The 72,089-nt window shown below is 37.8% G+C and overlaps 1 long non-coding RNA gene across 1 annotated transcript; it reads left to right on the top strand.

Annotated features, from left to right (window-relative positions):
- The first annotated feature begins 15,907 nt into the window (after positions 1–15,907).
- On the top strand, positions 15,908–53,285 carry LOC108640103. The gene is made up of 3 exons (XR_001920930.1): positions 15,908–15,997; positions 45,375–45,436; positions 52,919–53,285. It is a non-coding gene; the product is annotated as an uncharacterized LOC108640103 (long non-coding RNA).
- Positions 53,286–72,089: the final 18,804 nt, after the last annotated feature.

Below are 72,089 nucleotides of genomic sequence, written 5' to 3'. Positions count from 1 at the left end.
AAGGTAAGATTTTTCTTGCAAAATATTTCTCTTTCAACAAAAGACTGATTTCTTTTTAAAATAATTTCTGCTATAGCTAATTTCTGCCAGACTTTTCATGTCACCAGCCACTGGTAAATTGGTGTATCATTTCCAATGCCCTACTTTACAAAATGGATCTTCTAGATTTGGTTTCTGGTTACTTGGAATGGACCTTTGCAGAGTCACAAAAGTTTTCGGTTTTGAAGAGCTCTCTACTTCAAAGGATAAACCTTTTCTTTATAAAGGTTCATTCCTGCCTCAAGAAGTCTGAGAGTTCTTAACAGAGGTGGGATTTTAAGAGGGAAAAAAGAAACATGGTTGAAGAGTACAGGACTGCTGTGTGCCCTGGCATGTTGATGATGCAGGAAGTTTCCCCTTTTTTCATATGCATTTTTTTCTTTGCTCTTAAAACCCTTCTGTTTCGGGTGGGTTTTTTGGTCAGTTGGTTGGTTGGTTTTGGGGTTTTTTACTGTTTGATGTTGAATTTCTCCCATCCCAATGAGATTTTAAATAGATGTATGAAAAATAAAAACCTAGATCTACAATCCTCAAGTAGGAAAACAGAAACAAATTGAGCTGTGAGGGACAAATGTCACAACTAAAGTAGCAAAATCCTGTAAATTCTGTAACACTGCAATCAATTGAAATTGTGTCACAGCTCAGAAATTGAGCTGTAATTACTGAAAGGCTCAGGAAATACAAGGATTGCAGTTCTTATTAAAACAAGCCACATTAGCCACAGTAAAGAGAAACAGGCAAAATAAAAAAAAATACCATTTTTTTAAAGTAAGAGATTTCTTTAAATATCAGCCCAGAATTCAGTGTCTTCTCAAATTATGGACATTGGGAGGAACACCCATGGCTGGGTCATATTACAAAGGCATGAAACAGGTGTGAAGACTTTGCAGTTTATATCTTCCAATTGAAAGGAAAATACTTATCAGAAGGAACATTTTTTTGGCTTTGTTTGCTGGCTAAAACCACTCTCATTAAGATTTGTAGAACTAAAATTTTCAGTAGTTCCTTTTAATTTCTGAGGCACTTATAGCTGAAATGATCTACAGTCACTTGGTACTGAGCCGACAGAGTATTTCAAAAGCAGCTCAGCCTCTCCTGCCTTCCTTCTTAATTCAGACATTCTGGAAATGGTGCCATTCTTACCACTCCTACTATTATTTCTGCTCCACATCTCTAGTGGCTTCAGATCTTCCTGCCGCCCATCCAACATGCTCTTTTAATATCCCTCAACGACTCGCACCAGCCGCTGGCATCAGAATCAGCCCTCAGCAGCCCAGCACTACCTTGGAAAGCAAATGTCATTATTACCATTGATCGCCAATGGAGCAGGGGATCTGTGTCAGCTGAAAAGGGGCTTAACTCTTCAGCATCGCCTCAGTTCACGGCGGTTACTTTTCTGTCTCCTGATATTTTATTACAGCAGAATAATTTTAATTGGCACATGCTGGTGGAAACAAAACTGCATCTGTTGAGGGCCAGATTCTAGCACTCCTGCTCAGGTGGTATAAGTCCCTTGTTCTGGAGTGTGTCCATTGAAATCAAGAGATATGCCCAATTGTTAGAGGTTCATAGGAACACATTGTTCTGATAGGTATTCACTTTTATTCCATAATATACTTTAAAAATACACACTGTAAAAACCATTAAAAAAACTCCTATTAAAGTAAGTTTTGCCATAATAGAGCAGGGAAGCAGCAGGAAGGGAACAAAGGGCTACCCAGCACGACACTTATGCTAGCAAACACCAATTCACACCTGTTAACTACTGTGAATAAAATCTTTGGAATCAGTTCCTCAAAAAAGTCAAAGAAAGAAAGAAAAACTGTTCACCATGAAAGGAAATGGGAACCTCAGGTGTGCTGCTGAAAGCTTACAGAGTCAGATCAGCATTTATAATCAGTCACTTCTGAGACTACCTGAAGGAATGGAAGGAGAGGACTTGGCAGGTATACAAAGTATACACAAGCACAGAAGAATCCATCCTCGTAATTTTGAAGTGAAATGGAGGATAACCTCACCAGGTCCCGGCAAAGACACAATGTTCTGAACTAAAAGTTCAGCCAGAGCTTTGGTTCTGGGAGATAATTATAAGGCTGCCTGACCTAACTGACCCAACTTAATGAAACGAGTATGTCTGAACTGAGGAGAAAAGAAAAATATGCAGTGAGCATCAAAATGAGGTTCCTGATCTGTCACTGCTATTCAGATTCTTGCGAAAAGAGACGTGTCATTGTCAAAGGCTTTTCCATTAATAGATGTCAGTCTTCGCAGCTCCACACAACCAAGCAGAGTATAGAAACATAAGTGAACACATTCTGATCTCATTTCTATGTCCACAAACCTGGTGATGGTTGCGTGAAAACCGTCACTAAAGACTGAAGTGATTGTATTCAGGACATCTGCTCAAGATGGGCATTTAATTGTTAGTGCTGCTTGTCAATCTAAAGCCCAATTACACATCCTTACCTTTGTAAGGATAACGCACTTGAGCAACATTTCATCAATATGAACAAGCAGGAAAAATCTGTCCCCTCATTATTAATAATACTACATTATTTGCTCTTGCAGAGAGACCTAAGACTACTGAAGAACCTCTAGATTTATATCTTACATATTTTAAATCATCTTTACACTAGCCCTAGTCCCAAAGTAAGCTTAAACTGGAAAAATCCAGCTGTGGAAGTCTGGTTTGGTGAATTTTCTAGTGGTATGGGACTGCCTTCCACTGCATACCACTGAGAACTGAGGCTTGCATATCCACAACCCAGCAGTTCTTGGCTCCCCATGCAGCCCAAATGGCCTGTTCACAGATGACACAGCATAAATCCTGAGGCTGTATCCCATTTTCCTTTATTTACACACACATGTGGTCTTAAACAAGGGATGCTTCATCAGGCAAGAGCAAGGTACAGTACTTAATGTGCAAATTCAGTTCAGCAGAACTCCAACTAAAGCACGTCAGCCTCAAGGGCTTCTCTCTCAAACAGTGATCCTAAGTTCTCCACAGAAGGAAACTTGCTGAACTACATTTTTCTGAACTTTAAAGAAAAAAGTCCTGATTCTAAACTGAACTCATTCAGCAATAAATGAATGAACAACTTCACTGAAAGCAAGGAGTGGTCCTAGTCTATTCTAGGAGAGATATAGAGAATCCAGACAACGAAGTCAGGACAAGAAAATGTTCCCACTTACTTTTTTTTAACTCTTTTGTTGTAAGAACGTTATCCATCTCAGTGGCTTTATTCTCAGCAGCAAACCTTAGACTGGTCTTTGAGGACTCTCTTAAATAACCTCCAGTAGATGTAAAAAGGAAGCAAACCAGAACAATCAAACCTAAGGTTTACTTTTCACCATATTTCTAAGCTACCTTTTTGATTCTCAGGCCCCTGCCTTCAGCCTTTTCCCAAGTCAGTTTCATTCCCATCTTTTTCTCCCTGGATGATTGCCTCACAGCGGGCAGAGAGGCACCACTTCCAGGCAACTCCTGCTGTGCATCAGTTGTTCCACTGTACTCTTTTTCTTGAGGCTCCTTTGCATGGCTAAGCCTTCCCAGCTACTTTGGCCTCAATTTCCATGCTTCTGTGTCATTTAGTGGTTGGCTACAGTGAAATCTCGTTTGATTGGAAGCTGACCTGCTGCCTATTCTGAATTATTTTATATTTGGTCCTGGGATCTGACTGGGATCTTGTGTTTTAAGAGTCCTTCCTTTCTTTTCCTGGTGATTAATGAACCTTTTCAAATAGCCTCATGTGGTATAACATCACAAGGTGCATTTGTTTTGCCAAAAAATATCCAAAATAATTAGTATTTAGCTGTTACATATCTCCTGTTTTCCTTACTCTTTGAAACTACGAGCATCTGGGAAGCTATGATGTTCCCATTCTGGTGTAGTAGACCCTTGATGGACTGACTCATGCAAGCTCACAAACTTGGGTACAGCGTTACATTGAAATTGGAAACTCATGGCTCTGGCAAATAAATAAATCAAAAAAGCTGTAGAAAACTCCTGGTCTTGTTAGAATTTCAGTTGTCACTACACACTTCTGCGGATAAGTTGGAGGACTGCAGATGAGGAAAGAAATGAAGTTCAGAGGAGACTGATCAGGCTCATGGCTGTTCTGTTGTTTACTGGTTAATCTAAACTAGAAGACTAGTCATGAACTAGTTCCAAGTCAGTTCCATCAGGTCTTTTTTTTTTAAGCCAACATAATTTTTAATCTCTGCCTTATTCAGCTCCTCATTCCTCCTGGCTATACCCACATGCTTTCCTCTTGTGCAAACTTTTGCTGAGGAAGTAATAAACTTATTATTGAAGGTCCTTTGAAGAAAATCTGGGACAGTGGTGAGACAATAGAGGAGTAGAAGCCCCAGCCTGAACAGGGCCAGAAGGATTATTAGTCACACATTTGTGACTTGGTCATGCAGCAGAGGAGTGTATGCTAGTATTGGTGGTGGAAAATGGGTGGAGTTTTCCTAGGCTCTGCTTAGATGTAGTGTCTAGATTTGGTTCCCTAAGACAAGGGCCGGTCAACAGCTCAACACATCCTTGGTGTTTCTGCAAGACAGAACTGCACAGTTGTCTTTGACCTTGAGGTGATCAGGATTATGTCTTTGAGCTGAGATTTATCAGCATCGCCTGGTTCCTTTCATTCCCCAGGCCAAAATTTCTCCTAATATACATGGAGAACTTTTCTGTCTTATCCCAGTCCCTCTATATGACTCTGCCTAAACATGTAAGGACAGAATCATAAGATTCTGCTCTTTCTTTGGTCTTCACAACACTTCTTTTGCAGATGTTAACATTTTTTGTCAGGAAATATTAAAAAAACCCAATTACTAAATTGTATAAAATAAATTAATTTGGAACAACTAAGATAAAGTGATTTAAAAAAGAACATAAAAAATGACCTTCAAGAACATTTTCAAAGATACTCCTTTCCTGATTAAATGTTTGAGAAAAATGCCAGTATTTCCTTTCTGTACAGGAATATTCAAAGGGAAAATATAACCATAGTAAACTTTAACAGTACACAAAGTAAAGATGAATATTCTGCCTCATCATCTCTATGTTAATGGTATCTTCTGATATTAATCTTAAAAAATCTAAGAAAATTAACATTACATATTTATTAGCAGATTACTAAAATGATTTATAATCTCAGAGGTTCCTGTAAGTAATGCTGAATTTTTTTCCATTAATTTCAGTGGGCACAACAGCATAAAATGACAAAAAGTGCTTCTCTTGTTTGCTTATACTTCTTGCCAGGTTACATAATCTTTTAATTCTGCCACCAGATATATCTCCTTTCTTTCTGCCCTTAGGATTCTTCTACACAATTTCAATATGCTTGTCTGAGGGAGAGAAAAAACATCTATATTATCATTTCAGATTTTGAAAATATCTTATGCTTACAACTCTGCCTTTTCACATTAAAAAATTATTGTTTTGGGGAAATCGTTTTGGTAAGATCTCAGAAAGAAGACCTTCAAGGCTCAAGGACTAAAGACAAGACACTCTCACAGTGCAAAGATTCAGCTGAAAATTTTAATCAAGACTGGAAGTGGAGTTGGCAGATTGATTTAAATTAGGCAGGCCTGGCTCTATATTGCAAAGTCTATGCTTGCATATCTATTTTTTTTACACCAGTGCTTCTTTTGGATTCTTAGATAAAAGAGAATAAAGTGGGCATTCTCCACTTGATGCAATTTCACTATACAGTGATTCCCATCAATGTATAATTAAAAGTGGATTTCCTTTTCCCTGTTTGGCTGAGATGGGGGAGGGTCTGCATAAACCTGGTTGATGTGAAGTGAACAAAGAGAACTTTCATGAGTTCTCCTGCAAACAGTCTATCAGTTACAATTCCTAGTGTTCACACTGCTGCACTGTTCAAAAGGAGCTCTAAAAAAAAAGTCAAGCAGGGGGTCCAAGAAAAATTCAACCCGCATGCCAACTAAGGGAAAGAAAGAGAAGGCAGGAAAAAAAACCTAGCTTTTGTTGTAAAAAGAACTAATGAAGCTGCTCTTAGAACTGTCCACGGTGACACAACAAGCCTGTGCACCCACACACATTGTGAGAATGCCAGTCACCCACGGTAATGAGAAAAGGAAACACTGTGGGCAAAGGAAATATATGAATACATTGCTTTTATGGTTTAACTGTAGGGAATCACAACGCTGGCCCACAATATCTTGCGCCAACTGCCAAAAGTGGTAAAGTAATACATAAGGTTGTCTTATATTTTTCTTACAGACAAGATGGACTGGTGGGGGGTAAAATCCCATTATCATTATAAATTGCTAATTAAATAATTATCAATTAGATGGGCAGACAGAACTCATTCCAATGAATTCCTTAGAGGGCTTTCAGTAAAGAAAAACAGTAATTTTGATTATTTTTTTTATCCATACTTCCTGCCTAGGGGCTCTAAATAGAGATGATATATGGTGTATCCCATGTTAGACTTTCACACAGTATATCCCATGTTAGAGCTCAGGGACAAACACTGAACTTTGGAGCATATATAGATCTTTTTTCAGTTTTTCAGATAAATGGCCTTAATTTCATGATATTAATTAGAAACCCAGGGTTATTTCCTAAGGAATAAAAAGAATACTTTGCAGACTTTTACATGGCTTTGAGAAGTCACTTTTTTCCAAGTAACTGATAATATTTTCTAATATGTCATTGCATTTTCTTTTGCCTTTTTTGCATAATCTAGAATTTTCTTTGAAATAAAATATTAAAATATGTAATATAGGTATTTATATAGACTATAGGCAGGATTGAACACAGTGCAAGGAGTATTTTTATTGAACTTTGCTCTGTTTATTGGCACCAAAATCAATGCAAAATTAAACCCTATGTGTGTTGGTTTTAGTTGTCAAGTTTTCAGATCAGATCCTTGGGCATAAAAACTGCTTCCACAGTACTGAGCAACAGAATTGACCCTGTCCCTTCCTGTACCCCTTAGTTATGTAAGTAATTTTTTCCTGAGGAGAGGGGTCCTGCTGGCTTTAGTAAACTTACTCAGCTGTAATCAGCCACTACTCACATGTGCAGACAGTTGTTGCACCCACACTTTTCTTGTCTTAAATCAGTTTTCCAGGACAAAGCTACAGTGATGCACAAATGCTATTTAAGAAAGTTTCAGTTGTCTGTGACAAGGGATATTTTCTAAGAACAGGAGTTCTGCAGACTGAACTGAAGAGTCACACTAATGTTTTGGGGCAGAGCTTTCACTGCCAGCAAACACCAACAAAAAAGTGAGGAACGGAAATGGTAACATGAAAGATGGACTTTTAATTCCAAAGCCAGGAACATTTAAATATGAATGGAGCTTGCTGCAGTCCTCTATCTTTTGTCAGGAAATATGAAGCTCTGGAAGTCCTTTTGTTGCCTTCTTTGTTAACTGTATGAGGCTGAAAGGAGTTAGATGGCTTGTTTCATTTTCAAGCTCCATCACAATGAGGCCCTCAAAAATGAATGCTGATAAATACATGAAAATGATGAAGGGTTCATAAAGGATAGAAAACTTTCTTTTGCATAATCATCTGTCACTGGACGACTCACTAGGGACAATTATAATGAAAAACAAACAGCAAGGTAGATTTTTAAGGTTTAGAAAGGGGGACTGAGTTATGTACAATCAAATTATCATGACAGGAAGACAGGTATTTGACAACAAAATCAAGTGATATAAAGTATGATTAGCAATATGCACATCTTTTCCTTCCTATTTTGCTATTTTCCCTGTTAGTTTTCAGGAGATCACAGAATCCCAAGGTAAGTTCCTCATGGTGATGTTCTCTAATGCGATTTACTTTGAGGAATACTTAATGGAGAAAGGTGCCTACTACATTTAGTTATTGAGTTTTTGTTCATGGTTCAGGATTGATCCACTTGAGTCTTTCAGCAGGGAGTAGTTTTCCAGTGTGGCACAGCATGACTCCAAATCAATAAGGTTAATAGATGTGGTGGCCACACAGTCAGAGGTGATGTGCCTGGCATTTTCTGTGCCAATGAAGAAAATTTCTGATGACGAGATGTCATTTTTGTGCCGGCAGTAATGTCACCCTGATTACCTAGAGCACATAGCCTGTTAGTAAGTTAGCAAGACTGTAAATGGCCCATTAATCTGAATTATCTTTACAGGAACTGTTTCAAAAAATTTTGCTTGCACCCAAATTACTGGCGCCCCCGTGATTCTTGAAATGCCAACAGCATACTCGCTATATAATAACAATATTGCTGTTTAGAAGTGACTACATGGGAATGGCTAGCCTGGAACTTCACTCCATATTTTTAAAGTCTCAATAGCACATCAAAAAACCAGCAAAATGCTAGCCTTAAAAAAACCCCAAAACTTGCAAGTTATTTTAAAAAATAAATACATGAACAAAGGGGAAAAACATACAAGATACCAATGGAAAAAAGTAATCATGTGGATGTCAAATCTACTGGTGTAAAGAGAATGCGATACATTGGTCTTCCTGCAGTTCTAATTTTCTCTGACTTTTTAAAATATGCAAACTCTTAACAGTGCCTCCCAGATCATTAATGGGTACACATTCCCAGATGGCCTGCATTGTGAACAAAGTGTTGGACTGGACTGGAAAGAGAAATCTGTTTAATATTCCAATATCTAAATGTCAGGAAGGTGTCATTCAGAGTGCCACTGAAAGATGAGCTGAACAGAATACAATTTATGGTGACTTTAGTTAACAAATGGCATTAAGGGAAGAATTTCCATAATTAAATCATTAACTAATATGAAATATTGATTTCCTCTCTGATGTTACTGTATTACAGCTTGTCAGACATGCAGATACTCGAAGAGCACTCAGTGCAGTCCCTACCAGCAACAACAATAATTTGCATTATGATAACACTGTCAAGCACTATCAAGCATAGAAAACAGAGCAAGGTACCATGTGCATCAAACTACCCCTGCCCCAAAGAGTTCACAGATAAAATTTTGATGAAAAATAATAGGATGGTTGCAAAGGACATCTGTGCAAACAGACGAGAAAATGATGATTTGTATTAGGAGGCTGCCTCCACACTGGCTTTCTCACACCCTCTCTCTACTGCCTGGTAACTGATTTGGAGCTTCTCCTTGCCATCTTTACAGGGCTTCTAGATAGTTGCTTATCTGAAGAGCTAAATTCTATCGTAGTTTACATCAAGAACTTCCATTGCCTAACTGCAAGATTTGGAGGTTTTTTTGGCTGCTTTTTATATATTCGCTTTGCCCAAGGGAGGTTGAATATGTACTGTGGAAGAAATACAGCACATTAAATAACAATTTTACTTATATTGCAATATGCTCATTAAACATGTTAAATAGCGGAACATATTAAGTTACCTTGAAAATGTAGAAGGACTAGAAGAGGCAAGATTAAAAAAAATTTACACTGAAAAGATCCTCCTTAATTGAGTTGTAATCAGTTAGTATTGATCATTAGTCCTTTCTTTTATGAGCATGATGAAGATAATGATGATAATGATGACGATGATGCAATGTGCAGCACTTGGATCCTAAAGAGAGGATGGAAAATTGTTTAAATATTTGATGATAATTCTTTCTTGAAGGTGATATAGGCTGCGCAACTCTGAGATATTACTCTCAAATTCATGACAAAGCTTGAAAAGAAGTTGAATAAGCAGGTTTTTTTATATACCTTCCCAGACCTACTCCTAAAGAATTGGTCCATTCTGCGTTAAAATGGAAAGGGGCTATATTTTTGAGAAATGTTTTCAAAAAAATGTTATTTTCTACCTCAGTCTTTCAGCAGGAAAGCAGTTCTTTTGCCAGTTAAACATTCAAAAATCATGTCTCATTTGAATAAATTAACATATTTTGTGGCAAAAATTAATTCCAAGGAAGGAACAATAAATAGGAAAGCAATTTAAATTGTGTATTTTACAGAGGAGGGGAAAAAAAAAAGAAAACCCAACATTGTCATGCGTATGACAGCTCAGCTAATTTGATGGGCTTTGATGTTAATTTAGGGTTTACTTTAATTTCAAAACATATTTTTTCACTTAATAAGGGAAACAAAAGAAACTTTCAACCAGTTTGTTATCTGGGAATGTTTTGGCTTCTCAAATGTGAGAACATGATTGTTTTTATTTCCAGGAGGAGATAATAACACTGAAGCAATAAAAAAGAGTCAAGGCAGCTTGCACAGCACAGGAAGTTCACAGCCAGAGACTTAATTTCCCACACAATGTACTGTGCAATGGGCCCATTAACATAGATGAATAGGCTCTTTAAAGGTTTTTTTTTTCCAGATATGCAGCTGCCGCTGAATGGTGCTATGTTAATAAGGTACTCACTTGCCTATTCTTCAGGTACTCTGGCATTCTCTACCTAGGTAATCTCCATATAGGAAAAGCTATTAGGGGTTGTATCTCCTACCACACCTTCAATTATTTTAACACCTGCACTGATAATCCAGGCAAGGTAAACTGGTAGGGGGCTGAAGGTCTAAGTCCATCCTCTTTCCCCCCCAGAGTCACATCTCGGGGGGAGGGGCTGAAGCAGAGGGGGGAAGGAAAAAAAGTAAAGTCACTTTTATTACACATCAGTGGGAACATTCTGAAAAAGCTTTCATGCCTAGGAAATTGTTATTTCTTCAAACAACTGACAGCCTGCAGAGGAAACTCTAATGGAAATCCAGCTCATGCATTGTTATGCATGGCCCTCATGTAGATACATGGGGGTGGATTAAGTTAGCTTCCAAAGGGTCTATTGTGTGCAGCATTAATTTGCAGTGCTCTTGATATTTGAGTTTGAAGGTTTTACAACCTTTGTGTTTACTTAGATGCACTATATCCTAGGTTTGTTTATTTCCTTCCACAATCTTTTATTACTCAGTAAATGTTACATTTATCTTTATTAACTTTCAATACGTTGCTGTAAGTCACAGAGAAGGAAATAATTACAACCATCTTCAGATGTATTAGATTCAGACAAGAGTTTTTGCCCTTTTTTTTTTCTTCCTGGTCAGTTCTGACTTTCCCATCTGTTAAAACAGTGGCTTTCCTTATAAAGACAGTGGAATAAAAGCATAAAACCTGTGTCATTTATTATTATTATTATACGAATACTAATCTATAAAGAAATATGATATATTTTCCTTGCTATATATGACAAATAAATAAACCAATCAATAGTCTTCTAAGAGAACTTGACACTGATGCAATTGCCTCTTACTACACAGGGATATAAAAAGAGAAAATGCACATACCACTCTTCATCATCACAAACTTTCCACTGTTTCCTTAGAATTCATTAAAAATTTGTTGCTATAACATACAACTCCTCCTGGTATTAAGATGCAAAATACAAACAAGACCTTTCCCATGCTGCCTTCACTTGTATTCCTGTTTTCCTGTAAAGATTCGTATACACTGTAGATAGGCATTTTTGTAAATTCAACTTTTCAGTGAGGTTTATATTCAGAAGAACCTAATGGATTTTATTTGAACTTGTCAGGGATGTCTGGAAGTGTTAGTTTTTCAACACTGAACTAAGAACTCAAAGTAGCTTGTACATTCAAAGGAAGCTATGATCCTAATTTGAACTAAAGGGCTCAATTGAATAAAAATAGCTTATGCTCGAGTAACTCAAGTTATGTGTGGCTCCTTCCCCTCCCCCTTTCTGTGGAAGTCAGTCAGTTAGACATTTTTGTATTTTAATAACACAAAAGGGTTTGTCCTGGAAAGAAATAAGTGCCTGACTTACAGTAATTAGGGTCTGAGTTGCATCAGGTGCACAGTTTATAAAAAAAAAAACCACCCCAGCACTAACAGAAGACCTCCTAAAACTTAAGGAAGTTTTGAATTCAGTTTTTGATGCTACATAATGGATAAGAGAAAAGAAATTACCTTCTTTAGGGCTCACTCATTAGGACACAACAGCAGAAACAGCTGCCTCTAGACCTGCTTGCTTGTTAGTCTGGGGGAGTCTATTTGTAACCTGTCTCAGACTGAGCAAGAAGAACTGCAAACCAAATGACAGGAGCCAATGACCTCAGCTGTTGAAGATGTGGAGAAGATCTTAATCCCACTTTTTGGGCTCAAGATATTTTCTAATATCCTAGGAAATGACAATAGTGGGGATAGAAGGAATTGCATTTCACATGCCTGTTTGAAGTACTGTGGTACTACTGGGATTGTATAAAACAATGACACAGCATCCTCTAGAACTTGAATAAAAGTATGTGAAACCATGGCTGGTTCAGAGAATATAGACCTAGTGCTTCTGTTCTCTTTGTTCTATAAACACAAGGACAAAGAGTGATAATAAAGAGATGTAAACACAATAAAACGAATCCCTTTTTTTCCTCACTTTGCGTATTTAGGCTGTCAATATGCCATATCATATTATTTCACCAAAGTCAGGCTAAATCCAACAGAATAAACAGAAATCTGATGCTTATATGATACAAGGATCTCCAGCATTACAATAGTCAATTTGAATTACTGGGAAATAACAAGAGACACGGGTCTGAAGCAGTATAGTCCTCATTTGCTATCACAAAATTCTGTGTCTTCTGAATATTTAGACCCTGGCTCTTGCCAGAGATATGGTGCAGCAATATGTTGACTCTTCCCTGATACAATATAGCAATTCTCACCTTGTAGCATTGCTAATAATATCCTTCACCTTTAGTCATCATTGGGTTGTACTCATAGATTATTTTTTTAAATGAAACTACAAGAACTAGAGAGCAGAAAGTGTGTTTGTTTTTTTTTTTTTTCCTTTTCCTTTGGTTGTTTGTTGGGGTTTTTTTGTTTGGTTTTTTTTGGTTTTTTTTTTTGTTTGTTTTTTTTTGGGGTGGGTTGTGGTTTTTTTTTTTTTTTTTTTTTTTTTTTTTTTTTTTTAAGATGGATAACTACAAAGTTTTTCCAAAATAGAGCAAAGAACTGAGTAAATATCATCTAGCCCATTTTGCTCTCATGAAAACTGGTAAAGTTCTTCTGGTCATAGTGTCCATGGAAGACTCCCACAAGTCAACAAAGACTCTATTATTGACATAAAAATATACTCCTACCCACCCAGTAACACCCATCCCTATTAAAAGGGAAAGTGGGCGCCAGGATTTACTGCTGCCACCAGGCAGAGATTGCAGGCTTTTCTTTATTACTTTTGCAACTGTGAAAACATTTTTGATCCCTGATCTCGTTTCTGGAATGACACAGAATATTCTGTGGGTCTGTTGACAACAAAGTCTTTACAGGCACATGAAACAACCTCCTATCTGTATATTTTTTGAACATTAACATATACTCTGTGTATATACTTCTCTAGCAGAGCAGCTATTTATTTAATATATGAGGTATGAGCATACTTACTGCATGTTAATTCTGTGCAGTTTTTTACATCCTCCCCATATTTCTCAAGAGGAGTCATATACAAAGAATACATTATATACCTGAAATGGTCTCCTTCATTTTTTATCTGTGTCTTCTTTAAGCCATCATTCCAAGAAATTTGTGGTCTGAACTCCGGTAATGAATGCTCAGTGTATTAAAGAAGGGATCTGATTTGCCTTTGGTTTCAAAGTGTGCACAGTACTTTGATTAGGTCTCCACCAAGCCCTTGGCAAACTAGGGAAGGATAATCTACTCCAGTGTTCACAGTAATTCAAGATGTTCACTGCCCTCACAACATAATGGCGAGGTGTAGGATGGACCAGACTGACCCCCTCTCATTACTGAAACCTTCCAAGTAGGTATGTAGGTGTCTGTATCTCCACTTTTCCACCTCTCTGGAGCCAATCAGGAGTAGGCAAAATGAACAGCATTTATGATTTTGTGCCCCCTTTAAAGGCAAGAAACCGTCTATCTCATAATCTCCTTCTGACTCATACAATACTGAGTATTGAAAGAATATCCAGAGTTACCTGTGGTAGGGAGGAGATGAAAGTCAACAGTGTCCTGATCAGGAAATGAGCAGGTAGTATTAATCTTCAAGGCAGGTTACCCTTCCGGCTTCTCTGAATACGATCAGTTGACCTGAGGAAACCAGGAGGAGTGGTTAGAGGCACTGTACTGTAAAGTGGAAGAAGATGAAGATAAGTTAAACTACACAATTTGTATATTTGAGACAGTAAAAGACACTCTTCAAAGCTGGTCAATCAGAAGTTTGTTAATAGTCCAGAAAAATTATAGGTGCTCTCTAGAGAGTAAAAGTTATTGGAAAGGAGCTAGTCAACTGGAAAAAAAAGTTTAATGAGAAGCATTGTAAGGAAAAAGTAACTACAGAAAGAGAGAAGAGAGAAAATAAATTCTCAAAGTAGTGGAAACAACTGCAGAATTATAAATATCTGTGCAAAGTAAAGCACAAATTATGGGAGCAGGCCACATGGGTGACAATGAAAAACAAATGGAGGGCAACAAAACGATGCCTGCCTCATTTGGAGAATGATATTACTCTGTCAAAAAAAAGGCACAACTCTTTTCTTCAGACTTATATGAATTATAAGAAAATGTGTAATTCTGTCTCTGATTATTCCCTTCTGTGTTCATATACCCATTGCTCAGGGTCCTGAGCACCTCGTTAACCAGGATACATCACCATGGAAGCCCATCAGACACTGACCTGATGAGCACAAACCTCTTCTGGGTGCCTCGAGCCGCAGTCATACCATCAGCTGGGACTGACTCTTCCAGATTTCACCAAACAAAAAACATGGAGAATAACAGTAATGATAGCCAAACAAGGGAGTGCTAGCCAGGACCTAGTGCTAGCTCACCAAGGACATTAAGGCTCTCATGTTCTGCTTTGTTTGGAGTCTGGGTATTACAGCACACACACAAAAAGGACCAGATTCTTTTCTCTCTCTTTTCCCTGTCTGCCTGAGCATTGCTGGCATGTACACCTATAGGCTTAACTTCAGTCCTGCCTTCTCCAATCTTTGAAACAGCATGCTCTGAAGCACAACTTGTTATTAGTCAGATGGGGAAGAGATGGGACCAGATTCCCTAATTATTTCTAATGGCCTTTCCTGGTGAACTGCTCCCCTCCATAAATGGTAGGCTGTCATGAGGCTCATGTTGTATAGTATCAGACTGATAAATCACCCCAATTTTAGCTCATTTATTTTTTTTAATGGAAAGCTGCCAAAGCTGTCTTTTTAGATAATGTTGAAGTTAATTAATTATCACATTATATAGATTTATTTTTTTCTTAATAGAAAGTGTTTTCTCGTATTTTAAAGGGGAAAAAAATGCACCTCAGACTTGGAGCGCTAGAAGTTTTTGGGATGTATTCTGGTAGGAAAACTCAATAAGTCACTGCTTACTTTTGTGCCCCAAAAATTTGGTGTGTATAAGTTCAAAATGGGCCTGTGTTTCTTTCCAGTCAGGACTGCCTCCACACACAGGCCAGGGACAGTTACCTTCAAATAAAAACTCCTTTCCCTATCACTGTGCTTCATATAATGGAATATTGACCTCAATTAGCCTTGGTTTCTAATTGTACCTGACAGAGCAAAGACCCCTGGCGAGGAACAGTCCCATAACTACACATTTTAAAATGCAATATGGGCAAAATTCATACAAAATCCTTGCACAGGAAGAGGAAGCATAGATAACTAATTTTCTTCCCTACCAAAGAATACTTCAATAACTTGATTTCTTGGGGACTAATGAAAATTACAGGACCAGGGATGTTTTTTTCCCTACTTCATTCCTCTGTAAATACAGACTGAGTCATTAACAGGAGAAGGAACAGAGTGATCCCAGCAGTCTGCATCTTTAACACTGAACACTGTGTCTCTATCTCTCTGCTGCTCCTGGAGGCAGCTCTTAACAGCCACCTCTAGGATGATGTGGCTCAGAGACAACCAGCCTCATTGCTGAGCACTGTGATTTTTTTTTTCTACAACCAGGCAGATTGTTTAAACCACCACAGAGCAGGGGCAGAGCCTGCAAGAAGCTGAGGTAATCATTTTTGCATTAAATATCTGGCAAAGATGTGGGCTGTGGACAGGGAGAAGGGACACAGAGGGAGGGAGGAGGTGCAGAATAGAACAGTGAAAGATGAAGAAACAGTCTTTTAAAACAAATTCAGTGTTTCTTGGGAAGGTATGACACTGCAGCAATACTGGAGGCAGAGAAGGGAAGGCAGAAAGGCTGCACATCTGCATTCTACACATTTGGTTCTAATGTGCTCTTTTACCTTTATCTTTTTTTTGTTGCTTCTCCATCCGGCTGCAAAGTTTTGCAAAAGACTCCCACTAACAAAGGCAACTAAAAAGGGAGGGTACTGTGGTGGTGCATCTTATCTATGGACATTTTTTTTCGTATTTTGTTTTTCTGAGATGGGCTGCAAAGGAAATAAAACCCCATGTAATTTCTAGCAATGAGAAGTGAATCAGTTCTTTCGCTTAAAAAAAACCCCTACCTCATTTTCATATTTCCATATTTAATTCTTGCACTTGCATGTACATTTCTGTTATCTTCCAGCCACATGTTGCTATTTGTCTCTGTAGTGAAGGATTTTTTTTTTCTTTTCTTTTTTTTTTGACTGTGAGCTATGTGGAGTCTGACTTGCATGTAAAAGATCTACAGGGAAAAAATCCTCCAGTCCTCACTGAACTAAAGAGAGCTGGCATGCTGCACGTTTTGTGGGAGCACTCCATGCTCACCACTACCTCAGATAGCATGTCGCACAGGCATGCAGCACCACACACCTACTGACCAGTGTCACATGGCCAGTGCAAAGTCCCCCAGCAGATCAACAGGCGTGGGTGATGGGAGGCTGAGAAAAATTAGCAGCCACTAACTCTTCCAAGAATCCGCCAGATTTGGCCAACTAAACACTGTTTAACACTCAGCCAGCCACTATGTAACTTCCACAGAGTACAACTGCCAAAACTTGGGTAGAAGGAGAGCTCTGAAATTTATGAGACCATTCCAGGCAATCTCACTGCATTTAGACTGTTTTTTATTTAGTCACCCTTCAGCTATCTGACTTTCAATGAGACTCAGGCTCCTAAGATATTTGGGTGCTTTCGAAAAGGTTACATGCAGTCACCAGCAGGCAGCCAAGACTCCTGCATTCAGCTATAATTAGTGAGGCAGCTCATGGTTACAATACGTCTTAACCCAGAGGCAGCAGTGTTTGGACAGACATCATTTCTGCTGTGCTTGCTGGCAGACAAGATTTCAGACAGACTCTGGTTATGATTTAGTTTTGGTCTACATGTTCAGTGCTCAGTCAAACTTGTTGTGCAGCCAACACAGAGACTGCCTTCAACAGGAAAGGGAGCAAATGCAACGTTTTCTGTTCAAACAATATTTCGGTTGTTGTTCTGTCAGTGGACCACAGCCACGCATGAACTGCTCCCAGACTGCAGACAGTTCTGGTTTGTCCATGTAAAATGTGTTCAACGAATTTGTCCTGCAAGTTAGCAGAGGGGACATAGCACCAGTATCTCAGTGTTTCTTCTGGTGCCATCATGAGGCTGCCAAACCCACCAGTATTCCTGCTCTCTGGCAGGCATGTGCTGTCCTTGCAGCAGGAAAAAATGTTTAATAGAAGATTTTTTTCACCCCCAGTGGTGGAGCTGGAACTCAAAAAACACAACAGTGCACACTGTGTACTCACCTGGTGTGTATCTCCCTCCCATTTCACTCAGCTTTCTGTATCTCCATGTTTTCAAGTCTTCCCTTCCTGGCACCCAGTTGCCATCGTAGTCTTCAATGTTTGTGAAGTGACTGTTGATAATGCATGAAGATTACGATATCTCATACAGGAATTGCCAGGCTTTGAACTTAAATAGGCTACAAGTAAAATGAGTGTGAGACTCTGGAAAAATGTTTGAAAATTAAGGAAAAAACCCTTCTAAATGTGAACGTACCTTCAATTAATATTGAATTACCACTATAAATGTTAAATAGGATAAAGACCCCATATTACTATTTCTAAGGTAAAGGAAAAAAAATGCGAGTTGTTCTTTCTTTGAGGGGGAAGGGAAATGTTTGTGTGTCATTTGGAACTTTGAAGGTTTAACTAGCCTATTCCTATGAAAATCTTGAAATTCAGCCAAAGACGTCACAGTATTACACACTTTTCTCCTGCAACTCTATTCATATTCTATGGCAAATGTAGCATTTTCCTTCTGGAGCAGTTAGCATAAAAGTTCTTGGTTAAGAGAAGCTTTTCTCTTGGAAAAGATAATCTGCCTTCAAAGTTATAAGTTAAACAATTGAGTGGTCTAATTGATTGAACATTTACAAATTATAATTGAATTTGTGCCAAACTATGTGAAAAAGATTTATGTTCCGCTTCCCCAGACTGTTTATCCCTCATTTTTTTTGTGTGTGTGTGCATGTGTGAACTGAATCTTTGGGAACTCCTTTCACTTGATGCATCATTGAGGTGGTTAAACACATTGCATTATGGCAGTCTGTCACATCAGTGTTTCACACTGAAATACTAGACTTGACACATCACTGGAAAAGGAAGTCAGATGATCCAAAATTCAGAGTTATGTTTCTTTTGAAACTTGAGATTCTGAAGACATAATTTTCACTTGCTTAACTCCAATGGCAGGGGAAAAAAAAAAGAAAAGAAAAAGAGATCTAAGTAATTATAATGCAGCTTTTTAAGCATTACAAGAACTTGCATGAAAATAATAATGCCTTGATTATCCTGCTTGTGAGTGGAGACAGGCAGTACCCATATTTATTTTGGTGAACCTCTGTAAAGTAGTTATGTAAGGACAACAGAGAAGGAGACAGAATCTGACTCTCCAGCAAATAAAATGAAATGCATTGCCATGTTTCTACGCAACAGCACCTAGAATATGACAACTCTAAAGCCTGAACCCTTGATGTTGAGGAAATCTAGCCTATGAACAACCTTCTTAAGAGAATGTTTCTTTCAACAGGCATGTGACCTAATACTTACGTGAAGACCTGTAGCAGTTTTGGGGCTGTATCTTGTATTTCCAAAGGAAGAATTGCAAGTCCATTGAAATACAAAGCTTAACTTCTAGAGTTGTGCAGAATATCCCACAAAACAATGGTATCAACAACAAAGGTACAAAGTTTGAAGATTTTGTTTTCCTATGTATAAAACCCAAAACAACTAAAAAATCTTTTACCACGTCCTTCAACTTTACCTGTTTTCACATGGTAACCCTCCGCATTGCCCAAACAAGTCCACTGCACAAATGCAAGACTGTATGTGATCACCTTCGACTCTAACCAGAGCACCAGAATTTTTCTATGGAGATTTCATCACAAAAAAAGAGTCAAAATTATGAGCAACCATATTTCAATATTGTAGTGCAAAAGGGCAGGAATAGGACTGGAACTTTTTAACTTTTTAACAAGTGGATGAGTAATTATTATGGAAACAAGAGTGAAGATAAATTGCCAGAGTTTGGAGGAAAAAGATATGTTAGCTTAAAATTATATGCAAGTCTCAGTTATTTAGTGTTTGTATGTAACAATGGAGGATATGCAATACATTAAGTCTAACAATAAAAAGACAAAGTTTATAATACTATCAGAATGCTTGAAAATATGCCACACTATCGCACACACGCACTGCATGTATTGTTTCTATTATTTTCGTCTAAAGCTTTTTTGGAACTGAATTGATGCTTTTTAAGCACTTCAGGGTTAACAATAGGATTTGTTGAAATTTCTCAAATATTCTACATTTTGGCATGCTTTACAGAGCTCTTGTGCAGGGAATGAGAATATTAAAATAATCTTAAATTTTCTGTGGATTCTAAAGAATATCTGTTGCATGGCATCCTTGATCCAAATTGCATGCCAGTTTATTCTCTCCTTCCATCTCTGAATCATCTCTAATTGACTCTACCTCGCCATCGACGGTTTTCTTGTGAAAAAGTCCTGCCTCTTACGACGCCCACCTCAGAGCTTCTGAGTTTATAATATGCAATTCAAGGCCTCACGGGATTCTCTAAGATTTACACAGCTGTGGCAAACAGTTTCAAAATTAACCACCTGACCTTCCCCAAAATGCTCAAAGAGCTTGAATTCCTTATCGCAGACAAAAGAATAAAACACATTTGGAGGTCCTAGGGCCATGATGTTTTTTTTAGCTATCAGGCATAAAAAAACATCCCTCTGCTTTTCCAGAGGACTCCATTTCACCACTGACTTTTTTATCTGCTCTCCATGTTCTACTCCATCTTCCACCTCCACAAAAAAGCCTCTCTATTAGAAGGGCAATAAATGACCATTGAGGAAAGAGTGGTCACATTTACCCAGAAGCAAAAGAGGTGCTAAATTAACATCAAATTCACAGCTAAGACCTAGACTTAGACTTTGGTATGAGCAGAATATAGATTACAGTCTTTACTGAGCTCCCACAAAGTGGCACATATCTATTGTATCCTTCTAACTTCAGTGTAATTACCAACACACTATGGGATAAAGCCTAAACCTTTACAGTATTTTTTCTTTTTTGATTTATAATTAATTATTACAGTGAATACCTTAATTTACCTTCTATCTCATCTCAGGATTAATTTTCCATGAAAGAAACTCCTGTGAAAGAAACTAGTTTTTCCTCAGAAATTTAATTTCAAGATGGATGTTGAACTGAAGAGCAGAAAGACAAACACTTGGCACTCACCAAGGAGCAGCTCTAGGGCTGTTCTGGGTACATACCTCTCCCAAGAAGAGGAGAGGCTGGTGGGCACTCAGTATAGATCCTTGTCAGCTTAAACATGTTCCACGTAGGTTAAAATGCAGCAAATTCATACAGTGGGGCTTTGTCCCTTAGCAGGGACACAGTCCTTGTCCAACTCTAATCGGTTCAGTAAAATAGCACCGGTTTCTTTGCCAAATTGCCTTATAAGGCCACAGCAGGGTCTAGATTTATCCATTACCACAGGGTTTAATGACTTTAAGCACAACACTGAATTACACCTCCAATTGCTATTTCCATCTGATTAACACCAAAAAAATGCAGAAGGCTGGGTACATATCTACAACACTGGTAAGTGGACTAACACACTGAGCCATAGCATGCCATATTTAATCCTCATTCAACACTTAACTCATGATTATTTACTGAGCCATTCAGAAAGGAATGTGATACTGCAAACTACAGAAGAGAAAAGGTTGTGATGCTTAAAAAAAAAAATATTTCAAGCAGTTAGCAAAAGTCTTTTAGGAAATATGTCACTGAAGTGATCTCAGGTAGCTACTACTTCCATTACCCATACCAAAGGCTCACCAAAGTCATGATTGTGCAAATAACTTCTCAGGAATGGGAGAAATGAGTTCACAGCTTTGCCCTTGGCCACAATCTAAATTGTAAAATTCACAGAGATTATTTTGAAAAATACTTGTAAATTTTACCATTGTGGCATAACTGGCTGAAGTTCATCCAAGTGGCCATTAACTAGTCTAGAAGTTTATCTAAACTCAGTATCACCATCATTAAGAAACTCAGTGAAAGGTAGTGTATGGATGTAGAACAATACTACCATTTTTAAATTACTAAAATAGAGCTTTGAGTTATAATAAGAACCAGAGCTAAAAGTTGAATGCCAGTTTTTTTTTTTTGTTTTGTTTTAGGCTTTCATGTTGACCTCTGCTCTACACAAACTTAAATCTGTTTTACATCAGAAGCTGCAGGGACAGAAGAGTACATGGGAAAAGAACATGTCTGGGAGTTTAGAGAGGACCAGTTAAATTTTTTGAGCTCCAGTGGGATTGGTGACATAACTAAAAAGCAACAAACAGCAGGTGAGAGGAAGGATTTAAATATAAATAAGGACACTTTGAAGCCATAGGTTTTTATTGATCACATTCACATTTACAAATCAAAGTCTCTGCTTTTAGAAAAATATTTAGCTAAGAAAGAATCTAAAAGCCATAAAATACCAAGTAGGGAAAGAAAAAAATATTAGAGAAATCTAAAGGCATGGAATCATGTTGATAAATATTCCCCAGACTAAAAAAAAATCAACTAAATACTGTATTTTCTTTAATTAAAAATCACTGAATTATTTAAGGATATCTGACTGAATTAATTATTGAAGATACACCAAGATCTGCCTGGTGGTGTGATTAGTTGTTTATATGGTTATTAAGAATTACCCATTTGGACCTGAATTCAACCTCCAATTAAAAAAGTTAATAGAAATCAATTCCACAAACAACTTAGCACATACACTCTCCATGCTTTAAAATAGTTAAATATTTTAATTCATGTTTCATTCATAGTAAAAAGAGAGAGTTTATTTTCTCTTTTCAGTGATCAATGTATACAAAGACATTTATGTCCATTTAATGGTCACAGTTTAACAGATAGCATTTGCCATCCTACTAAAGGTGCTGTTCACGCTCCATCCATGGGATCAGAGTTCAAATAGCAGCACATTCAATCTGGAAAAAAGTGGCGGTTACAATAGTGTAGTAATAACAGTTGCTGATAACAATCTGAAGAGCTGAAACCACTGAAACATGATGGTTTGCAGTCAGAAAATATTTGTGTCTTTTACCAGAATGTAACCCATTACACTGCCGACTGGGAGGAATAAAAATCCGGCGGGAAGACACAAAATTAGATCAGAGCTCTCTCAAATGAAAAGAAATTCAGTCTTGCTGAACTGAAATGTGATCATTTGGATAGCATTTCTACCAGCTCATTCATTTAAAACTCAATTAGAAACTTTGCTTTAACAAACACTAATGCACATGTGCATCTCGGCTCACCAGAGCAGGCCCATTGGTAAGTCTGGAGAGATGTTCCTCTACAGGGAACCCACAACCACAGTTTGTGAACAGAGACACAGATTCACTCAACCAACTGAAGACAGACAGCTGAGGTACTGAATTGTATAAAACATGTCTCACCAGCTTGTGCAAGACATGCATTCAGCCCAGTTGGCCTTGACAGTGACCAAGTGGATGCCTGGGAATTAGTGCAAGCAAGGAACAAACATTTAGTGATATTTACCCAGAAAACTTTGCCAGCCGCCAAAACTTTGCATCTTAGAGGATTCTCATTAGCTGACCTTGCTGGATTTCTCTTCCATGAACTTCTCTAGTTGCCTACTGAACACTCCCATAAAGGATCAATACCCACAGCATGAGGGCCCCCACTGTGCAGAACCATCGTGATCCCCTCTGAGGTTGTGCATGTTGCCTTCATTTAATCCCCTCACTTCTGGTATCAGAAAAAATAGTGGGTATTTCTTCCTCTCCATGGCAATCATGATCTTCTGATCCTTTTTCTTATCTTCTCTGCATTACCTTTTTGGCAGACTGAAGAATATGGCCTATGTTGATGTTCCTCTGTAAAGGACATGAAGTCAGGACTCCAGGGATCCAAGGCTGCTCTCCGGCTCCATGGAGGGTGTTCACACACCTTCACCTTGTACTTAAGGATTCACTTTGTATGGGCTAAATTATTCTCCAAATATTTCTGGTTTTCCCTAGAGTAGACAGTCTTGATGACAATTCTAATCTAAGACCTAATTTGGATACCAGGCTGCTGTTTTGAAGGAGACAAAGTTAGATCGAATTGCACTAAATTTATCAGTTGAAGATCTGAGTGTTTCTGTTTAGTGAGATATAGAAATTTGTGCCATTAATGGTTGCTATTTGACAGTGGTTTCTTTTCGTTACATGAAATGAGAAAACAGAGCCAGTTCATTATGAAGATAGTGAAAGTTATAATAAGGCCAATACAGGCTGAATCCTACAAGTGCATGTGGGGAAAGTAATGTATAAAAATGCAACATCAAAGAAAGATGAACAGGGAATGGAGAGCAGAGAAATGTAATGAGCCAAGTCAGGCTGAAGTCTAAGATAATTGCCTAAGGATTACTTGGGAAAAGCTATCCTAAAGCAGGAATAGAAAATGGTTGAAAATGAATGGGACCCAGTCAATCTGTAACCACATGGTAAGGACCAGGATAATTTCCCCCCTTTTTCAGGTGTAGAAGCTGAGTCTCTGAATAGAGCTACTATTCTAGTAGTGACTGTCTCACCCAGAACAGACCAACCTGATCTGGGATCAGACCTGACCCAACTTGCTCTTTGCCCAAAAGTCTCTTCTAAGTATTTTTCATATTAATTCTGGAGCTAGAGAGAACTTAATAACCTGTCAGTGTGAAATAATTAACTCTCCTAATGGCAAAGGCATGGAGTGGGGTTTGTGGCCCAGTATAAGTTCTTGCTGTTTGTGCAGTGTTAAATAAGCCAGTTGATCAATGGTGCTCTGATGATTTATTAACGCCATGCTGCCAATGAGAACTCATGCTGAAACTTAGGATGGATCAAACTTAATTTTAAAATACTGAAGAGAATATAAAATCTTTCAAGGACTTATAGAACTGGTTGTATATTTGTCATCTACTAAGACACAAAGCAAAATACATCTGAAAAATAAGGAATGCATCTCTTTCACCAGTTCAAAGTACTGCCAACAGCAGTAATAGCAAATTGTGTTTTATCATGCTTTCCTGCAATTCTGCAAAAATAGCTTGATATCTCAGTGTATTAAGCAATTCCTATGTTGTTTACTAAGTACATTTGTTTTTGAAGAAAGGGAGAAAAACCCTAAATCTATTTTCATTTGGGCAGGAGTACTTTGCTTTCTCATTTCAATGAAAACAATCCAAATGACCTGAAGTCCTCACTGAAAATAAAAAGCATTATTAAAACTGCTGAAACAAAACACTAAAAAATGTATTTTTCCTTTCTCATAAAAGATTCACAGCACCACACTGCCCTAGTTAAAATAGTTATTTCTAAAATTTAATTTATGATTTATGCCTTATTTAGGGTGACAGTGCACCCATCTAGTAGAGATTTATTTAGCAACTGTCTGCCACATCAAGAGAGGTGATGTTCTCCCTTACCTTTATATATACACTTATAAGCAGCATCACAGCAGAAACTGATCCCTAAACAATTAGCAGGCACTAAAAATCATATGGGAAACCAAGCAGAGCTTATATCTAAGAGGATTTGATCATGTGCACTGCCATCAGCTTTGGTGTATTTTTACAGTTCTGATATGCAAGTTTAAAATACATGTATATATTAAAGACAATTAAAGGATCCTGGAGATGTAGTAACACCTAAAATATTACTACAGTCTGGACTTGCTCGGGCTTTTATCTCGGATGTGTACTGTTTGATAAAGATGTTAAACTTTTATCTTTCCCATTTCACTCTTTAAGACTGAATCATGATAGACTGAACATTTTCTGAAGCCATCAGAAAGTTCTTTTTACACTGAGAAAAAAAGCTCAGTTGAACTTTTAGGCTTACATCCACATTGGCAAATAGTGCAGACCAGAAGAAGTGGATCTGCAGAGCAAAACAGTTGACAGTAAGGACCAGAAATCTACATTACTGGCAATTTTAATTAATTTATTAATTTTTACTTCGGACTGTCTCTTGTTTAATCCCACAGATCAAGTACCTATTTCTATCTGCAGTGTGTCAGATGTGGTTGGTTTACTTTTATCCAAAATTAATTCCAGTTCATGCACTTGAGACAGTTCCTCAACATGAATAAAAGCATAAACAATGGAGATGGTCACAAGATTTAACTTAGAAGTTCAATCTTGAACTCCAAGTGTGGAGCCAGCAGTGAGCTGAGGAGATGAGGCACTTCCAGAAGCTCCAGCAGAACTAGGTTTTGGGCCACCAGGAACCATTGTTTTCTTGCCAGGTGCCCTTAGCTATTTCTGCACAGATATGCTCTGCAGCTCTTGGGTTTGCATTCTGGCTGAAAACATGCAAAACTCGCTTCAAACCACACATCATACTGTGCATGAAAGCTATCCACATGACAGGGAGTCTTCCAGAGATAACAATCATCTTCAGGTGATGCCAACAATTTTTACTGACTGAATGTGTGTGGTGCTCTGCTGAGCCCAGCCATTCAACACAGTCTGCTGAGCAACAAGAAAGAGTCTCCAGTCCTGCTATGCTCTGTCAGCTTTCCTAACTGCTTCCAGAAATTAGTTCTGGGGACTTTCCTGATACATTTACATGAAAAGATAATGTACTCTTCAGCTCCTTCATACACATATTAGATTATACTCACATATCATATTCCATAAGAGTGCATGCACGTTTCAGGCATCAGGGAGTTTTCCATGCTTCCAGAACACAGAAGTCTATGAAGGCAGCAACTTGTAGACTTCTCAAGTCAGCTTCAGTGGATTTTCATGCCTGTGTAATGAAAATGAACATTGAGCTATTGCTTGTCATCAGAGACCTGCTGTATCTGTGATGCAAACAGGACAATTGTTCCTCTGTTAGTTTTATTTTGAATAGACAGACAAGGAGAAAAGAAATTTAAAGGCAGAGAAAGAGAGAGGTCAAAATACACCAGAAAAACTCTAGAAAAATTTCTGGAAGAATAGGCATTTTTTTATATAAAAGATTGGAGGCAGTAGATTAGTTTGTTAATACTCTTTTGGCTTGAGGGACCGTACATCATGTGAACACAGCATACTCCTGCTGAAAATTTTGGACCTAGCTAATTTTTAAGTCTCATGTAGACCATGAGAACTCTGGCCCTGAGCACTGTCCCAATATCCTAGAATTCTCGAGGTCTGCAAAATTATTTTGAGTGATCTATAGAGGTTTGCATGTGGATGCAAGGCTTTTTATATGGAGATCCATTCCAAAGCATGTTAAGGTATCTATTTACTATGTAGACATAGCTGTTAAGGCTTTTTTAAAAAATCAAAGAATATGGAAGTATTATTTAAAAGTTGAAGAGGATTTAGCACCAGATCTTTAGTCCCTTATGCAACCAATTGCTACCTTGTACCTCATAAAATATAGTAGAGCAGTTGAACTGCAGGCACTATAACTTTGAATCTACCTAAATGTAAAAAGTAATAAACTACAGTGAGTGATCCTAGCTTTTTAACTGGCATTGCAAGTCCATTTGCCTTTCTAATGCATTTTGAAAAAGATAAATGTCCAACACTTAAGCTGCACATAAGCTTCTTGCTCCTTTATATTATTTCCTATAAATAAAAATATAAATGCTTGCGGTTATGCAATTTGATCTTTGAGTACATGATACTATAAATCTAGTCATGACATGATTTCCCTGGAAAATAAATATGACCTTTTCTTTTAAGACGCAGGACAAAAAGGTTCTTTCTTAAGAACATAGACACCTAATAAACCAAACAGCCACTTAGCCCAAAAAGTAAAGACATTGTTCCTGGACATGGGTAGTCACTGGATACATGGTCTCCACGACAAGCAAAAAGCAAGTTCTTAGTCAGAAATTTTTTAGGGACAGAACTGTGCTACTGTCAGCCCTTTCCCCATATTTTCTTGACATATCTATTCTTCCTGTAGTTCTTGTCTTCTGCCTTTTCTATCATGCTAACTTCAAATCTCCATTTCTTATCTTCCAATCCCCTTTATCTCCAAGGCTGTCATCTTTTATAGTAAACCCCAAGGTATACTACACATTTCCTAGATATGCCATAAGAAAGGACTCTGGTCCATTTTTTTTTTTTAATGTACCATACCATATGTCTGTGACAATATTATTATATATATATTATGGACACACCATATCACAGAAAATTCCTTAAGGTGTAATCAGCACCTACCTACTTTTAACTCCACAATATTAAAATGATATCTTGAGTTTGGATCTTGCCACTTTCCTACCACTGTAGACATGATGTTCTAGGAGCTTAATATGTTAAACATATTAACAGTTGATACCAAAGCACTCTTACAGAGTTTACTTTCCATGTATAGAGGTATCCAATTTTGAAGTAAAAGAAAAATTAGTAATGAAACAGATGAGGGAGATTTCTTATGAATGAAATGAAATGAAATAGGATTTGATTTTAGCATCAAATATATACTATATAAAGGAATGTCTGTATTCTGTGTCAATTACTTACTCTACTTTGAACTTATGTTCTCTGCTTCGCAATTGAAACTATTCTTTCCCTTTAACTGAAGTTACCAAAATACAGTCTTCATCAACATTGATTCAACACATCATCATCTAAACCAAGTGATAAAGCTGGTATTTATATTGTCAGGGGACTGATTACAGATGATGGCAACGACCATCTCAAAAGGTATAATTCTCTGCCACAGTGTATATCAGTATTTTTCTTAATTATTTCTGACATTTTACCTATTACTCCAAGGACTTTCTCAGAGGGCGGAAATAAAGGGGAAAAATGGGTTTTGTGCCACAGATGAAGAAATACATCTTCTGTAAGTAATTCCCAGAAGAAATCTTGGAAATCTTATGGGGTCAGGAAAGAGGCAAGAAAGTAGCATTTGTCACCCTTGCTGAATTGGTCATCTAAACTTACAGTAGCACTAAAGCTGAGTGACTTATCTGCCACCTCTTAGGGAGGAAGAAAAGTGAGGATAAAGAAGTATAAGGAGAAAAAAAGAACACTGTGAAAGTATCATCTAGACAGCTGCCTAAAAATTTTGATCTTTCAGCTACTTATCTTCTATTTCCCTACAGTGGATGTGGACACAACTTCTGTTATTAGAAATCACACATAGCAAAAATTAAGAACCGCACAGCTGAGATTATGGCAAGAATAAAAGTTCACCAAGTTTAGGACAAGAAAACAATATCTGAGGGTGGTTGGGAGGAAAATGTCTAGCTGAAGAGCTGTACAGATGCAATAGAAATGGACAATGATCACCATCTACAGGGAATATTAAGGTAGGATGAGTAACAGGCAACCCACAAAATCTGGAGATGCCTTGCACATGAAAAAGGTTGTTACAAGTCACCACTTTTGACAAGAGTGCAGGATGGACAAGTGGATGGCATAGTTGGCTGCTCAGCTTAATTACACCATTATTAAACTCTAGATAAGTAAAACAGGCTATAACAGAGCTTCCTGTTCTTACCTTAAAAATATATAAAGACTGCAGTCATCTTAGAGCAATACATAAAGAACTCATCCTCTGAATCCTCCAGCATCCCATGTTGATGACCCACCAGCATGAGCATCGTTAGCAAAACATGAGTTTTACACAGCTATTGGGCCTATTTGATCTTGCATTACACAAACACAAATAAATTAACAGCACTCCACAGAAGCTTCTACATATAAAAAATGGATTGTTAGGCATAACGGGGTTTTTAACATGGGCTACTTAGGACATACCAGGAGCATGTAAATTATTCCGTATTTAACAGAATGAAACATCTATCTTTCAGATATTCACTAGTCAGGTGGTTTGTCCTTAATTTACGCTCAATCAGAAATGAAAATGCCTTTTTAACTCTACTTCTAGTGTTGGTTGCATGGTGGCCTGCCTTTAAGAAGGCATTCACTGCCTACCTCTGAGAGATAGAAGAGGAAGGGTGAGTGATTTTCATGCTCTGGCACTCATTGTAGGCTGTTTAATTTGTCAGGACTACTAGGCCATGGTTTTGTGCTTTGACAGGTTTTTGTTATTCCTGCTAATCCCATTTCTGTTGTGTAATGTGCGTGGCAGCATCTGGTGACAACAGAATAGAACACCTAATTGTGAATGAATACAGAGAGCCCTGTTCTGCCACATTGCCTGTTGCACTATTTTTGCATTTTTATGGCTGAGGGTGGGCTTCCAGGAGCTGCAAAGCAGACAGCCCATCGTTGTAATCAAATTTGCCATTTGCATGTGTGTGTTCTCAGCAGTCTTCGTATTTCTATGGCCCTCAGGATTCCTTGAGTTTGGCTTTCTGGCTCCCTCTTCTGAACAGAGAGGATGATCATATATAGTTATTAAACAACTTCTTTTTATTTTAATTATTAAGTCACAATGTGAAAGTGATGGTTTAAAGTGCATTTGGGTGTCACGAAAAGGAGCAGTACATGAGGAGAGCCAATGCAGTACCTGCAGAGCTGTCATTGCCTTCACCCATTGCATGACTTAATTCCCTTGCTGGACACAAGGACCAGGAGCAGCCTGGAGATTTCCTCTCCATCTGAGCATTTTTTTGCTGCTCCACTCCATTATGATTTGTCAGTGACTAACTAGGTCCAGATCCTATTCTACTTTGCCACTTCATATGCCACTAGGCTTGGGAGCTACGGGCTATGTTCAGCACTGCTCATATAGACAGGCTTAGCAAGTTGTATGAAAATGGGACACTGACTATAAATGCTTCCAAATGCAGGATATCTGTTTTTAAGCAGTGGTCTTAAGGATTTTGGGGGAAGGAGTTCAGCTCAACATCTTTAAAAGTTCCTGAAAGTAGATTACTGATTTAATCAAGAGTTTATACAAACACTGTCCTAGTGGGGTTCTAATCAGATGGCTTCATCTGTGTATAACTTAAACTGGTTCCAGCTAATGTCAGTACTGCAACTTAATGCCTTCACTTACAGGATGTGCACCCTTTTGCAAGAAGCTAGTTTTGGTGTAACCATAGCTATCCAAAGTACTGATAGATCAGAGTGGTATAGAATATTACAAGATGGACCAAGGTTATTATTTTACAAGACAGATGTTTTGAATACACTGATAAGCCTTTAACAGAATCACAGAATGGGTGAGGTGAAAAGGGACCACAGTGGGTCATCTGGTCCAACCTTCCTGCTTAAGAAGGGTCATCCTAGAGCACATGGCACAGAATTGCATCCAGATGGTTCTTTAAGGCCTCCAGTGAGGGTGACTCCACAACCTCTCCTGGCAATCTGTTCCAGTGTGTGGTCACCTGCACAGTAAAGTAGTTCTTCATATTCAGGTGGAACTTCCTGTGCATCAATTTCTGCCTATTGCCTCTTGTCCTGTTGCTTGGCACCAGAGAGTAGAACTTGGCTCCGTCCTCTTGACACTGTCACTTCAGATACTTATGGACATAGATGAGTTACCCTCTCAGATGTCTCTTCATGAGGTTGAACAGGCCCATTTCCCTCAACCTTTCCTTGTGAGAGAAGTGCTCCAGTCCCTTAATCATTTTTGTTGCCCTCTGCTGGACCCACACCTTCCCAGGGACTGATGTGAGGCTGACTGGCCAGTAGTTTCCCTAGGTTCTCCTTCTTGCCCTTTTTGAAGAGCAGGGCGGCATTTGCTTTCTTCCAGTCCTCAGGCACCTCTCCTGATTGCCACAAGCTTACAAAGATGATTGTGAGTGGCCTTGCTCTCTCAGCACTCGTGAATGAATCCCATCAGGACCCAGAGACTTGTGGATGTCAAATTTGCCTAGGTGTTCTCTAATCCAATCCTCTTTGACCAAACAACTGTAGACATTTTCAGCTTAGATTCTTGGCAGACAAAAGCACTACTATTGCATAACAAGACTGAAAAAATTCACTGCCCACATCAATCCTGCAAAAACGTTCAAAAGATTAATTAAAATTAATTAAAATCCAAGAGATCTGAAGTATATGAATGACAACATCAAAAAGAAAAATTTTAAGGAGAGTGTTCAGAATTTTAAATTAAAATGCAAGCTTCAATTTTCTCCTGGTAACACTTGGTATAAATTTTCTCCCAGTAAACAACACAGCTCTTCTGTATTTACCACAAAAATATGGAATCAAAACACAAAACCTGTTGGATGCAGCAACCAAGAAAAGATCTAAAGCTTGTATGAAATTTAACAGATTATTTATACATTTTTCTAACTCCTCTGTATTACAGGATGCTGAATTTACTAAGTTTTAAAAAGGTGGTCAAATAATACAGTAAATATGAAAGCAGTTTCAAGACTGAAGCATGAGGCAGCATACAATCCATGAAACTAAGATCTTGTCTTATGCTTTCTCTTATCAGCTACAGTTCAATTCTAAACTGAGTTCTAAGAAACATAAGATAGTGTGAAAGCAAAAATATTTATGTACACTATGCATACAAAATAGACAACCAAGGGAGAAATGTTCCTCCTTATCAAAGACTTGTATTAGATGTATCCTTCTTCTAAGCATCTGTGGACAAGTTCCCCAGAAAAGATGCCTTTCATCAACTATGGGAGCTGTTATTCGTTATCATCATCTGTTTATAATCAATGAGAACAGTTGGATGCTCAGCAGTCTTGAAAATTGAACCAATTATTTAGGTCAGTAGTTTTTAACCTTTTTCTATTTGTGGACTCTTAAGCATTTTCCACTGGATGTGAGGCACTGTTAGAAATTTTGCTCATGTAGATAGCTGTCACTTTCTTTGGCACTTACAACAAACTGTCTAGAATTTATTTCTTCCCTTACATCTCCTTATGAAAATATTCTCAGACTTCAAGCTGAAAAAAACCCCAAACCACAATAGAATATATGCATTTTTGGATAAATTAAAAAAAAAAAAAAAAGGCTACCTGAATCCAAGTGTCTTTAAGCATCATGATAAACTATGCAAACAAAACTTTGTCAGTTTGAATCTATGCTATTTTGATTATAATCCAGGACAAGTACAGTTCTCCACTGGCATGAGCAGTTGCTGCTCAGGCTTAGCCCTCTGGAATCCTCCCTGTCCCTGGCTGCCATGCACTCATCTCCATTATGTGTCAGTATGTTTCTTTTCTGTTGAATAAGCTGTGCTGTGAGACCAAGAGTATTCAGGTAGGGATGAGCACCTTTAACTAAGAACTGCTACCAAAAATACTTCAGTAACACTGTACCCCAGAAGCATTTTTGGTGCTACAGTCTCCAAGAAAAATGTGAACATAATTTTGAACAGAGAGGGAGGGAGAAAATCAGAGACAAGCAAGGGATGACCCTAATTCAGTCATAATAGCACAAATTAAAATGTCCTGGTTCCATCCCGTATCTGACTTTACATTCCCAAACATGCATTATAATCAAGCAGGATGGCTTGGGGTTGCCTTGTGAAGGAGCTCTGACTGAGGTCCAGCCACAGGTAGCTTCTGAAGTCCCACCTGAAGGTACCCTCCACTGTGTCTGGTGACTGGTAGCAGGAGAAACTGCTTCTGGCACTGATGCCTCTTGTGAAAATGGCTCTGATCACACATTTTGCTGTGTCAAAGGAGAGTCACTACAGCAAATCCAACCAAATCCAAGGATCACACACTGAACAGAGATTTGTTGGTAAGACCTTAAAATATTTCTAATGTCATTTTGGTGTTTATTGTAATTATAGTTACTGGGATACACAGCAATTACAAATATTTGATTGTATCTCCATTAGATTACGGTAATGCAGATATGCTTGTACAGCCAGTGTGAACACAGAAAAGTCTCATTAAACAGAGAAGGCTCTTAAGGTTCCAAAGCAGCTCAACCTCTGGTCTCAGATTAGGCAATGAAGCAGCATACCTTGGTCAGTCCTGTGGAGGCTTTGGGAATGCCTAACACAAACCCTCTGGGAAATGCTCTGAACCAACAACTGCCAAAAAACTTTAAAAAAGTAACTGCTGAAAAGATGCCTAAAAAAAAGAAAGGGTTGGAATGAGCCAAGACCCTTCCTGGTTTTAATGAAAAAAACCTTTAGGCCTGACTACTGTATTTAAATTAAATCTATTTGCTTTTTGCACAGTTCGAATAGATGCTTTTTAATTATTGCTAATTGTTTAAGATATTGTTGTATCCCCCTGAAGGTTTAAACTGAATAAATTTAATTCCTTTAAAATATCATTCAGCTACAGGCAATACAGTAAGAAGCCCCATAGGTATGGCAGTAAAAATAACCATAAAGGCATAAGCATTTAAATGAGGAGAGCATGGAATACTTCCCACTAGACTGAAAAAAAAAAAAAAAGAGAGAGTAAAGAGACAGAAAAGAAAAGAAAGAAAGAGGGGGGGGAAAAAGCTATGTGTTTTGGAGACACAAGAACCAAACCATGAAACACACAGTTGAAACATTTAGGATGACTATGAAAAAGGTCTATGTTCACTTGTTAAGGAATGCGCTAAGGCAGACTAAAGCATATGAATGGCCCTTTCACAGGTCACAGATTCTATTCAGTTCTTGGACATTGTTATTATCCGACAGAAATAGATGGGCCTAATTAATATTCTGGACATACCTGAGAGAACATTCTTAAGGAAATCATCCTCTGGTGGTTTAGGTTTGTTGTGTTTTGGGGGTTTTGTTTTTTGTTGCGTTTTCTCGGGTGCTATGTGCTTTTCGTTTTTGTTTTTAACAAACAGCAAATGCTACAAATAGTACAATTTTGGTATTTAAAGTTTAATAAAGAGTCTACTTCTGAATATATTTGTTCATGCAAAGACTTGGATTTTTTTTTTTTATTTTAGTAAACAATTTTGCCATGTAGATTAAAGCTGAACTGCACAGTCATTTTGCAAGCAATTATGTTCTTGGCACTTTTCTGAACATAATATAACAATTACCACAGCAAATGCATTTTATCAGAGCACTCCAAGCATGCAGCAGGTTAATATCAGTGTTCAGCAACTTCAGATAATATTTCTAAGATGCTAATGTTTAGCCAGTTTCAAATGAGCAAACAGCTTCTGATATGAACTGAGTTCTGGTCTTTTAAGATAATGTGGTTATATGGGCCCCAATCTTATATGTAGTGGAACTACTGTCCCCCTTACAGAATCCTGTTAAAGTTGATGGGAGTCTGTGCAAGCAAATCCAAATGCAAGGCCAGCAGCACAGCAAGAAAGACAGACTGATTAGAAAGTTAACACGTTGCATAGCTCAGGGTGAGCATCTCGGTGCTCGCTCTGCCTGATGTGGGGTGAGCCATCCCCTCATACAACTTGTCCATTTACCTTCTAACCTTTGCAAGCATCAGCTATTCACTGAGTGTCTCTTACTGATACTAACCACCGCCCTAAAATGATTTTGTTATTAATCTAATCTACACTGAATTTTAAAGATACATGGTTTGGTTTCAGTTATTTGACTCCTGCTGAACAATCCCAAAAACCATAACCTCATTTTTTCAGTCTTGTTTTGCCTCACTGCTGAATCTTGTGGGAGTTTTGCTGTTGATTTCACAGAGATCAGAAGTAGGCCCAAAAAATGTACAATATTCCAAAGTCATCCAAGCTGTATCATTGCATTTTGAATTCAGGACACTGCTTCAATACAGTAACTTGTTGTTCTCATCTTAAATGTCTGGATGGCATACAAATATAGATAAAAGTAGATGACTAATTATCACATCTATTCTCAAGGCATGCATGGAGGGAAGGCAATAAAGAGGAGGGGAAGTTTGTGGGTTACTCCCACACATAAATCCTCTATGTGTCAATGGGTGAATAGACACTACTTTAGTCTATTGTGCAAGGCTGTTTTATAACAACAATAAGCTGAAACAGAGAAGAAACTATATTAGAAAGGCAAATATCAAAATACATCACTAGTAAAATGCCTGCAGGTAATCAAGTAATTCAGTTCTGTAGTACACCCAGAAACAGGAGTCAAGTGTTTTGTACTCAAACCTTAGTATGGCATATGTGGAAAAAAAAAATCCCATTGAAATAAATAGACCTATTCATTTCAGAGACAGTGAAAAAGAGACGAACTTTCTTTGTCTTGCCACTTTAGGGCCCCTTGATAGCATTTTCCTTTTTTATTGTCTTTTAGATATAGATGCCCCTCTGCTTAAGTATCACCACAGCTACCAGTAACAAATACCTAAATATATAACAGATGCATAAGTGCATCTTGGGATAAATACATTATGGACAATTAACTGTCATCATACCCCTCAATTACATTTTCACCCGCTCCTGTAGTGTACACCTGTGGCTTGTTAGTAATGCAATAAGTGTTGTAAAGCAACTCTAAGGTTCAAAGGTAGCACTGCAAAAATCTGTTTTCCTCTCTTTTCTTAAATGTGCATTACATAAATGTGAAAACAGAGAAACAAACACAAGAAAAAAGAACACTACCTTTTCTTTTGCTGACTGACACTGTTGATCAAGTGAAAATTTTTCACTTTCCTCTTACATCATACAAGAAAGACCATCTGCATGAAATATTGGACCCGATTCTGAATTCACTAATGCAGAAATTAACCCAGAAGCAGCAAGCAGAACTCACTTTAGCACAGTTTGTAAAATTATTTTAAATGTCACATAACTCATCTATGAGGGGATAATATAATGACCACAAACATTATTTGAGAAAATTTTGTAATGCACATAATTTTTAATAAAAAGTCAAAGATCTCATTAAATTAAATTAATTAAATTAAAACTGATACACTTCTAGGCTACAATATAATTAAGTATGCAACTTTGCAAAATGGATATTTTTATAAGTTAAAGTAGCTATTGGACATCCTTACTATAATCGCACTTAAATCCATAATAGTTCCTGCAAGGATTATTTGTTATTAAATATGTGAGCGGCATAATTCAGTAAACTCTGTATATGACATTGATGGAGTGCCTGTAAAGAAAAATATTAAACAAAAATATACTGTACAAATGGTCTTATAATTGTAGCTAGAGGCAAATCCAGAACAGAAATACCTCTCTCAGTTAATATCCCAATGGCATTAACACATCTGTGTGGCTGCTCTGTTTGTTTATGTATTAATCTTATATGGTCAACATTAAGATTTTTTTATTCCTATCCTGCACTTTTCCAACCTTATTTACTACCTCCCTCTGTCAATACCTCTGGAGTACTGCACTACTTGTTCAGGGAGAGAACATAGGAAACCAGAGACTTTCCTGTGCTTCAGCAGGAACAATGGGGTGATCTTTGAAAAGGTGACGTTGACTGCTCCCCTGACCTCCGTGCACTGCTTGGCCAACATACAAGGAATCGCCCCAAAATCTCATGTGCTGGAGTCCAGATGACCCACTTCACCATCAGGCTGCCTGAAGCACCCTGGCAGGGACAGGCTGGAATACCTGTCCCCGTGCTACAGACTCCACCTCACACCCACTGCTGCACCCCTTCTGGATGACGCATCCAGCAAGTCCCAGCCATGGTCCCTGGAGCAAAACTACTCCCACAGAATTACTTATCAACCAGGAGAAGGAAATGTTATAATTCTTTTTGGTTCAAGGCTTTCAGTGTAGACAGGACATAACTGGTCATACTTCTGGTGCTGACCAAAGACAAACCAGGCTATTAGGACTTTCCAGCTACATTGTCACTGCTTTTTGTCTGACCTCAGTACTGATAGGGTAAATGAGCTGAGTAAAGCTAATCTTATCCCTTGTTGATTCAGGGGCAGTGAGATGTTCACATACTCACCAACAAATTTCAGCGGAGGTTCTTAATCGTATTTTTCCTTTTGGCAAAAAAAAGTCTTTTTCAAGTTTTCACGTAGCTTTTCCCAGATCATTTATATATGTAAAAGTCAATAACTTTATCTGTATAATGAACAGTGGTATCAGCTGACACTTCTATAGATTTTAGCAGCTCTCTTTAATTGTGTTGGTTTTTTCTTTGCCCGTCTTTTAAAGTTCTGTGAAGGTGAGTCGAAGGATACAACACCGTGGTATTCACAGATAACATTCAAGAGCTGCATTTTGTTCTATGTCCCAAGTGACTTACCTGAGAGACGCTGAGAGGCTGGAAGTTGGACTGCAGAATTAATGAAGAATATTACAGGTGTTTATTTATAGGTGAGAATCAAATATGCCTGGGTTGACCAACAGTGACTCAGGGATTGTCAAATAGCAACATTTCAATGTGTTCAAGCAGCCCCATGAAGAACTGGGTTAGCTGACTAAATGATAACAGTGACTGGCCAGTCAGCATAAGCTGTGACGAGTTATATCATCTTACTTTACTAAATCCATAGTCTCAAAAGAGTTTAATCACAGTTGGATGACATAAAGCCAAATACAAATTGCCTTGCTTAGCAAAGACTGTCAGCTAACTTGCTTTTTTGATACCACATATGAACTAAATATCATAAAGTGAACCATAGAAAGAACAAGAGAAGATACATAAACACAAATATTTGGAAAGTGTTAGGATTAACTATGGGGAAATACTTAGCAGAAATAGGAGAAGAAATAACTGTTAAATTGAGAAAATCCTTTCTGATACATGCTGTATGCAAATCCTCTGATATTTGGATGCTTTGCTGCATTTCTGAAAAACCTAGAGAGCACCAAGCAGCAGAAAAATGAGTTACAAAGAATAACACTGCATGATCCAGGAACTGGACTGGATGATCTAACTGGACACTCATTTCTAGCAATTTTTTTCCTTGGAAGTACTACTACTTTTGCTAAAAAGCTGGCACCACTAAAAACAATAACAAAACCCCTATGTCTTTCCTGTCTCTGGTATTTTTTTTAAAAATTATTTTATTAGGAATTTTATTGAAAACCATCTTTAGGATTTTAACTTATTTAATGATGATAGGAAGCACCCTAATGGCTATTGTAAAAGCATTTTTGTTGACTAGCCTGGGCAAAATTAGTATCAGTAGCATTTACATTGTTCTATAAATGGCCTGAGCAAAATCTCATAACAAATCCACAGTGTAGTCGGAACTCATCTGTTCTTTGCACTTCCTACTTTGCAGATGAGACAGTCTCAAAAGACAGGGTAGGCTGAAGACTGGTTGGACAACTCTATAAGTGAAGTCTCAAGACTCTTGTCATTCTAGCTGTCTAAATTACTTAAACAGGACTCAGAGGAATTTAAAGGGGAGAAACGACATGACAAACAATTATATTCTAACACACTATTTATAACAATGCCCTTTCAGATTATTGTTCCACTCAGACTGACACATTACTGTAATCCCAGGGATGAATCAAGGGACTTAGAGTTAGATCGTGCACAGCTTGTAGGCATAAAAAAAATACGAATAAAGAACTGACATTCAGGAAATATAGAGCGACTCAAGGATAAATTCTGCTGGGATGAGCTTAATTTATCAATGTCAATAACAACGGTGAACACATCGCAAGAATACATGCATATTAATTGAAAATAACTCAGATTAAATCACTGCAGTTTGACATTTTGAGATAGGCACTTTATCTTTTCAAGAAAGAGAGCACTATAAAATCTTTAATCTGAAAACACATCTTAATTGCATGTTATCACCTCCTAATTGCTTCTATATTATATTAAACATTTTGCTAATTACTAGCCTGATCATGGTGTAAATAGCTTGAGGCTAGAGCTCATAACCAGCTGAAGACAACTGGGCACAATGAGGGCCACAAAGAAGTTTATCACTTCGGTGTATTATCGCGGACTTCCATCATTATCAGTGTCTATCACTCTTTATCTCTGCTTCCCTTGTGAGATAAAGAACAGAGACAATAATGTAGATCAGAGGTTGGGTTGCATTTCAGTTAATCCATCTATTTCTAGCTCTAGATTTCTAACATTCCCTGGGGACAAAAGTTGTCTGCCTACTGCTGTCACTAATCTACTGCTCGAAGACTGAGGCCAGAATGCTATTTGCTCTACCACAAGACTGGGTAATGGAGGCGCTCCCGGACAGCTGGAAGTGCGTGCTGCATCCGAAACCAAAGGACATGCATGAAATACGTTGCTGTGAGCAATCTACCCACTTAGCTCCAGACCCCAAGTAATACACAGATGATACAAAGGGAGTATCTGAGGCAGCAGCTTGTGAATTAATAAGAAAATTATTTACGTACGGGCAATAAAAATGCTCCTACGAAACTGTCAGGTGACCCAGCAATGCAGGCAGTCACTCAGGCAGCAACTAATAATTTAGGTACAGCAATTGTTTAAACAATTACGGTTATCTGAAATGAGTCAACCAAAACATAATTGTTGCAGGTTTCTTGAAAGAAAAACAATTTTATCCAACATCACATTCAGGAATTAACTGACTTTTTGGGTTCCAAACTGCAAGGTAAAACACAGCTTTGTAAAAAATGACTTGCATTTCCCAAAGGAACAAACCTTAAGTAGGAATAAATCAGCACACAGGTAAACAAGCTTTTCTCACCGTCTCCTTGGTAGAATATAAGTTTAGTCAATGCTAAGAGGATGTGCCGATGTGTGGTCTATGCATTTTGCTCTCTGTGTTTAAAATTAGATTTTGACTACAGCTACTTTGTCAGGGCTTGCTGAGGCCCTGTTCATATCTGTTAATAAAAGCTTACTTTTTTTGTCTGTCTTTGCACTGTGGTAACAGCAAAGAATTTATACCTGGAGCTTCATTTGCTAGATGGAAAGACCTCACAACTTTTACTAAGTAGAAAGTTTCTAAGTCAGGCAGGAAGAAACAGACTGCAAATGAGGCAATATGAAATATGGATGAATTTAGGCCTGAGTCACGAGACGCACAAACAGAGCATTCTCAGCTTCAAACCTTTTGTATTGGAAGACCATGTTTAGTGAAATTGTACATAAGTAATTAATCAGAAAGTAATGCTCAAATCTGAAGAAACATTCTATCTTCCCCACAGAGAGAGATGCCTAATTGATGGGATAAGTGACACTTTCTCCAGTGAGATAAGAAGTACTGTCCCTGGTTAGCTGATTGCCTTCCAGATTCCCTCTCACACCTCCTGGACACAGCTGTGGGTTGGTTTTTTTTTCTACTCCAAGAAGTATATCACTCACTGTTTACCTAAACTCCTGATTTTCAGGAACAACATAAAATAAGCTGGAGAAGTGGACGGTGTCCCTGTCCATGGCAGAGGGTTTGGAACTAGATGATCTCTAAGATATTTTCTAACCCAGACTATTTTATGATTGTATGAAACAAGAAGTGCTAACACCATCCCTTTGCACTACCTGTGTACCACTGGACTTGCTGCCACAGGTGCTGCCAACCTCCCAGGGTCTGTCTCTCTCCTCCCCTGTGCCTGCTGCACCCCCTTGGCCATCCCATCTCTGTAACATTCTCCCATGGCAGCTTGATCGGTCACTTTGGTGACATGAGCTTCAGCATGACGTTGACAGGAATCCAGGGCCCTCAAAGACTTTGTGTCAAAGCTTAAGCAACTGGGTTTCTTGTTAAAAAAAAAAAAAAAAAGAGGAATGAAATAAAGCACAGCTATCCTGAAGCAAGCAATGATGCACAGCTGTTTTATTGCCTGGTACAGGTAAGATATTTTCAGGGAATATATTCTGCCTTTTAAAGAGCCCGGGGCAGCAGGCCCTGGATTTGTTTCAGCTGCCAGAATCCTCTTACTCTTTCAGTTTCCTATTATCTTTATTTCCTTCTTTCTTTGTTTCTAGGCTGTGTCTGTTTAAAGTGTCTCAGACTCTTTCTTCAGCTCCTAAGCAGTTTTTATAGGTGCCTGTGTTCTCCCCAAGAATTCCTTAAATTGTCACTTCCTCTTATGGCTATGGGAAAGCCATGCTGTATTCTTGTCTTCCTTTGTATCCGAAGTGAGGAGAGGGAGATATTTCCCAGAACAATAAATATTCTGCCATAACAGGTTGGTGCAAGGCTGGGCCCCCTGTGTGGTGGTAGGCAATTTCAAGAATACCTTGTACTTACACAAAAGGGTGCACACAACTTAAAGGAAAGGCTGTACCACAAAATACACAACTTCCAAGGGCTCATTTCTGCAGTTGTATTTTAAGCTCGTGCTACAGATGAGTTTTATGATATTTGCTTGTTTGTGTTTTCTCCTCTGTGTTAACGTATATTATCTCCACAGCCACTAATTCTTGATATAAATGATGCTAAGCAGTAAAGTATGGTCCATTAACTTGATTTTTAAAAGTATCTAAAATTTACGCAGTGATTTAAATAATAATATAAATTATATTAAGTACGTGCAGCAGCAGAGGGTACGGCCTCCTAAACAGAATGAATTTCTCCTTGGAGAGCACTGATTAGTTCATTTTTCCTAATGAATCTTTCGTTGTAGTCAGAAGTTCCTTTTTTTCCCCCTCACTGTCTCACTTATGAAGCATGCATATGTATATATGTATGTTCCATTTATATATTTGATAGCTAGATTAAGTAATATCCTACTTCACCTCCAGAAAGGGCACAGCACTTCTCAAGGAGGCAGCTGCATTTCTTAGGAGGGGGAAACTGAGGCCGAGGCACTCCACCCATGGATCCTCAACCTGCTCAATCTATGGGCCAGCCACTTCCAAGCATATAATTCATGGCTAAAAAACACTCTGCAGAAAAGTGGATGGATACTGCTGCTTCTCTCAGTGCAATTTATTGTTGAGGCCAATTAGAAAGTGTTACTCCTTAAGACTGATGCAGCCCTGTCAAAAAAGTGCAGCAGATGGTTTTGCACTGCCTTCTCCAGCATCTAGTGATGCCCTCCTGCTTCAGCTCTCCCCTCACTCTGCGTATTCACACCATTCTCCCCCAGGGCAGGGTGAAGGAGAGAGAAGTTCCCCCGTTCCCTCATAAGTGCTTTACGTGCTCCTAGAAGACAGGCTGCCATCTGGCCTAATGAGCTTTGGAACAAACTGCCTTTAAGACAACTTTCCTTTACCTGCAGTGACGCTCCTTTGGTGGTTGTTTACCAGCACCCCGGTCAATTAGGCTGTAGTTTAAGATGCATCACAGTTGTTGGTTTTTTTCCCTAGAAATATCAATGTAGGTAGTGTTTTCCAATAAGTGGACATTAATTCATGCTGAATTACAGTGGGATTCCCAAGAAACTATGTATGAATACTGAAAGAAATCATTATGATTAATGATATAATTTATATGTGCATGTTGATGAAAGAATCATAATCTAGAGTAAATTAGTAGAGATTTATGTACTAATAATTTTGTTGTGCTCTAAGGTCCAGATGAAAACCAACTAAGTGATGTTGTATTGACAGCCAGTTCATATTAGCATATCTTAAAGGGATAGTATAATAGTATCAAATAAACAATTTCTAATGCATATTAACTCCATTTAACTTTTTTCCCCCCTCCCATAATCTATATTTATGGCATTGATAGGAGTAAGGGTTCATCCCTTTCACCTTCACATACATGCCAAAGAGTCAATGTGAAGGAGATGACTGAAAATATTTAAACATAAAATAACTGACTTTTAAAAAAGAGTAAATTAACTGACCTGATCCATCCATGTACTTCTGAGTGCGTGAAGGCCATGTGGCTGCATGCAGGGAAGAGGAATTTCAGGACAGCTGGTGCAGCTCTCCCCAAATCCCACGGTGTCCCAGGTCAGTGCCCAGGACAGCCATGGCAGCACCCTACACACCCCCAGCCACCCACAGTGCTGCAGATGGCGGCACCTCGCCAGCCATCACAAATGCACAGCACAGTCTTTGATATCTTAAATGCAGCCTTTATTGCTTACTGCAGATAATGCAGCCCTGCCTCGGGAGAACTGAGGCCAAGAAGTGAATTTGTGCTTAGTTCTCCATACAGGAAAACACCAGCAGAAGCATCTTTCTTACTGGTAATACTTTTTCAAGTGCTTATTGCATAAGCTGGAGTGCAGCTGAAGCTGAAGGTAGTATGGGCCTCTTCAAAACTGTGTGGCAGAGGCCATGTACCAGTGTCACACAGTCACCTTGTGGGGTTTGAAAGGCCAGCTCATGGTAAACACATAAAGTACAGTGCGTTACTTAATATTCTAAAGAGATGGCTGTGAATTGTTTTACATTAATCACTAAAGCAAATGTTTATAAAATGTATCTCTGTATAATAACTAACTGATCTTACCTCTGAAATTCTTATGCAAAATAGAAAGTGGAATGTGAAATTATCTATTCCAATTTATTTTTAAAAACAAGGATAAATTGCTGACCTAGCAAAATCTGCAATATTTTTTTCCTAGGGTGCTTTTAGTACTTAATCATACTTTTCAAATATTTTTTTTTTAAAGAAGTGGTACAATCTCGTCAAAGTAGTCTTATCTTTCTGTAATAAGATACATTATCAATCTATATCAACTCAGATGGAACTCCTCCCCAAGGAATTTAGAGCCTTAACTGTTTGCAGTTTTCAAGAAGAAAACATCCCCTGAGCTATGTGTCCAAGACTGTAGTGATGTGATCCAACAGCAGGACTACTACTGTACATTAGTAATTTAAACAAGATCCAGAATTTTTCCTCCCGTATCCTCCCTTTTAAGTTACATATTTTAACTTTTTGCTGCTGGGGACATAGTTTTGTAGCTCAGAACTGAGTACTAGAGGCAACATTTAAATTTTATACGAGCTGTTTATATATCTGTTCATAACAAAGCCTGCTGGAGGAATTAACTCTCTTCTACAGGGAACCCAATGCGAATTTACAAAGGAGAAATTACTAATAACAACATTTCTAATGAAAACCAGTCTGTGTCTAGCCATTTTACCTAGCTATTACTTATGGAACCTGTAGCCACCACTAGACGTTATGCAGAATACCTAACTAATTTTCAAAATCCTCACTTAAACCTTAATTCAAGGGAAAGACCTCTTGATCTTACAAAAGGCATTATTGCCGGAGATTAAATTGCTTGATGCTATGTATTGTTCTAGCTGTAGTCAAGAGGGAATATTAATTGAGATGTTCCATGGATTACAGTGTGTATTCCACAGTGGTTCACATGTTTCCTGGTGGTCTTTCCAACAGGAATAGCATAAATGAGGGGAATAAGACGGATCATTTTGAACCTTAGTTGTTAAGCCATTGTTCTGTTGTGCACAAAAGGTAATGCTTGGTTGATTTGCTTTATTTCTGAGCTGTTCTGATTTTTTCCCTGTGCACCTAATCTCTGCCACTTCCTCTGTGAGTCATCAGCAGCTGGACCCAGTGAAACCACAGGAACTAGCTCCTGGTAAAGAGCTCTAATGGTGCTATTACTCAAGTTCAATTCTCTTTAAGCCTAGTAAAGAAGCATCATGAGTCATATGGTACAGACAAGAGTTCTTTTGCATTTGCTTCTTTAGGAAAATCAAAACCCATGCCTTGCTTTTTCAGAGTGATTACAATGGTTGTCTCTTATACCTATCTCACTCTGCCTGTCCTTTGCAGCAACGAAGTGTCATTTTCCTTTCAATTCTTCATTATTTTTTTCTTGTACTGTTGCAGTTGCATCGCCTATAATTTAAAGACAGTTCTTAAAAATGAAACAAAACGAAAATTCACCATCATTTAGCTCTCTCCTTTCTGGTCGTTTTCATTGCACAGAAGTGCAATGTGACTCACACCTCCGATTCAGCTGATTTGATTAGTTGTTGCTGCCATACACCTGCTGCTGTCACCACAGTAGTCTGTATTTGTGGCATACATTCCTGCTGTCTGACAGAACAGGTGGATATTGTATAGTAGATTGAAAAGAATGGTTTTAATCATAATTGTTCTGCATCCCTGCTTACACAAACTCAGCAAAAGTTGGGTCTATAAAATGAGTCTTGTGATTTGCCTTCAGTAAATAGGGTAGTCAAGTATCCTAATTTTAAACTAAAGCAAAATTTTTAATTTCAGAAGAGAATAAACTCCTCAGATGAACTTTACAGTAAAATGGCTGGAAATTTTTTATAACTTTTTTTAATTTCTGATTCTCAGGCATTTCTATACAAGACAATTTGAAGACTTCAGAGAGCGCTGGGGGATCTCTTTGACTCTTGGTAGGAGTTCCTTTCCTCTCCTGCAATTAAAACAAGTCATTCTTAACATTTAAAAATGGTCCTTATTAAAAGAATGTCTCAGTTATTATCCTCTCAGACTAGCGTTTTGCCTTCTGATGAAGTCTTGCATGCTGGTTGAAGGAGGTTTACTTGAATTGTAATGCAATGCTGCTCAGGGATGGATAGTCTGTGACAATCTGTAACACTGGGCAGCAGGAAAAGAAAGGGAGTTTATTTTTCAGAGTGTCGAATGGAGGGAACTATATGGCAGTTGAAAAAGATCTTCTTGCAAAGTGTAGGGGTACCTCTGACCATACAGGTCTTTGAATTATCCTTTAAACATGAAATGGGAAGAACCTAAAATCCCACACACTTTCTGAGTCAAAAGTACTTCAGTGAAAAACTGAGGGACAGTACAAGTACCATTTAAATGGTAGGAAGAAATGGAGACCCCAAATACGGAAAATATGAAACCTCTCAAGGAGAGGTAAAATGCAATTGTAGTCTCTCTAAATCAGAGAGTTTATTTATTAGCACAGTTGTATTTTAATGAATTAAGAGCTCTAATACAGACACTCCCAAGTTGCAACCCGCATATCACAAGAGACACACAAGAGCCTGCACCCTGATGTGAGCCCGTGTGGAGCTGCAGGCTGAGGCTGCTGTCACCACTGCTGCTGATGGCAGTACTTGGCAAGAAAAAGTTTGAAAATCATAGTCCTAAGGGATGAACAGTTTTCCCTCTCATTCAAGATAATTTTTAGGCAAGTAGTGCAGCTCATCTAAAGCACACACATTATTCCTCTGGTTTGAACAAAACCAAATGTTTTGATGTTTTCATACAATAAATGCCATCTAAATACCAATATACCAGCAGTGCCAAGATTTAAAATTGATTACTTCTGCCTATTTCTCCAGCTAGCTATTAAATTTGCAGCAGATTGTAAATCATGGTCCTGTACAGGAAAAATTCAACAAATATTTGAAGAAAATGTTGTGCACATTTTTAATGTGCACTTCAAATATGCAGATCTGAGGTGCTGTGTTACAGAAGAATTTTTCTTAAAGCAGGAAAAAAGCATAATGAGACAAAATTTTAGGCAGACCATGATTCTACATTTTGGAAGTTTCCACAAAGTTTTATGGCATCTATTTCAAATTAATATTTCATTAAACTAATTTCAAGTGCTATCTTTAGAATGATTAATTTGATACATTACTTCAGGTTCTACCTTTTGTCTATACAGTCCACATTAATGTTTTGGAATCATGCTACCAATGATTTTTCAATGCTCAGAGGATAGGATGGAACCGAAGAGCTTTCAGTTTTCATCCAGTTCTAACAGATGTATTTGATTTATAGTAGAAGCTGGTTTCATATTCTTAAAAATGTTGTAAACAATTTGCAGCTGCTTGATTTTTTGATGCCATCATAAATATTCATGATCTTTTTCCAAGATCTACAAATATAAGGTGACCTTAGACAAAAAAAAAAAAATCAGACTTGGGTAGTACAGAGTGTTAAGTCATTGCTTTTTCACCTTTCTAAGAACTACAGAGACAGCTGCAAAGTGTGAGCCCAACATCACATACAGGGTTTCTGGAAAATGTAGTGCCATGGATTTTAAACAGAAACAATGAAAAGCCACTGCACTATGTCAGCAGAGAGCCTGATGACAGAGTTTGGCATAAACACAGTGGCCTGGCAAGAAGTCACTGCATCTGTAATCAATAGCTCTGAATGTGACCTTTAATAACGTTAGTAAACATTTTTCAGCATGTCATAGCACAGTTTTCTGACCATAATGGAAAGGAAAGGGAATGACTGCTGGAAAATGGATGAAAGTATTAAAAAAAAAAAAAAAAAAGAAAAGCAAAACTGGTAAATGGCAAATCTAACTATTCTGTTTGCAAACCTATTAAATGTTCAGCAATTAAAACTGACACTAAAGCATACAAAAAATATTACATTGTGTCATATCTCATTACACAATAGGATATTGTATTATCATAACTTTATGTAACTAACAGGTACATTTTGCTCACCCTTCAGCAAAGCTCTCTATTTCTTTACCCCCTTGAGATTTTCTCCTTTACTATTTTCACAAACTATCTAAAACAGGTACGTTTGTGTTTCAGGTGAAATTTTTATGGTTTTTAAGACTAATTGTAGAGAGTATATGGAGACAGTAATTGCATCAGTACCTCAAGCCAGTCAGATAAGATGGGGATGGGAAGGTAGGGGTCCTGACTAAAATGAGAAGATGTAAGAAAAGACTTGAGAAGGTGAAATAATTCCACTCAGGAAGATGCAGGACTTTGAGGGTGTTGATCTTCAGTGGCATAAATTGCTTAAAGTGATGCTGAATTACACCATCTTGCCTTAAACATTTGGGTCATCTGATATGTAATTTAAGCATGGCCTATGTGACTGAGATTTCTAATGATATATCTCAGCAAGTAATGACTAAAATGACACATTAGTGACAAAACCCAGGATTTGTCCCAAAATTCATAGAACACATTTTATACTAACGCACTGCATCCACAACACATCTTTTTCCTGGGGTATTCACAAGGTTTAAATAAATTACAGGTAATATTTTCATAAGTACACATATGATTTAGAAATTCATGCCCCATTTTTTAAATTGAAGGAAAGTGTTTAAAGTGATTTCAAAGGGATTGAGGTGATGAAACACTATAAAAAGAGTCCTACCAAGCTTCTCTTATGTTCAGTATCTGACCATAAATGCTTAGATGTCCCTTTGAAGGTCAGGGAGATCTAATGTATTAAGCATCCAAGTTGCTTTCAGAACAGTGAATTAGACCCCTAAATAACAAAAGTGATTTTGAAAATGAGATCTAACAAAATCCTGTAGATATGCTGGGTTTAGTAGGGGTATCTGAAAGACTCACCTGGAAGTCTTAAAAGCTTTAGAAGCCCTTGACAAAATCCTATAGCCTTTGTGTATCAACATCAGAATGTAAATTGAGTACAGTCCTGTAAACAGAAAGAATAATATAAGTTGATCTGTTTTTCCATGTTTATTCCCAAAATACCACGCAGCCTGAAAGAAAAGTTAAGAAAAATCCAAGTAATTTCAGAATAATTCCCTCATACTCAGCAATATGAATGTCATATGGCTCAAAACCAAGCAGCACAGTGAAAATTGCACCACAACAATGCCATCACTACTGCCTCTGCTTTCAGGTTTCAGAAAACTTGTATTAAGACTAAAGAGAAAACTTTCAGTCCAAATAAAGAGATTAAGAATAATCTACTGAGAACTGAAACAAGCTTATGTTTTGATATATTTCTATATTTCTTTTCTGATGTGAAGTCTTTTAAGAGAAGACAGCAACATATGAGTTATACATCAAACTGATTATTCATTTTTATAGGACTCAATACTCCAATATGAAAAGTCTAAATTTCTTTTTTCTCTCTGTGGCTTTAATACAATTTGTCTTATGCCTATAAAGCCTGGAGAACTGGTGCAATAAATTAAGGAAACATATTTGACAAATAAGTAGACATTTTCCAAGTAAATTTTTAGCTGTGTATATGAAAATTTTTCATGACAGTGAACAGTATTTAGACAACAGAATGATCTAAAGAAAATGTTCATTGTTGGAAGAAAATTAAGGGAGCACCTCTGCTTGATTTTCCATGACAATATCAGTCAGGTAAGTCTTATCCATCTGAGAGTGCTCTGGATGGTTGGATGTATTATTTGTTAGTGTTTCCTACACCAAACGTGGGAAGCATGAAACACTTGGGTAGAAATGTGGTTAATATGGAACCATGCCTGGGTACCTTTATGATTTTTCCCCTTATGCACCTAAACCATACTTTTATGCAAGCTACTTTTGGAGCTGGATAAAGTACACAGAGAGATATTTTATTTTAAAATTAAAAAGAAATCAAGCCCTATTCTCAGTAAGTCATATCCTTTTTACATTTCACAGACATGACATGTCATTAGGAAATGGTGCTACTCTTGGTTACATTGGCATGTCATGTTACAGTACATTAGAAAACATGATGTGCTGATATAACCATGCATGACCATTATCCGAATGACACGTTACATTCTGGCAGTTCAGAAAGAGGCACATTTAGGTCTCAGTACACATATTTTGCATATATCATAATCTATACATGCAAAGTGCAAAAGATTGGAAAAAAAACACAAAGGAAATAGTGCAATCATGAAGTTAAATCATGCTTTATTCAGTGTTCATCCAAATTCACATCTCAGTCTGCCCTTATATTGAGCACAGTCCCTAACTGATCATTTATGCAAAACAAACCTCAAACAAATATAAATAATTATCTTTGAATATTAGAAGAAAACAGAATTACTTTTTATTACCTCCATAGTTGTTACAGTTGATCTTTATATTTTATTCGTTCTCGACTTTTGGTGTGCGTTAACATCTGAGACTCATCACGCTGTCCGGCATTTCAACAGAAATGATGTCACTGGTGCCAAATACTTTGACAAACACGGCTACTGCATAAATCCAAAGAACTGAAAGACCAAACAAATTACGTTTACAATTAGAAACAAAATGAGTAGTTCGTACCATAAGTTTAAGTATGTTAAACACAGACTTTCTTTCCAGAAGGAAGACATTGACTGAAAACTGTAAAAGCAGGCAATTCTTTTTTTCCCCTCTCTTTGACAGTCTGGAGGAGCTTTTGATCTTCCAGTGTCCGTTACAACCTTGGGGAGGTTAAGTTAACCCTTTGAACAAACACTCCTACCAGCATCCAATTCACTCAAAGTACCTTAATCACCAGCTAACTTGAATTCAAACTGCTCTAGAGAACATGAACTGACATAACTTAGCTCTGATGAAAAGGAGATTAAAAGGCCTGAATTTGATGTTGGCATGCACTGAGGGGCCCAAACTCCTGATTTCAACTTTGGAGACACCAGGCAGTGTGATTTCATTGCACAGAAGTGTTGGTGCACAGTTGGCCAAGGTGCAATTTGTGTGCCAGTCGTGCAGAGACCCACAACAGTGACTTCCTCTTGCAGTGCTGACTGGAGGCAGTGTAGGACAGGACAGCATCAGAGGACAGCCCTGTGCAACTCTGTCATTTCCCACCCTGGTGAGGGAGCAGAGGCAGCAACTGCAGAAAGTACTTCAAGTACCATCCCTTTTCTTCCTGTGCACCCATCCAAAATTGAGCAGGCTTTTCAAGAATTGTTTTGTTAAAGATATAATTCAAAAGGGAGTTATTCAATTCAGTATTGACCACTCCCACCAGGAATTCATAAAAGCAGCATGGCTTTACCAGTCTGACAGGGTAGAGATCCAGGAGACTTCAAGGACACAGGTTTATCAAGCAGAATAGCACTATAAGCTCTGGATTTCTCTGCTGCCAGCATGTACCTACCATTACAGGAGTTGTGATCAGTGATTTCTCCAAAAAGAGTGTAAACAAAAGAGGATGATAAAAGGATGTAGAGAAGCACCAGTTTCTGCTATCAGGCCTAAACCTGGCACTGCAGCAGTTCCAAGGGGTGATAATTGCACGGGGAATTTCTGTGACATAGACACTAATTCACATTATATTCAGCTTAACCATGTAACCACCAAACAGCTGTAAGTAAGATGGGATGTGCATACCAAGATAAGTTTACTACCTAAAAAAGACAGACAATGATCTTAGCTGAGACTTGCCAATCGCTGTTTAGAAAGTAAGACATTCAACAGAAAGATGTATTTCAGCTAACATACAAAAGAAAAGATGAGATTCTAGTTTATAAATAAAATGGCAAATAACCAAAGAAATCACAATGTAGCAAAGGTGTCAGATAAGGATTTGAGTCCTTTAATCACACTGCTAATAAAGTTTAAATAAAATTAAGTCACCCATCATTTATTATACTAAAAGTACAAGTTCAAATATTAAGCTAAAGTATTCCTAACTCAGCTTTCAGTTGGGTCCAAAAGCATTCATCTGCACTTGATATTGGTGAATACTTTCACACCAGCAACTATTACTTTCAGCCCTCAGGTATAATGTCTTGCACCCAGAAGCAGCAGGAACACATTGGAATTTTTTCCCACACACAGGAATATTAGCCTTGATACAACTACAATATCTCTTTATGCTTAACCGTGCCAGTATTTCCCTTTTGCTTTCCACCACATGCCTTTGTGTAAAATCCCTGTGATAAAATTAAAAGGACAAGGAGCTTTATAAAATGAATAATCCTACTGAACATGCAATCAATTAACTAAAACATGGAGATGGATATTTTCTGAAAGCTCCTTACAGGCTCTAGACAAACACAGTGAGATAACAATGGAAAATTGTTTGGCTTACTAATTGTAACCAAATGTATGCCATTCTATCAAAACATTCTCAGGAGGATGTCAAAGACATTTTAAAGTAAACATCTTGTGTCATCCTTTTACTGAAGTGAAACAAGGGTCTCCAATAAAAATCCTACATATCAAGGACCCTCAAAAAGGTTTATATACGTATTACTGATCTTTGAAAATGCAGCTTGAGAGGTACATTAATAATTTCACCCAGCTGGGCAATAAACATTCTTGCCAAAATAATTATGTAAAATTACACAGACCCTTTTTAAAGAGAATAAGTTTCAAGAGGACAAAGTATAGACAGAGTGACTTCACTTTTTTTTTTTACAGTTGTGTTTTCTGGAAAGCAATTTAGTGTGTAAAATCTCTGTCCTTGTAAAATACTGCAAAGAGAAGCCAAAATTCAAACCTGTTTGTAATGCAGAATTTTAAAATACTAGAAAAGTTTACCAGTGAGAAATAAACAAGCCTCAACCAAACAAAAAAGCTTTTCACAGCTGAAGAAATAGATAAAATAGCAATGAACAGCTAAAGGCAAAGACTTTCATCAAGGCATACTTAAACCTTTAAATACAATACATGTCCAATGGGAACTACCAAATAAAGCATTCGATCATTCTTAATTTGTGGATTACTGTGTTGGACTCCTCTGCTGAAAAGTAAAAACCAGTTAAAATCTCACATTTTTCAAAAGAACCCATACGTTGTAGTAATGTGTCCAATCTTGGAACTTACACTAGCAAAACATTCAAGAATATTCCTATCTAAACTTCACAGGAAAGCATGGTGCTTAAGCAAGTAAGCAAAAATTAAGAAAATGAAGGATAAACAGAAGTATTTTGATAGATAATAAATAAACTTGCTCTAGAAAAACTGTCTTTTATGGGTAATTCACAAAAAATTTCAAAGATTTTGGGAAAAATTACGAAAGATTGCTAGGTACCAACTTATTTCCCATAGCTCTCTATCAGTTCTGACATCTGAGAACCAAGGTTGCGGGGAATGTTCCTAAAACTATTGGGAAAACTAAGCTATAAGAGGCTGAGACTGCAACTGGCTGAATTACCAGCCTCAGGAAGGCAGGAATGCCATGACATTTGTTCTCCTTTTCATTTTCTTTCCTCCTTCTAGGCAGTGAACAGACTAAACTGAGAAGTACAGAAGTGTGAAAAAAATTGGGAACTTTCTTCTCGTCCTTTTATCCTTCAGAAATCTGACTATCTGCAAAAACAGAAGAAAAATCAAAGCACAACATAAAAGTTTTAGCATAAGAACAACTGGATAAGAGCAAAGGTCTCTCAGGCAGAGTCCTACTTCCAGCAGCAGCCAGTGGCAGAGGCGGGAGGAAGAGGAGAGGAACCAGGCTTGTACATAAAGATTCCTGTGCTTGGCTGTACTTCTCCAATCACTGGCTGCCAGCATGCTTGGGCTTCCTTCAGTGGAGACTGCTCTAAGCCAGGATGTTTCACAGCTCCCTCATGGCCCTCTCAAAGGATAGTATGAGACAAAATAGAAATGACTATCAATGAGAGTAAAGACAAAGAAAATTCAGAGAGAAAAAAACTCTGAGGCAATTTAGTTTTGAAGGTGAGACAAGGAAAGGGGTTTTAATTTTGTGCCTAGGCATAAGAATACAAGACACACACGTGCCCCTCTATACAGATGCTACAATTTATAATATTGTCTGTCCAGTCCCAGGTTTTGTCCACCCACTGGCTTTTGCCCTGGACCACCCTCAGTCACACCCCTTGGGAACTGGGGATAGGGTCTCTAAGACCACCTCTTCATCAATCTTCATCTTCTTCAGGGTACAGGGGGCATATATTCACCCAGTTTTTGACTGTACTTTTGCAGTTCAGGCCAGGATTAGATATCCTTTAACAGAAGATGCCTATCTTAAAGAGAGACATTTCTACTGGAATTTAGGGGGTAGAATTGATATGGGGAGCATGGAATGGGGTAATAGGGTTGGGGCATGTGTGTAGTTTCTGTGCTAAGTGTAAGGGAATAAGTCATGCTGCTTCTAAATCTACTTCTGCTATATAACTACTTATAAAGCTTGTAAAAATTAGAAAAAATCAAAAATACAGATGGACCTTAAGGCATCAGAGTAAGAGGATATTCACTAGAAGAGCAGTCATTGCAGTGTGCTGGCTCAAGGACCAAACCAGAGAAGAGGTTCTTAACTCCACATAAGGAATTGCAAATTGCATTTGTTCAGTCACCGAAGGCTGATTCAAAGGTCATATAGGTTTAGTGTAATGCCAAAGCACTGCAATGCATTTCTAATTGTAAAAATGTTAGTTGTGATTTAAAAAAAAAAAAATAATAATTTTTAGTATCACTTCTTTGAATCCAGACACATAGTGAGTTGTTAGTCTTGAGCATAGGCAGACAAAATTTCCATAGAAAACTGAGTGGTATGTACAATGTGCAGTTCAAAACATATCACTAAAACATAGTAATGAGAAATTAAACCAGAGTTAAGGGCATTACATGACTAGATGAAAGATAACCAACAGCATTTTTTATAATTCCTTTATAATTTCATAAGAGAAAAATCAACGACAATTGCAAGTCAGCCCTAGAATTGCTTCAGCTTCACTGGAGATGTGGTATTAATGATATGACCTAAAGAATAGAATAATATGAAATGGATAGCTGAAATATCAGAGGTAAGAGAAGTTTGCTTTGTTTGTTTTGGTTTTTTTTCAATTGCTGCTAGCAATATCCAGTAATAAATTTAATAACCGACAGCTTAAAAATAACCCTTTGGTTCCACACATACCTTTTTTTAATATCTGCTGTTCACTATTACTTCTTATATGCCTGGTGTTTCCTTTCAAACTTTCCATCCAGACCAGAGCTACACAAGATGCATAGGTTCAGAGGGACTATTTAAACACTGATCTAAGTTCCAGTTAAATGATTTTACAAATTGAGATTTCACTGTGCATTTCAGGCTTTTAACCAACAGCAAAACTTCAAGCAAAACTTCATCATAACATATAAAATTATTGAAGTTTCTAAAACAAAACAAAGTGCCCCTCCAATATTGTGAAACAAGAGGTTATGTCTGCTATACTTAAAGAATGAATTGGAAGCATTTCACTTTTTCACTCTTTTTGTGGATTTTTATTGTTGACATGACAAATCTGTTTATAAACATGAAATCCATGTACAGTTTTGTAGAAAATCAAAATCCCTTACTATAATATACAGAACTAGGTAGATTCACTACCTAGTGGACTAGAATAGTCCACAGAAATGAAGTACTTATGGGCACACAGATGTATACATGTATATACACACACATACAATTCTATTTCTACTGGCTCCTAATTTTAGCATGTCACAGTGGAATTACTGCAACAATTTTGCTATTAGACAGGACTTGATTACCAAGCAAGGGCAGAATTTATAGCCTCCTAATTTTAAATTCCTACCATCTGAGCACATATGTCAACTTAAAAAATAAGTTACTGGTTACTAGCACATTGTTGTGTCTGTTAGCTAAACTTAGCGAGACACAGGGGAGAAGGTATATTAGAAAAAAATTGTATTTCAGTTAGAAAGGGGATCATAATAATGAACAACATGTAGATTTGTATAAAAATATATCTACTCAAGATTTAAAAGGAATCAAGATTATGTAAGCACAACACCCCCCCACCTATGTATACATGCACATCAGTGAAACATGCTACAATTAAGATTTGCAGCTACTGAGAATCAATACCAAATTTTTTAAAGTTTGAAGAGAGAGTTAAGAACATTTTATACAAAATCTGAAATAAATACTTTTTGTGATGTTGTTCTGGGCTGCTCCATGACAAAGAGAAATCATGACCTTCATTTCATACTCCATGGGAGGTGTATCAACCTTCCAGCATTTCACAGGCTCCCACAAAGTCTTTGTGTTTCCAAACTTTCCATGGCTAAAGCAAGGCATGGATGCAATTCAACAGCCAAAATATTATTACAAGCAGATATCAATACTGTCTAAATGGCATGGGAAAGGGCTTCATTAGGATCTTTTACCATAACTTGTTAGGTAAAACTGTTCAAGTCACTGTTGGGAAATTCTTTGGTGCTAGATTCAAGCTGCTCTTTGGACAAGCTAAAACTTCAAAACTACCTCACCTTTTGGGAAGGGGAACTAATTAGTTAGGAAGAGAATCTATTTTCATGATGTACCAATAGAAATGTAACTGCCAGTCAGAAAATTTACCTTTTCTTAGATGGGATTGTTCCGTTCTCCACGTTACCATACCGACCATTTTAGAATTGCTCAGGTAGATAGCAAGCAACATGAAATTATTCATTAAGACAAATGACTACAACCTTTTGCCTAAATTCATGCAAATTTAACTCCTTACAACATAAATTATTCCACTACCTTCATTGCAATTGATTGGTCAGTTATCAGCCAGTATGAGTGAAAATGGCAGAATCAGGCCCAATGCAACCTACAGGAGACAGATTTTTTAATAGTTGCCCTAAACACATTTTTGTCCTCTCTACCAAAGTTTGGCAGCAATCTTTCAGTGTATTTCATTGAGATATTTTATATGAATGAGATACAGAATTTTCTGGCTCACAGTCTGGAATCTCCTTCCATAGATCTTGGAAGGAATTGACACAGTAATTAATGAATGTTTTCCAGTTTCAGTTTATGCTCTTAAAACAGCCTGCTATAACAATCTAGGGGTTCATTTCTAGTTTTATCTGGATGACAAACTGTATTCTAACTTCTGTGGTTCAGACTATGTTTTCAAAATTTAAAGCTCAAGATTCAGACACCATAATGTTCTGCCTTTCCTATGTTCTCCTCCTCCTCCACCTCCTCTGCTATAATTTGTTGTCCTTCTCAAAAGAGATTTTTTCTTTTTATTTGTTATTTTTCTTTTATATGCAGCCCTTCACTCAGCCTTAAGTTCAGAATAAAGTCCTCTCTTGAAATTAAAATGCAATTGAATAAATTAAGTAAGAATGGAAAGGCCTTAACAATGTTTTCAGATACTTCTTTCTTTGTTAAGGAGAAAAATATTAATAAGAATTCTAGCCAGAAACTGCACTATGTTTCTGTTGTGATTAACTCCATTCTTTCTCTGATTTGCTAGGCTGTGTCTGAGAGCAGCTACTATGGCAGCCTTTTGCTCCCTGTTGTATTTTGGAACAGGTGAAAATATTTCAGCTACACTGTGTGGCCAGATTGGAGTCACCTGCCAAGACATGAAGAAGTGGTATAGCTCAGGGGTAGGTTTCTCTAGGAATGTAATGGGATACCCAGTGCAGTTCTGAGTGGACACTCTCAATAAACCAGTTGTGTTACATCTATTTTGCAGAGACTTCAGAAATGGCAAAGAGAAATGGTTTCAGCAGGAGATAATGGGCTTTATGACTTTTCCCAAATTATTCCCTTTTTAGTAGCCATCATCTTGTCGGGTGACATCTGGAATGATTAGAGGACGATATCTTAGACTGACAACTGGGCTGTCATTCACACTGTCAGTCAGCAAACATCCAGGTTGCCCAGGGTTACAAAGCTAGTTTATGCCTTTGTCCTGTAGTATTTAGTGCTGCTGATTCTTTACCTTGATTTCAGATGAAGCAGTTCTGACAGCCAGCGCCAGAGGCAGGCAGAGAGCTCGTGTTGATGGTGGGAGTCCCGTGGTGCCTTTGTGTGCGAAGGTTTTAGAGCTTCAGTGGCAGCACATCAGGCAGGAGACAACCCCAGAGTATTAGAGTGGGCCTAGTAAGTTCATCTGCTTTCAAAAAATAGAAAGGCAATGTTTATCTCTGCCCGAGGAACACATCTAATTATTTTAACCTTATGTACCTGAATGGGAGCTTTCTTACAGAGCCCAGGTGTCGGCAGAATTGTTATCCTAAACAGACCTGAAAATGAAACAGCTCAAAGCAACCTTGTGGTCCAAGGATGAGCAGCCCCTGTGCATTCCCCAGCAGGCAAGAGAGCACCCTCACCAAATTAGCATCAAGAATAAATGTGCTCCACAGCAACAACTTGACGTTGCTCAGCCATTCCTCAATACACAGTTTAAATGCCGTTTCACTCACTCACTCACTGTCTGTGCACATCCCCAGTCGAAACAAAGACCTCTGACTTTCAATGTTTCAGTTTGGGAACCCAGTTTTAGGCATCAAAATTCTAGTTTTCAAAAGGAGAAATACCCTACAGTTGTCAGTGTTGTGAGCACGTACCAGCTCTGATACTCAAGACCTAGAACACAGTAATCAGGAAATCAAGAACCAGAGCACCAAAGACAGCTTGCCTGCAGCTTTTTCTTTGCCTCAGTGCATTGTTTTAACACAAAACTAGTATTTCTTACAGAAATACTGAGGGAATGGAATATTCAAAAAGCCTAATAATTTTAAACTAACAAATGAGCTTATAAATTGAGATAAAGAATGACTAACATCAGTCTGTTATTAGTAAGAAGGAAAGTAACTCACCATTATTTTGGTTGCAGACAGGTAATAGTAAAAGCCATCCTACTGCAGCATTTCATGGACCAGTTTAAAACTCACAGCATGTGTCTGTGACATCTGCCTTCTGCAAACAGGCTTGCAGCCTTGTCCTCAGAAAACAGAAAATGAAAGACTGTGCTCAAAGCAAATTTGCTTAAAAAATCAATAAAAATGCCTTAAAACACTGTGAGAAGTTGCATAGCCTGAAGGCAAGGAACTCCTTCAGTAATGTTTCTAGCTAATGTTTCTGAAGCATGCAAAAAAGTAATAAAATTCCATAAACAAGTTGGGGAAAAAGGATGACTATTTTTACCTGATGTATGTATCTTAGACCATAATGCCTCTGCACAGGGCTGTATTCTGTATTCTGTTTTCTGTGTACCTCCTTCCTGGTGCTCTACCAGAAGATACTTACAAAATACAGCAAGAGAGAAGCTAAAACTAGAATTAAACAGGCATGTAGATGCGTGTGGACATGGTGTTAAAACAAAAGGAGAAAAAAATCCCTTTGAAAAATGCTTTGGTAGCTTTGTTCTGGATCTCAAGCCAACAACCTTCTATAGAGCAACAGGAAAGCAAGTAAATCACTATAATTTATTTATACTAACTTTTTAAATAGTTCACTCTGATTCTTTTCGAGTACCATCTCACAAACCTGGTTGTTAAGTATAAATTAAAACTATTCAAGAGGTAATATTTGTAAAGCACTTTTGCATCCACAGATGAATGCTGCTGTATAATATGAACATTGACATATTTGACAAGGCAACAGAGTTAAATGTGATACAGAGTCAGACTAAAGATTTTTTTCTTGTCTGAAAAGCCCTTGTTTTGTTACTAATATTAGAGCTACAGAGGCCTATTTGACAAAAAGCACCTCCTAATTTGAGAGCTGTAGCTCTTAAGCTCCATAGTAGCAGCTATTTACCTGGTTGGCTCACTCTTCACAAAATGTGCCCATTAAGCTCAGGGGATAAAGCCAAAAAAAAAAAAAGCCAACCACTCTACTGAGCATGACTGAACAAGTGACTGTGCTGGCATGTGTTTGATAAGAGACAGGAAATGAAAAGGAGATAAACCTTGGACTGTAAGACAGGAGTTACATATTGTCTATTTAGAACAATAGGGAAAGCTATTATTTACTTTACTGGGAATAACTCATAGTAGCACAAATTCTGGTTGCAGGTGTTTGGAGGATTTTCCCTGAGGGAAGGTTTTATATACACATACACAACACCAGTTTAAGTAAAGGGAATTTATGCATGCACTCTCAACCGAGAGTAAATTTTAGCCCTTTTCTTGTTCACTGATGTTGTACAAGCATTTTCCCAGCTTGGCAGGGCTAAATTAAATTGGGCAACGTTCTGTGTGTGTTTGATGTCTGCTAAATGAAGTGAGCGTCCAATTCGTCATATTTACTCAAGCTCACTCAACTCTGGTAAAAATTAAAATGTTCCAGTTAATTTAACGAGATAATTCAGCTCTCTCAAATCTTTCTTGCTCAACATTTGTTGCTATTTAGAAGTTGAGGGTATGTACTGCCATGTAATTCTTTGGACAGGTCTGAGGACTCAGTAGCAAACAGTGGACATCTAAGACACTGGATTGACATTATGTTTAATCTCAAGCAAGTTCCTGAGGTGCCACTTGAGAGGGGAAGTCTAGGATCAGACCCTTTGGGCTCATTATTTAGAGAAAAGGGATCACACACAAAAAGCCATGGAATGTTTAGGAAAAAATCAGGGCGACTAAGTTTGCAGTTGGAAGATGAGAAGTAAAAAATTGCTGTTATTGGAAATAACAGCTGTGCCTTGAGGTGAATATGTGTCTTGATCTTGCAACTCAATACAGACAAAGAAGCCAAAACATCATGGAATATTAGTAGTACATATATGATAAAGTCCACTGAACTTAATGAAACAAACCAAGACTGAGAATATACAACTGGCCATACCCGTAACACTGAGATTTACTCACAGGAGCTTGTACTATTGTCTCTCTGCAAACCACCACCACCAGATGCTTGAGCACAGCCCCCTTCAAGGAGGATAGGAAACTTAGAGAGGTCAACCTCCTAGTAGAGTTGGATGCCTAAAGCTAAGGAAAACTATTCTAAAGTCTCACATACAGGTGCCTTCAGTCCTTCTGCAATTTCCTGTGAGACTGTGGAAAAGACAGTCACATTTCAGTAAGAATCCATTAAGCATCTTAGTAGCTTGGCAATATTCACTATACCTTGAAGAAAATGCAGATAGCTGAAATGCAAAAAGCTAGTACACAAATGCAGAGCAATTTAAGCAAAATCTTGCTGGGGATTTGTGTAAAATTACAGCTGTGTGCTCTTGCTGCAGAATCAAAATCAATGCAGAACGCACCTGGTTTTGTTATATAAACCATGAGCAGCCAAAGATGACTATGATTCACCCTTAGAGAGATGTAAGTTAGATGGGTGAAGAGGTGTCATTATAATAAATATATTTTAATGTGCAAATATATGGGGTTTTTTCAGTTACTTTTTTTTCTTCTAGTGATTCTTAAAATGTTTTCATTTAGCATCAATTCAGAAAGACAGACAACACAAATGGTAGTATTGAACTGCAGTGAAAAAAAGTAAATATGGTACAAGAATATGATAGCGAAAATAAAAACATCATTAAATGACTTTATCAATGATAAAGAGCTTTCGAAAATACATCATTATTTCTACTCATTTTTGAGCAAAAGGGATAATGCAGAGATAAATGGGAAGCTGATAAAATAGAAAGATAATTAAGAATAGCCAAGAATCTAAAAAAATAAACCAAAAACCTCACCTGAAGAGAAGTTAAAAGCGCAGGGTTATTTACATTGGAAAGGAGACACATAAGAAGGACATTATCCAAGTATGAACACTGAATGGCTGGGAAAGGTTAAAAACTTCACCTAAGAACAAAGGATTTACTGAAGTGAAAAGATGGCAAATGCAACTATGATAAGAAGAAACTTATTATTTTTGTTTCATAATTGAGTTATGGTAGAGAGCTAAATAAAATATTTTTCAGTTTTCTCTTGTATAGTGCAATGTAGTAAAAATTGAAACATTATAAATAAAGTATCTACAACAATATCCACAAATGTTATAAATCTAAAAAATATTTTTCAGAGAAAGTAAAATACTGAGTTTAAACTTTAATTTGTTGATTAAGCTTCTTTCATTATATCATATATTAGATAAAAAGACACAGTCAAATGCTATTGAAGTAAAATATTTCTGTGATCATCAATTAATATTTGCACCAAAAGTGGGAACTGGGAATTCTTGAGAATTTTTTCTTCTCATTTTTGCATTTCATTTTTCTCAAAAAGGAAATTCTCATTTCCAACTATTCTGGAGCTCATCAACATTGGAGTTCTTTAAGAGCAAGAATTTACCACAGTTAAACTTTTACAAAGGAAAGAATATCCACAGTGATTAGAGAGAATAAGAATTAATATTTTGTAAAGAACACAAAATCTCCGGGACTTTCCCTACTTTCAGACACTCTGACTTGGTTCTTGGGATGATGAGCTGTGTTTACTCACTAAAACTTTTTTAAACTCTCTTGTGTGGTATCTGTAGGAGGAAGGAAGTGGGGCTGGAAGAAGCTTCATCCGGGTAGAAAGGTTTCTGCATTGAGTGCAGTGGGCTCATGGCCCAGCTAGACCAGCTCCCCAGCCATGCAGCGCTGATGTGAACTCATGAGATCAGGATTCCAACCTGTCTCCTCTATCAAAAACAGGGAAACGGCTCCCTGGAATGCTGCTGAAGCCTTGTAGCTCTCTTGTGAATGGAGCAGAGAGCTGATATCAAAGGAATTTGGTGAAATGCTGTCCTTTTGTACCCAAGAACTCCAGTCTGGTAACAAAAACGAAAGAAAGAAACTGGAGCCAGAAGTGGAGATAGCAGAATAAAATACATTTTCAGTTCTTTTCAGGCTGAAAAAAATCTATTGTTCGGCCCCTATGCTGAAGATGGAAAAAGCACACATGTGCACTGAGTTCATAGACTGAGCATTACTTGCAGCTCTTTCAGATGATGAAAAATGCAGATGAGGTTGATAAGACGACTCAGGGGTTTCTTCTGGGTGCTGCAGCATGAAGAGGTTGCCTTTCATACAGGACAGAAAGCTAAATTAGGTCCATGTAACTGTTCAAAATTCATTAGAATGACCTTAGTTAAGCTTTGCTTGCATGCACACTATGGTATATGATAATATAGCCTGGAGCAACAGCAGTAGTGGTGGTAGTACTTTCTGAAATATTTCCACTACTTGAAAGCTGTTGGATTTGTTAAAATTTCTAAAAGGATTATAACAGGATGAACTGGGTTTTTTCCTTTTACTTTCTCCCAGTCAGTATAATAATATTACACAGAGCTTTTCATCTTCAAAGATCTTTACAAATCTTAGCAATTCACAGTAACCGAACAGTTATAAAACCATAGTAAAACTCATTTTTGCTGTCTTGCTAATGTTTTCTTATTATTTGTAATAATTCACTTTAAACAGCAATAACTTCTTTAACTGGGATGGTTCTGTAAACGTAACATTAAACTCATTACTAAGGGAATTTGAACAGTCACATATCCCTCAGTCATATAATCATTAGTCATAATAATAATAAAAATATTTTCTGACTCCCTGCTATTCCAGTAGAAGGTGACACATTTTTCTCCTTTCAGTGTAGAAAGTTAATTCATTGTTCTTTTACTACTTAAACCACAAGCAGGAATAACATGGAGACAAGTGCTACCAAAGAAATCATCTTACCAAATATAATCATATATAATAGTTGTGTCAGGTAAGAACAAAATGTAATTTTATTATTTCCCTTTTCATTTCTGAGTAGTTTCTGTAATAACATCTAAAATGTTCCCACGACATTCAAGTTGCTGGTGTACAACCAAACAATTTCTCAACTTAAAACTAGAGGTCTGTGTTTGCCAACTATGGGCAAATGCCCTCTGCTCCTGACCACTTAGTGGGTGCTGAAGGCACCCACCAACCAGTGGGGCTGATTCTCCTGGGCTTTACTTCACATCAAAAAAATACATTGAATGACACCAGGCGCTTCTCAGTTCAGGGAAGGGAATCTGCATCCAGGCCTTGATGAAGCAGTTTCGTGCACCTGAAGACTCACAGGCACCTTTGCCCACTTATTCCCAACAGCTCACGAGAAGCTCAAAGGCTGCTGCCTTGCTCCTGGAGACCCCACGGATGTAAAACGTGTATTGAACCTGGTGCACTTTCTGCTCCCGGCACTGTTACGAGTGTCCCAGTTTGAACAGTCTAATAATACTTAGCAATAACTTCTTTGAAGCCAGAGAAGGGGTCAGGCTTTTGATGCCCCTAAAACATTTCCTAACTGAGGCCTAATTCTGCAGCCCTTTCTCACAGTGAGTAGCACTTAGCTGTCCCAGTGATGCCAAGGTGACAGCTTGCACAGAATTTTCACTGCAGAGGCAGAGAAAGAAAATGTAAAAACTAAATTTACACATAAAGATAAGTGGGCAAGGATCAAATACCTGAGTCAAGCATCACTCACTCATTCCTTTGTCTTAGCTTGCTCCACAGTAAGAGGGCATTTCACATCACAAAACTGCCCTTTGCACAAGGGTCCAACAAGGTCTCGTGAACATTTCATAAATGCTACACCTGCTCTAGAGAGAAAAAAGTGAGATGTCTCCTTCAAAGCAAGTGGAATTAGAGCAGGGAGGAGTGAGACAGGATCTCCTGACTTCTGGACCAAGTCTGGCCTTGAAGGTCAGTGCAGACTGTGGAGAGAAGCTGAATGAATAGCAGACTACATACCTAAAATAATAGAAAACAGGAGAGTGGCAGGTTATGAACACAAAGAAATCTGAAAATGAAAAAACCCACTCTTTTCTTTTTTTCTCAGAACATCCTTGCAGTATGGTGTTTTCTTTTTTTTTTTTTTTGCTGTCAACAGATTCCAATACTGAATACTAAAGCCTGGGTTCTGGTCTCCTGATAATAAGTAATTTGCAAGAGCCTGGTCACAGAGAGGTCAGAAAACCATGTAAATTGCTTGGATGGGAAAGCCTCCTTCACAGGAGGAAGCTGTAGGTGGTAGAGAGGTTCTCTGCCACAATTTTACATTCCCTGGACATAGTGATACACAAAGAGACAAGGAGCAGTGCTGATCTTCTCCCGTCGGGCATCCTTTGGCTGCCCTCTAAGCAGGGATGGATGTCAGGCCTCAAGTAAATAGTGAGAGTGGTTTCTGTCCTCTATAGCAATAGTTTCTGTCCTCTACACAACTTTTCAGCAATTAGGTAAGAAATTGTTTTAAACAGTGTCCAAAGGCTGAAAATGTTGTAGTGAGTTTTACTGTACACCTGGTTACACATGATAAATTTTTACTGTCACATACCCAGAGAGGGGATGAGACAATATACTTCCCATATCAGACAAGGTATACTTCTAGGAGATTTACTGTGGTGTTTGCATTTAATTTCACTATGAATGCACATTTGTGATATGGGGAAAACAGAAGACAGCATGCTCTGGGGGCTCTTACTTCTTCAGCCAGAGTTACTCATATCCACATGCAGAACCGAGCTGACGGGTTGATCTGGAGCAGCTTTTTAGAGAGAAAGGCCTAATTCACTGAGAAGCCACATTCTGTCATGTTTTTCCTTACTGGCCTACCCAAGAGGACAAGGACCCCTTCCCATGGGTCATACCCCCATTCCTGTGCCACGCTGTATGCCTCCTCCATTCAGCCTGCAGACCCTCAGGGAGCATGGCTGGGTCATCATAATGGGAAATACTTCAGTAGGGAGCTGGTAACTGCCACGATGCACACAACCCACCACTGAGTATGTTATGCAGCTTCCTTCCACATGTCAAACTAACGTTTCACATTGAGCATATTGCAAAATGAGCACTCAGCTTTGCCAATTCCATTGTTCAGCTGCATCTCAAATCCTGCTTGTTTGGTGTTCGAACTATAGTAATCTCATTGAATGAGACTGAAATATTTTTACCTGTCAAGATAAATGTCCTGAATATTCTCCCCTATGTCTCACTAAATACACAACAACCCACAAAATATTTCAGTCAGCATTATACACCATATTACTAACCAAACACAAATGTTAGAATCACATGTAGTTGTAGTTCAATTAACACCATCACATCTCCTTTCTAGGGACATTTTTCAACCAACTTTTGTGCTAAAATCAACATGGCTGGTCTGTGTTATTTAATTATTGTCTAGGCTTAAAGATCACCCCTTGCTTTTCTTTAATTTGGAAAAAGAAAAGCTTTTTTTCTGGATTAACGCAAATATTAAACGGCAAGACTGTGGAACATAAAGGCCATGGGTTGCATTTTGCACAGGATAGGTTCTGGTTGAATGAGATCTGGGATGTGTGCCAAATTAATAGAAAAAATCCTGTTCTTCCTCTCCAATAGCCACAATGTTCATTATTAAGAAAAGCATATGAACCACAGGATTTGATTTTAATAACACCAATGTCTTCATTAATCTGTACTTTCCATTTAGCCTCATTATTAAGTAAATGCTGAGTTAATGCAGCACCTATTATTGTTGGATTTTCCATGAAAAACCTCCTTTCCCTCTTCTTTTTTTATTCATTCAAGGACTATCAGGTGTGTGTGTCATGTTTTTAAACAGGCTGTCCACTGTCAATGGCTGTTTTCTTCCCTCAGGTCTATGTAGCTACTCTAGTAACGTGTGGTCCACAATGCTGATAAGTAACAAAAAAAAACAGCCCAAGAGAACAAAACCCTGACAAAACCACTCCTAACTCAAAACCATATTTGTTTTGGTGTTGTTTTAAATGCTGTCGTGTCAAGGAGCCTCTTATATCACCTGCAACTGAGCTGATCTTTCCTGGATGCTCCACGCAGCCTCCTTCTAAATCACGGTTGCTGATGGCCAACATCGCTTTGTATCTGCCGAACAAATAGTGGCCTTTTGTCCAGCACAAGTTCCTAAACAAACTTAATCTCTCTAACACTGTGACAGATGACATTTAGATGTCCTTGTTACCCTTAAAATGAGTTTTATTGACAATCAGAGAACAAAAAGAAGGCCCAGATAAAGCCCAATGTTTTATAGGCCTGCTAACAACATCTTAGTTCTTAGTGCAGAGGGTGTAGAGAAAGCCTGGAGTTGCCCCCATTTTCCCCTGCTTTGCTATATCACCATGACAACAGATATAGAAATCACTTAGTGACTCCTAGAAAGAAAACACAGTGACACAGTACCCCTTGTATGGCGAATCAAACTAAAGCTTGCATTCAAATGGCTATTCAGCTTGGGCATTCATGTAGAGGATGGGGTGGATTTTACACAGGTAACAACAACAGAAAGGCCAGCAAGCACTCCAGCCACAGCATATGGTAAAGTCTCTGTTTAATTAATGCATCCTCAATAGAATTTATCCATTTTAAATTTGTTTTCTTTTACTTGAAACATCATTAATGTAAAGGGCAACATTAATCAACATCTTGCAACTTAAAAGGGCATTAAAAAGTGATCTTTCCCCCCACACACACCACAGAATCTTTTCAAGTACTTTTGCTCACTGCGACTGATTCCAGGCAGTCAGAGTCCTTAATCGTAAGGCAAATCTAGAGAGGCCTCTACTGGCCAGCCTCTCCAGCTGCAATTTTTCCATTTTTAAGTGACTTGGAAAAGCAAGCAGTGGAGTAGCTACAAGCTTTTATCTTAAAGTTGCACACAGAACGGATTACTGATAAATATATGGTGCAAAACATAGGAAAATTGTGCTTTTTTGAAGCTATCATGTAAGGTATAACTTTGCTCTTTAAAAGAAAGTAAGAAGACTAGCAAGATTTATCCCAGCTGTGATGTGTTTGCCTCTATGACATTTTGAGACATTTTAAGATTATAGGTCTAAAAATTAATGGGTAATCATTTTCCTTTGTGGATGGGGCTCCCCTTAAAGTTGGGGCTTAAATCCATTTACATTTGGAATTCTCATATGCATGTGGCATTTTATGTATGCATTTCTCACAACTGGACTAAAACATACATCAAAGGTCAGAGAAATTAAAAAGAGCACAAGAAAAAGAAGTTATTGAATGATAGAGGAACCCTGCTTCTCTGGGCTTTTCACAGTGACAACATAAAGACAAAGAACTTCAAAATCCCCCATTCAGGTAAAATCTAATGTTTCAGGCAGTGGTCGGTGTGCTTTATGCTAATATCAGCAGTTTTGTCTGGGAAAAAAAAAGTTTCTGTTATATCCTTTAAATGAAAATATAAAGTGTGAGTTTGAAGATACTTAAAACTAAATTGACTCTCTTCCTTTAATTCTTGTTATTCTACTTATTAACCACAAACCACAGGAACAAGAAATATCTACTAGGCAGAGAATGCAACTCACTAGGTTTTAACTTATTACTGTGTAGATAGGAAACTTCTAAAAACCCATGGAGAATGGGCAAACTGACAGATCTGGTGAAATAAATCCCAAAGTTGAAGGCTGAAAGAAGAACTGATTCTAGAAATAAAGTGCAAAATGTTGATGGCAAATATAATTACCAGGGAAGCAACTTACCTCAGATTGTGGTAGGCTGCTCCAAAACCTTAGCCTAATTTACTAAGACTTTTGTGTCTGTGTGTAGAATACACATCATAGTAATTCCTAATTATTTTTCTTTTTTTAAAGTCTACAGTCTCTAATAAATCCTTAGGAAGTCACACAGATTATTTGCATTATACTTATGGTTAGAAAATTTTCAACCCTTGGGTGATCTATAAATATACTTTTTTTTTTTTCCTTAATAGAAAAGGATTTAATAAGTACCAAATATCCTAAGAGCCTTATCTAGGAAGATCTTAACATATACACAATAAATCTCACATCACATAAATTCATCTGTCTTTCACCTCGAAGACTATTAAAATGAAAAAAAAAAAGTTATATCATTACAATTTCTCCAGTATAATTTACAAGCACTGAAAGAATAGGAAAGAAAAAACATATTTTAACAAGCCTAGATTAGCTTGTATTTCTTACAGTACCTAGCATTCACTGTCTTTTTGTAAAATTTTTATTTGTCCATCACGCCATATAAGCCACCAGCTAATTTTACCTGTGATTAGCTTTCACTAGAAAGGCTGAGCGTAGGGAAGGAGGTGTAATACAGGTCAATTCCTACCTCATGGTCAATGTAGCCTTTAAAAAATAAACAGCAGCTCTGGAGCTTGCCCTGCTAGTCCCAACAGTGACACCTCCTGGGGCAAGCGGGCTCCAAGCAGCTGCGAGACTTTCTCTGCTTTGAAGTACAGTGAGAGCTCCAGTCTGCAGAGCTGCTCCAGTCCCAGGCCGAGAGGTTCTTTGAAGAAACTTTTCAGGACTGAAGCACTGCAGGGAGGAAAATGAACAACCCTGTTTAATTACATCAGTTTAGTGAGGAAAGCACAGGAGCCAGCAGCCATGTGGATGGACAATATGAAACACTAATATTATCCTTCAGGTACTTCATTAAAAAAAAGGGGGATTCAGTTTGGAAAGTAGTGATCCAGAAATAGTTTAGGGATATGTCCAACAACTGCGCCCACAGTGCAGGGTGAACATTAGACCCTGTGGCTTTCTTGCTTTTAGCAGGTTTTGTTTATTTGTTTAGTTTGGTGGGGGTTGTTGGTTTGGTTTTTTGTTTGTTGATTTCTTTGTTTGTTTGTTTAATTTGGTTTTGTGTAGTATAAGCTCACCTATGCAGAAAAGTTGGAAACATTTTAAATGACAGTTTCCACTGATCTCACAGCATTTCAAACCAAACTTCTAAATACTACGGGACAAATAGTCTATAATCTACATGTCCAGTTCTGCAAACTCTAGGTAATGGGCACAAATCTTTGAACCGCAGGAACCCAGTAAGGACTGGTTACCACAAAGAGATTTTGTCACAAACCACAGTGTCCTGAAAGAAAATTGATAAAACCAGATTGTAGGAAAAACATATTCTAAATATGTCTGGATTTAGAATAGCCTTTACTGGTGTCTGACTTAAAAGAGAAAAAAAAAATTTGCAAATTTAACTCAAGACCACCCTTTTGCATGTGGATTAATTTTTTCCTTTAGATTTTTGCAGAACTAATGTTGAACAAAAATATTGCCAATCAGTTCACAATGGCCAAGAAATCCACAGTGGTCTTTGATGTCAGACTAATAAAAATAAATTTTAAGAATCATACATTTTTAGGAATATGGACTATCAGCATTTCATTGAGGAATCTCTGGCATGTGGTAATTTCCTGACACAGATAGAATTACACAGATTTGGTGACATCAAAGTGTAAAAGAGCTCACACAAATTGGTTGAGAGGGTTTTTGTTTTCTTATTTCTAGTGAGTTCATTATTTCTATTTAAAAATCCAAACAAACAGGATATGAACAACCAATTAATAAACATTTTCAGTATATGAATTTCCAGGAAATGATTCCATGGACAGAAGTAATCTCAAAATGATACACAATTCCAGTCAAATCTAACAAGTGATCTGACAGCTTTCTGGGAACTAGCAGACTATAAAGCACACAGAGAACTCAGGGGGAAAAAAAAGTCTACAGATCTGCTTTTGCAGGTGAAGCTGCAATAGAATTTTCTGCATTTTATTTGTCATAATTGGACAAATACGCAATTTACTAATTATAAAAAAAATCTCCAAAATTAATAAACTGGAAATTAGAAATCCACAAAGGAGAAGTTAACGTACTCAAGAAATGTACTTTTTTCAATTCAGCTGCAAATGAAGTAGATCAAACCAGGGAAAAAAGGGAAACAATACAAAAACATGTATAGTATTATTACCTGATTTATTAAAAAGCCCAGGAGTCTTACTTATATATCTCTTTTATAAATATAATTATTCCAATTCTGTTCAATAATACATATGTAAAAGAAATATTGTATATTGGCTGCACAGCCACACATGTATCTAAAAGACAGAATAATGTTTAAAAACATTTTAAGATAGTTGTATTTACATGTTCCAGACAGAATATGCAGAATTACTTACAAACAGTGTATTTTATATACCTTTATATTTTAAAGCATGATCAAGTTACAGGTAAAGTGGTAAAGTGGGGGTGGGGTGGGGGTGAAATCTGCCATTGCTGCCAAGTACAGAACTCATCTTTTTTTTCACTCTTATAGTCATATTTGAGATACTGTATTTACTTTCTGATGGTGTGGTGTTGTTAATATATCATAAATAGGGTACAATTAAAAAGACCACAAAATACAGCAGCAGAGATAAAAGACAGTTAAAAAAGAAAAAAAAAAACTGGGGTGGGGTTGAGAGGAGTGGAACAAGCAAGGACTAACACCTGGGCTTGTACCTGGCTATGCCTTTGTGACTAATATTACAGCTTAGGGAAGCCAAAAATTTTTAAACGGACAAAGTTTCCCCAAGTACCTGAAGCAGTAATTCACCTAATGTCTACAACAGCCAGGAAACAGATTCCCTTTCTGCCTCAGAAGAACCCATTTATCTATTTCACGGGGGATTTGCACAGTGTAAAGCTCCAGAAAGCCCATGGGCTGACATGGGGAAATGGCATCCAGCAGCACAGGGCAGCCCAGGCAGCCCATCAAGAGCAAAGCCACAAAACAGAGCCAGAGGCAGCTCCAAGGCTGCCAACACAACTGCCTACAAAAGCTGCCAACGAGCCAGTAACTGCTTGTGGGAAAATATCACTTACCCGTAGCATCTGGGTCCCGTGATTACTGTCCAAAGAAACACAGACTGGTAAGATAATGACAGGACAAATAGCACTTCATTTCTCCTATTTCTCCCCCTTTCCTCCCACAGATTTTTTATACACTACCCCCCAAACCTGGGTACAATTTTTTAAAAATTTAGTTGCTTTAATCTTTGTGTTACTCATGAAGTAAAACGAGTCTTCCTGCTTCATCTCTAAAAATAGCTTTCGCACGCGCTTCCCCTGGCTCCCGATGTACGACACATCGTGGGGCCATTTGTTACCATTATTGACATGTTTGTGGTGAACTGCAAGCGTGTTTACAGTAGAAATGAAGTCCCTGCTCTCTTGGAGGTAATCCTGGGGAGTCTAAAAGACTCACGGGAGTCCTTGACATGGATTCTCTAAAAAGAATTTCTGTTCCCATATAAATAAATTATCCTGGGGCCAAATATTTATATTTTCCTTCTATTTCAGGAAGGCAGCAGATGCAAAAGTTCCCGATGGTTCTAGCAATAGTGCCCTGCACAAGCTCTTTGCGATGGGACATGACGATGAATGGGAGAAAAAGAGGAAGAGAAGGGCTTTGCACTTACCCCTTGCAGTGTAATAGAATGAGAAATGGGGCTTTTGCCACAAGTAAATAAGGCAAAGTGAGAACTGGCTCCCTAAGGTGATGGGTGTCAAAAATGCTAGTGGACCTAAAGGCCAGAGATGCCTTATGGCAAGTGAATTGGCCCCAACTTCCCCAAATTATGCCAAAGGATGACCAGAAAATTTTACCATTAGCTCTTGGTTAGAACTGATAGATTTCCACTCTCTTGCAGTATCTATTCACTGCAGTTTCTATTAAAAATATACAGCACTGTCATCTTACCAGCATAGGCTGTTGTTTTTTTTTTCCTGCAGAAATTCACTAAGAGAAGTAACTTTAACAAGAATTGCAGTTTGTATATTTGCACCACTGAAACACACTCAGACAGTCACTCGTTAAAACTGTCCAGTTATGTGTAACATATATAGGACTGTGCAACATGCCAGGTGTTAAACAAAACATGAGGTGAC

The sequence above is a fragment of the Manacus vitellinus genome, unplaced genomic scaffold (genome assembly GCF_001715985.3).
Source record: "Manacus vitellinus isolate BGI_N305 unplaced genomic scaffold, ASM171598v3 scaffold_29_pilon, whole genome shotgun sequence".
NCBI lineage: Eukaryota > Metazoa > Chordata > Aves > Passeriformes > Pipridae > Manacus > Manacus vitellinus.
The sequence above is the reverse complement of the archived record's forward strand: the minus strand, read 5'-3'. Positions and strand labels throughout refer to the sequence as shown.